This window comes from Trematomus bernacchii, unplaced genomic scaffold (genome assembly GCF_902827165.1).
Source record: "Trematomus bernacchii unplaced genomic scaffold, fTreBer1.1, whole genome shotgun sequence".
Classification (NCBI taxonomy): domain Eukaryota; kingdom Metazoa; phylum Chordata; class Actinopteri; order Perciformes; family Nototheniidae; genus Trematomus; species Trematomus bernacchii.
Window position 1 is genome coordinate 21,724,748 of NW_022987564.1, and position 59,096 is coordinate 21,783,843.

The following is a 59,096-nucleotide window of genomic DNA, read 5'->3' on the forward strand; positions in this document are numbered from 1 at the left end:
AGAGAACTATCTGATCTCATTCATGATCGAAATAAGCAATGGTCCTTAGCTAGAAAGTGATGACTGGCTTCTTTTTCGTGTCCTCAGAAATAAATGTTCTGCCCTTATTAAAAAAGCTAAAGCTGATTACTATCTGAGCTTAACCACTGATTGTTTTAATGACCATTCTAAATTCTGGAAAACAATTAAATCACTTCAGAACAAGAAGGTTTCTAGTTTCCCACAAAAACTGAAGGTCAGTGATTCTTTTATTTCAGATTCAGATGGTATGTCTAATGCCTTTAATGCTCAGTTCAAAAAGGCTGGTCACATTTTTGATGAGCAAAGTCATGACTCTCTAAATGGTCGTACTCACAGCCATAGTCAAGAGATGAACTCCCCTGTTTTTGATTTCGCTTATTTCTCGGTCTCTGAAGTCTTACAGGGTTTGCACTCGATTGATCCTAAAAAGTCTGCCGGGCCTGACGGCCTCGACCCGTTCTTTTTAAAAATTGCAGCTCAGATTATAGCACAACCAGTAACTGATCATTTTAATCTCTCCCTGTCCACTCACACACTGCCAGCTGTGTGGAAGCAAGCTCTGGTATCGCCCCTCTTGAAAGCTGGTGATCCCACGGAGTTGAATAACTATCGTCCTATCTCAAATCTTTCTGTGTTATCAAAGATTCTTGAGTCCCTTGTTTCTACTAAGCTAAAACTTTTTTTAAATTCACACAACATCCTTAACCCTATGCAATCTGGATTCAGATCAAAGCACAGTACTGTGACTGCCAGTCTGAAAGTCTTAGACGATATTAAGGCTGCTTTGGATAAGAAATCGGTTTGTGTTGCATTGTTTATTGACCTAGCCAAAGCATTTGACACTGTAGATCACCACATTATGTCTAATGTTATGTTGGTGTCTCGTTTCGGTCATAATGCCATTTGCTGGTCCATCAGAGTTATCTAACCGACCGTACTCAATGCGTCAGGTTGGGTAGTACTGTCTCTGACCCTGTCACCTTGGAGAAGGGAGTTCCACAGGGCTCTATTTTGGGGCCCTTGCTCTTTTTATTATATGTAAACAATATTTGTAATCAGATGCAATTTTCTACCTATCATATGTATGCTGATGACACTATTGTATACTCGTGTGCTCCTTCTCTGGATATGGCCATTTCCAATTTAAAATCTGATTTTATCACGCTGCAGCATGCACTTATTGATTCCAAACTGCTATTGAACAGTAAGAAAACCAAAGCAATGCTTTTTGCTCCCAAGTCAGCGTCCTCCTCTTGCCTCTCCATTGACACCCTTGATGGCGTTTCTGTTGAGTTTGTTGATACCTACAAATATCTGGGCTTTTGGTTGGACAGTAATCTGAACTTTAAAACACCATATTGAAGTTTTAACAAAGAAATTGAAATTCACTCTTGGCTTCCTTTACAGACTTAAATGTTGTTTTTCAATTTCATCCCGTAAAAGGTTGGTCTCTGGCTTATTCCTGTCCCAGCTGGACTACGGTGATACCATTTATAGATTTGCCTGTCCCACTGTTTTGGCCAAACTTGACCCACTTTACCATGCTGCACTGCGTTATATATCAAATGCACCCTATAGGACTCATCATTGCACACTGTATAGCCTAACTGGATGGTCCTCACTTACTATGCGTAGGATGCAGCACTGGTTTTTATTAATGTATAAAGCCATTTTAGGTAAGCTTCCACTCTACATATGTGTCAGATTTGCCCCAGTGTGTGACTCTTACAACCTCAGATCCAGTGCCTGGATACGGTTCCAGGTACCTACTGTACGGACTGAGGCTGGAAAAAGGAGTCTTTCTTATTATGGTCCTTGGTCTTGGAATGACCTTCAATCACGCCTTAAACTGAGGGCACTTGTCTCTATATCATGTTTTAAATTGAAGTTGTCTGAAGTCCTCACCACCAGCTGCTCTTGCAGTAATAAGTAGTATACTTTTCTTACTGTCCTAATGTGCACAATGTAGTGACTGCTTTTTCGTCTTTTGTTTCCTTAGTTATGTTCTCTTTATTTTATATGTTTGTGTTGTGTTATGTGTAACGTTGCTGCCTTCTTGGCCAGGTCAGCATTGAAAATGAGATTTTATCTCAATGTTTTTATCTGGTTAAATAAAGGTTAAATACATTTAAAAAAAAAAAGAATTACGATCTTGCTTGAAGTGAATATATCTGCACTTTCCTTGTTGTTCGGAGTTTGAATCTTTATGGTTCTTGCACCAATTGTAAGTCGCTTTGGATAAAAGCGTCAGCTAAATTATATGTTATGAGTTGATATATAAAGTCTCTTGCCTGTGAACATCCATCGGTGAGCCTCCAGTCCAAATTTGGAAACATTCTGTTCATTTTTTCCAGAAACAGATGAAAAAAGGCAGACTAGATACTTTTAGGTCTGCTGCTCTAACATCAGCAGTTTGTTGATACCATGAAGGCTGTTATACCTGGAAACATGTTTGTAGGTCACTGTTTTACTTGTTTTATTTTAATATATATTTACTGTAGTACAGCTAAATAAACACTCCAATTCAACAAAGGTGGTTACAGGATTTATTTCAAATTGTACACAATGTGAAGGACACATGTATTTGTAGCTTAAACATTTTAAAAAGCACTCATTAAAACATCTTCAGAGTAAAAATGCACCAGGAGACAGCAGAAAGAACGTTTCATTGTGTTTTATACATCATTTAACTTTTTAGACAGAAGCATCAAATATCTAATAAGTGTCAATCAATGGAGTCTTTAAGGGTACAAACCTTTTAAATACACAAAGGCATAATGGAGATTTCAATATGGAAAGTCATGTATTACAGTTTAGCATAACCCTAAATACGACCCGAAAGAGTAAACAAATGAAAATGTAAAGATAAAATAACATTTGCCTGATTACACTTCATTAATAATTATTGTATGTACAAATCCCACCAAGAATACAAATCTTTTATGAACTGGTTACATGTTAATTACCAAATAATCTGTGTCAAAAGTACGATGAAAAGCATCTTTCAACACTTTCATGACCATTTTTCTAAAATGTGCACACTCAATAAAACCATAATATGTTTTGCTCAGCAGAGTATTAAAAGCATAAAAGCAGTTTTTGGCTCTAAATATTTCCTGCAAATCACCAACAAAAACATTGTGTACTAATTTTCTATCCAGGGTAAAAGCATTATATACTTCTTTAATCCAACTTTGGTTTGCCCAGCTTTTGAGTACACGTAATATATATCTTCCTGGGACCCGAGGGAAAAAAGTGTCTTCCAATTTCTTTTTTTTTGTGATTTCCTACCTATTTAGGGTTAAAAAAAACATCTTGCAATTTAGACTTTTTTAATTTAATTTAATTTTTAAATGTTACAGTATGTCCACTGTAGAGGACGTCGGGACCATTTTAGTTTGAAAAGACAGCCAAAATTAACAGATAGACTATGTAACGTATTATGGTTATAGAGTGATATTAATAAAATAATACATTCACCTTTATTTAAAACATAAATAAGTAATTGATCTGAACATTGCTGTTTATTTGGTCACTGAAAAACTAGTTTGGTTTTTGGTGAATCTTTCCAGACTTTGTAGTCGATGTAGTGGGAAAAGTACCTAATTGACTCCAGTCGGCTGTAGGGTCATCTCGACTAGTTTTATGGATGTGGTCTCCATTTGACCATGCTCATAGAAACAAAGCTTGCATTCCTGAGGCAATTCTCATTTTTCATGGCTCCACTTAAAATAAAAACAACAATAACACATACGTGCTACTCTTGGCCCACAGAGGGCCATGTCTTTCCAGCTCGTCCCTAGCTGTCTCTCTGTCTGTATCTGTGCGCTCATGGAGCCTCCTGCATCTTTCCCCCCCTTCTTCTTGACCCTCTTCTATCCCAGGTGTGAAAGCCTCATCTCTCTCATCATCTGAGAGCTCAAAATCTGAATCTCCCTTAACTATCTGGTACAGAAAATGTCTGCTTCAGTTCCGTCTCCTGCAACAATATTGAGTCATTAAGTCCATGAAGATGGTCCTGACGTCCACTAGGATGGACATTTATAAAAGAGCTGTTATTTGAAAACTTGAATTATTTAATTGCTTTCAGAACTAATTATATAGTTCCTCACATGTTAATAAACAAGAACATATATGATTTTCATGGTAAAAATTACAATTATTCAACAATATTTGACTTCTCCTGCTTCTATACAATTTTGTTTTTGGTATGCCAGCCATTTTGGATGAAAAGAAAGAGGAACTTCCCAGCATGCAATTTTAACCAATAACATATCACTGGAAAGACCAGGATGTCCTCTGTACAGTGCATCAGGGACTGATAGATGTCCTCTGTACAGTACATCAGGGATTGATAGAGTAGCTCAAATGGGCTGGGTCCCAGGAGGATATACTGAATTAAAAACATCTTTATAGTCCTGGAGAATTTAAAACAGCCTTAAGTTATTTATCATCTTATTTGAATTGTTGTCAAAGTGGTTTTCTTCCGAGTGCTAATAAGAGCCGATTGAGTTGAACAACAATATTTGATCATTATTCATCCGAGATACTTCCCACCGACCCTAGTAGGCTGGATTGGGGGCTGGGGGTGTCACCAGCTGCAGGGATGAACAGAAGTCATATTTAAAACAACTAAAGCAACTAAAAACATAGAAGCTCAATGCAGCTTTAAATCATTGGATGAAGATACTTACGGGAGACGCCAGAGTCCCTGTCAGATTGGTCTGAGCCTGTGGAGAAAAGAAAATCTTTATATGCAGAATGGGTGGAGCGTTCGAGGCAGGGTCTGACTCTCGAGAGCAGAATATACCGGGGTCTTCTGCATCCATTGGGGAAATAACGGCTATAAAAGTGTTGTCCAAGGAAATGTATTTACAACAAAGTTTTCTTTGCCCGAAATGACGTCACAGACTCACAGAAACGTTGTAGTACCACCGTTTGGCCACTACAACATTTTCCCCAGCTCATTTCCTGGGGGCTTGGTCCTAACTCATCATATCCTAACTGTGCTGTCTGGACTGTGATCTATTTATTCAATGAACAAAATGTGACAGAATGTGAGGTCAAACTTAAGAGTCCAGTCGAGTTCTGGTTGTCTCGTCTGGGTGGAAGCTTATAATGAACCCGCATTTAGCATTATGACATGTTCTGGCAATCTACAAATCATCAACCTGTGCTGATGGCATCACACTGATTGCAATGTCACAGTTGTTATGACTCACCGAGCTATGTCTAACTTATTGCCTTAATAATAACTACAACTGCCCTTTCATTGGGCCTATTTAAATCATTAGGGTCTAAAAAAAAAAAGAATTCTCTAAAAGCTGTTATTTTCCCTCTCCATTCATTTGACTCAGATGAGAGCTCGGAGGCGGGTTTAAGGAAAACTCAACATTCGATACACCGGTCCAGTATTTAGCTTAATATTAAACCAGGTTGAAAATGTTTACTATGTAACCACCCTTGTTTACAAATCAGGAGCTGTGAGTAAGTGTAGGATCCCCCTTTCCCTGTTAAAAAGAATAGTAGATGTTCAGTTTCACTTGATTCTTTTCTTATGATACTTCAGCACCTTATGTGGTCATCCCCTGCTTGATTTAACACATCTACGGTATATACAATCGCCCTACCTCACACAAAAAATCTAACTATATATTTGAATGTAATGTAGTTTAATGCAAACATCACGTCTTTTCACATCTTTTAAGAAAACGAAAACAAACTTACCCTTCTTAAGAGCTTTAAATGCCTCAATGTCATTGTCGCACACACATTATAGACATTGTCTTATTTTTTTACATTTGTATGACTGTTTTCAGGCCTATCAACACCAAAAACATAAAAATAATTTCTTTAAAACCACTATCTTAACTACATATTATGCTTTTTAATACCATACTACTCTATAATAAACCTTTTAACTGTATTTGCAAAGTGACCAGAGGATTCTCTTCTCATCCAGCCAATAATATCATTTATATAATTATCTTTAATGTTTTAGTACAATCGTATAAAATCCATAAGCACTTACCTTTGGTAGAAACAGTCTTAAGTGTCTCGCCTGTTAACAAAGACAAAGTTAAAACACACACATGAAGACACACACATGAAGACACACACAACCAGATTTGAATGAGTGGACAGAGACACTGACCTGAGCCATCACTCCTGCTGTCGCTGCTGTGGCTTCCCCCTGCAAAAAGAAGACATTTTAAAATCTGCTGCTACCTGAATGTTTTGATTTAAACAGAAAATAAATGAGTTGCCTTTGCTCTTATTTCCACTTGTGCACGCTCCTGTAAATAAAGACAATGTTAACACATAGTAATGATAATGGATAAAGTCAACATCACTGAGACAAATGTAAAATGTGTGATGTTGGGCTATATAAATAAACTTTGATTAACCGAATATAAATAAGGGCTACAACTAAAAGACATTTTTTTTAATCAATAAATCTTTTGATAATTTTTTCAGTTCATCGTTGGGTCAGTAAAATGTCATAAAAAAAGTAACAAAATGACCATCTCAGTGTCTCAAAAAGGCATAAGAAAAGCAGGAAATGTACATATTTGAGGCTGAAAGCAGCATTTACGGAGAATGTCTTTCTTTCTCTTGCATGAAATATTAAGTTTCATTATCATAGGATCGTGCAAATAAAGATTGATATGAAGCAGAACGATGGATATTTTAAACGGAGCCCTACAGAAGCTCCCTGTGAGGGAGAAACTTCAGATCTGATGAGAGCTGAGCGGCTGTGAGCAGGGTCAACTGACTGTGCAGTGGATTAAGGTTTACAGTTATTCCAGATAATGATCGACAGGACTGCTATTCAATGTGACTACTGATCCCCTTTTGAAGAACATCATAAAATAATAACAGACCTTTGCACTTTATAACGATCTCACAAAACACATCCTTGCTCATGGCTGACAAGACTGTAAAACCAATGCTTTGTCTAAGTCCAGATACTGCCCTTGGTACACTGCATGTCGTACTAGCAACGATAGCTAGCAACGATAGCTAACAACGATAGCTACAGACGATTGTTTGCGGTAACACGAGGCCCTGTTTACTAAAGAAACCATAATCCTGGGTTGTTGCGTAACTTCCGTGATGCAGCTAAGATGGCTATCGTTGAGTGAGAATCGTCCAGCATTGGACGACAAGGGGGTGGTTTTATGGTGCTTCTATGTCCGCCCATCAGCATCCATATTCGGCCTTCTTCATTACACCAGCCCCCCCTCTGTGGAGGGTATTCTCGTGCCCCTGGTGGTCTTACAAGGGGGTGGTTTTATGGTGCTTCTATGTCCGCCCATCAGCATCCATATTCGGCCTTCTTCATTACACCAGCCCCCCTTCTGTGGAGGGTATTCTCGTGCCCCTGGTGGACTTACAAGGGGGTGGTTTTATGGTGCTTCTATGTCCGCCCATCAGCATCCATATTCGGCCTTCTTCATTACACCAGCCCCCCTTCTGTGGAGGGTATTCTCGTGCCCCTGGTCGTGTTAATGCTGCCTGGTCCTCAGCATCCAGATTCTGCCTTATTATTGGCACCACCACCACCAGCCCCCCTTCTGGGCTGGAGGTTCAAACACTTTGACTCTAGTTTTTTTTCTCTCATCTCTGATGAGAGCAATCATTGTGCAATGCCCTCAAAACAGCACATGTAATATGCTAGAAAGATTAAACCTAAATATTAGAATTAAGTTTTTGTTCAATAAACACTCACTCGAATTACATGTTGTATTTTCTTCTACAGAAAATAAATATTCCATCCAAAGGTATCTTGTTGTTGAAGGAAGACAGTTGCTAGATATTACACTTACCGAGCTTTCCTTTTTTGAAGAGAATCAGGAGCACCGCCAACAGGACCAGGACCAGGAGCACCACCACCACCCCTACCACTACGCCAATGATGGATCCTGAATCGCTAGGAAGTTTATGATCTAAAAAATAAAAGAATACACTAGTTTTACATTTTCACAATCATTCCTATTCCTTATATAAAATGTAATAATCTTTCTGTTGATATTAGGCAATCGAGTGTGGTTAGTAACGTTCGCTTGTAAGGTGTTTCTAGGTCTCCCTCACTCATTTGACTCAAAGGTTATTCCGGTCGTAGTCGATTAAGAATGAATCATTTTTGTATGCTTTGTCCTGCTGAATGACTTTAATCTAAGAAACTTCTTAGCACATCCCTATTAAAAACAAGATTGGGTGCTTTTGCATTTGATCTTCCTCGAGATAATCAGATCTGTCAAATCAATTAGTCAACCATTATTAGTATTTTTAGTTGAGAATAACCTCACTAATTTCAATCATTTGTTCCTTGCCACCCTCAGCAATTAACATGTAAACAGCAAGAAATGCTAAAAAAGAAAAAGGCAAGAAAAAGTTTCCTACCCCATTCCTTCTCAACATGCACTCCTGACGCAACATGCTCCACTTCACAGGTGTAGGTGGACATGTCAGTCCTCAGAATCTCCACTCGGTCGGTTCTCTGGTAGGTCTCGTCTCCGTTTGGTCGAGTGCCTGTTGAAAACACTCCGTCCTCTTTGGTTAGAATACGGCCGTTCCGTTTGATCTGCAGCAAGATGTCTTTCGGGTAGAAACCGGTGGCCATGCACGACAGGATGATGTTCTTCTCCGACTTGGCATTCTTTGAAAACACGTGCACCTTTGGAGGAGCTGGAAAAAGAAACCATAACATCAGATCATATTTGCAGGCTTTTCATTTTTAACCAGTCCAAATAATTATTTAAGGTATTTTCCCAAACAGTTTTTGTTCTAATAGCAGGCCTATTGTATTTAGTTCTAGGTTGGAAAATGGGATCTGGGAAAAATCTTTGTCTTAAAAAATGCTAGTATTCTTAATTTGTTGATGTGATAGGCGAAAACTTCAGAATAGTTTTTTACCACCAGTCAAATGATGGCGAATGTTTTTACCTAAATAAGGGTTTATAATATAGATGTTTGCTTTCATCTATAATGATGGCAATTTGATGATAGTGTAGTGCCAGCCAAATGTTGCTTAAAGTAGGCATACGTATTATTCTGGGATTAGTCAACCCTCAGCTGAATTTGTAGAAACCCCATTGTTTTTAAGGCTAGTCAGTTTAACAATTTGCATAGAGATCCTTATGTTACAAAAGCTATTTCTAATATCTAGAAAAAAAATAAAAATAATGAGGTCATACATACTGGCGTCAATTTTTTTTCCAAACTCCACAAACTTGCTCAACCAGTCCATGCACTCAGTCTCCAGGTAGCCTTTGGTGTATTCTTTCAGAACCTGGACGTCATCCCACTTCCTCTTAGTCGGCAGTGACGCGTCGGTTGCGGCCACCCAGGTGGAGTGGTCGTCGTCGAAGGACAGGAAGTCGGTCCCGTCGTAGCTGTACATGTCCGTCCCATGGCGGTACTGAAGCTTACCGTCAGGCTGCATTTCGCCCTGACAGCCGTGCATCCACTGCAGAATGTGGACGTCTGTAACGAGAGCGAGGGGCGGGACAGTGAGACAAGAGCCTAATAACAAGAATATGGTTTAATATACTCTATTTCCTTTACTTTTACGCATTTACCAAGATCAAAAAGTCTGCCAGTAAACTATTTTAAATTTGATTCAATTCATGCTCCTGCTATCAATATGAGACAATGTCATATGGCAATCTATGTCAACTAACAATGGAATAATTCAAAACTGAACTGTGCTCTGAAAAAAACATGTTCTTTATAATTAAAATACACCTCCTGTTGTTGGAGGACAAGTTGCTAGTCAAAGCAGCGTGTCACTAAAATAAGAACAACTGGTCCCCCTTACATAGGCAACCCACCTTAAGTTAGCATGTTGTTGTTGCTAACTCTTCACTTAAAGCAGGAAAAGACAAGCAAGACACTGGCAATCACTTTGATAATAAAAAAAATGTGTTTAAATGGCTAGAATTAATTGGTTGTATTCTACAAATGTTCTTTTCAAATGTCTCACTTGCCAATTACCCAAGCAACAATTGCTAAAAAAGCTAGCAATGTTTAGGAAGGAGGTGCACTTTGATGGAAATGGTAAAACATTTGTGCCATGGTACCTTCAATAGAAAGGGGAATCCGAAAGTTGATGTTATTTTTCGAGCTTTCACTTTGCATGGATGATGTTATTATAAATAAGCATCTTGGCTCCTGCATGGATCTTACCGGTGTCATTCTGTCTCATTCGTTTCATCAGGATGTCGATGTTGACTTTGAACCACTGCTGCTTGCTCTGGCGGGACTGCGTGCCTTTCTCCCAGTATTCTACCGGCATCTGCTCCTTCATAAAGTCCTGTTTGGGAACTTTCTTTTGATCATCGCTGTCAAAGTAGTCGATCATCTTGTTGTCCAGCAGCCCCATGGCGGTGAACTCATGGAGGCCCGGGAGTTCCACAGGTTTGGAGAAGGCTGTGTAGATGTAGGTGAGGGAATGTAACGCTGAGGGTCACACAGGGGGAAAGACAGACATATGTTTATTAGACAATGCAGATATAGGTATGTAGATTTGACTCTTAGGTTTCAAATGGGCTTCATCCATCCAATTACACTGTTACAAGTGAGTATTTTGACCATATCATCATTTGTATGCATATTTTTACACTCCAAGTTGTATAAACTTGAATGCGTAATGGATTTCAGCATATAAGAATTCATATTATATGTTCCTTATAATTGTGCACAGTTGTAGTTAGACAAACAGCAACTCCTTGTAAATGAGATTCTGGAACCAAAGGAGGTTGACGTGTTTTGGCTTGAGAAAAATGACCTCCACAATTATTCAATTCTGTTCATAAACGTATCAACTATTTTTTATAAATTGTGAAATGTGTGTTGTATAATGTGAAGGCAAGTGCAGTAAATAGAACTGAGTTGTATGGTTTCCTGTGATACTTCCGGGAAACAAACCACATAAAAAAACTGAGAAAAAGCTTTTGACAGTTGTCAGTGTTGCCATAAATGTCTTTTAAGAATTGCATTACAGAAATGCCAAAGATACATATGTTACGTCGTATCTATGTATGAAGAAGAAGAATATAAGTATCAAATATCTTAACCGACCTCAAGCTCTACTAGAAAGAATGAGGAAATCAAACAAAAAGATGCCAACCTTCATAGACAAACTTCTGTATGACCCAAATCAGGCTGCGCCCATCATGTCAAGAGATATTTTAACAATGCTGTCTGTTCACCTCAGTGACAACAAACATAAGGGTGGTGTTCAGAAATCAAACCAAAGTCCCTAAAGAGCAATAAACAACCCGTCACTGATTATGACTGTAGATTACATCAGTTGTAAAGATCTAGATCCAATCATACGACAGATTTACAATGATTTAAGGAAAGAGAATAATAATTCCTCTTATCTCACTAATACTAATGGTAGACCTGCTGTATCACCAGATGTTTTTCCTGAATATACTTGTCTTACTTTTACCTTATATGTATAATTTAGTTTACAACAATATGCCCATTAGGTTAAATCTTTCAATCCTTATAGATTTTTTAGTACAAACATTCTCATGGATATCATTGGGATATCAAGATGGCACGTGAGGTAAAACATATAGTTTAGGTTTGTTCACTTGCTTAACTAAACCAACTTTTTACATGTTTTACTCGGGACGTCGTAAAAATGTTCACTCTTTTAAAAACAACTTAAAAACATTGGAAAAAAATCGCTATTATATGTTTTAAGGTTTAAAGAATTGTATTCACAGAAACGTAAGGCTTATCTTGATTAACAGGATACCGACGCCATGTTGTACACACAGCTTCAATAAACAACATCTGTCAATCATGAAAAACTCAATCCAATTCTTGTTAGATTTATGTACTAGAGCTACAGAATATTTTTGTATTACCACCAATGAAGACACTTAACTTCTATTTTAACAAATTAAACGAAATTAATGAACAGAAAAAACGAATTTCAAACGACGTCACAACCTCGTTTCTTTTTGCTTTCACTTTCAACCTAACTTACATAAAGGTCTCAAAAAACTCTTAACTCACCGCAGTTTGCCGTCAGTCCTGTCCCCAAAAGGACAAATACTGCGAGGAAATACATGTTCGCGTCGAACTAGGCTCTCTTCGTTTCTAAAAGTCAAGTTGTATCCGAGTGTAAGACGACCCGTAGGCAGACTGCTGCTCACTGCCCGCTCCCTGCTGCTGCTTCCTGCTTCTTCTGTCACACTCTGCTCATGGTGCATTCATGGGCTGTCCGTAAACACTATAGGCTACACGGTTAAATGACGTATCGCTACATTTACAGACATTCATAGTTCTTGTAGTTCCTATTATAGAAACCATAAATCGCCTATTTTTATATAAAATCGGGAGTACAGCATTTTGATAGCTACTAATAAGCAGTGGTGTAAATGAACTAAGTAGATTTACTCAAGTACTTAGGTACAATTTTGAGGGACTTGTATTTGAGTAATTCCATTTGATGCTACTTTGTAATTCTACTCCACTACAATTCAGAGGTAAATGGTGTACTTTTACTCCACTACATTTATTTAATACCTTTAAATACTTTGCAGATTTTGATTAATGATGTGAAATATAACATAGCCTACACAAGACAGACACCTGGAGTAAATTCACAAGCTGCCCTGCAGCATACAAAGTCATTAAAACTAGCTGCACCTGTACCATGTTTTGATGATAACACTTAATGCATCAAAGTAACAAAGTACATTTACTATGTACTTTGTAGCTACTTTAGTCAAATGGAAGTAGCCTACTTGTTCTTGACTTTTTACTGCACTACATTTATTTAAGAGCGTATTCATTATTTAGTTTGTTAGTCTTATAAGATTTTATAAACAAACGTGATTTTCACAGAGTAAACTATAAGCAGTGGTCGTTGGACGCGGGGGATCGCCGTCCCCCCACTTATTTGGAGCCACCACTTTTTTTAAGCATGATTTTCTATAAATAGTCTAATAAATATAAAATCATTGCCAGTGTTATCAGTTGCAAGTGTGTATTTGTTGTAATAATGACGAAAACATAATACATGATTTCACAGTAATTATAATAAAAACGTAGCTCAAGTATTTATGCAACTTGATTTGAACCATAAGTGCATTGTACTGTACTATGAAGTAGTTATAATTACAACAACAAAGTTGCTGTTAATACAATAGACTGTATAGTAAAGTAGCCAGTATTACAAATGAGTACTTTTATATTTTATACTTGAAGTGCTGTTTCAAATACTTATGTATGTCATGTTTCTGGATAGCCTACTACAACAGTAACAACAATGGGACATTATAAACTGAGCCACATAAATGGCAAAAACAAAAATATCCACTTCGTTAGTTGAATCATGGTTTTAAAACGAGTAATTTTCAGGTACAAAAGGCGGAAAATAACTGCCGCGAGGAAGGCTATGTGCGCATGAACTGCTGTGCTGTGGTGTTCTGCGCGAATCATCCAATGAAATCATTCGAAACAAGTTGCTAGGCAGATTATATCAAATAAGGTTGTGAGGTTGTCAGACAGTAACCAAACGTACGCTTCCTATTACTAATATCTCACTGTGAAATATAATTTTTTTGTTAAAAATGATAGACCTAAATGTCATTAAGTCAAATAGTTTTAATTCATTACTTCAAGCAAATGTGGTCTTAGAACATTTACTAAAGTTGGCTACTGGATTCAAGTCTTACATAAAGTGATGAACACATTAATGCATTAATAACTATAATCCACAAATATGTTGATATTGTAGGCTCATTGTGGACTATTAACTGGAAAGGAATGATCTGCTCTTTGTTAATTGATGGAATGTTGGCTTTGTAAAAACAGTGAGAAATACCATCACAATTACCCAGAGTCCAAGGTGACACTTTCCCAAAGTTTGATTAGTCTAACTATTATTCAACATTATAACAAAATTAATTAAATATTTGTATTAAAACGAAGGTCAGCTGAGATAATTAGTCAATAGAAAGGAAATTAAATTAAACTACACAACAGTTAAAAACCAGTACAGCTAATTTATAACACGACAACATATTTTATAACCTTCGAATGTAATGTATGCAAAAATCTTATCTTGTATATTTACTAGGAACACAGTAAAAAGTACAACATTTGCCTCTGAAGTGGAAAGTAACTATAATCTGTACAGCATTTGAATACATTTTTAACTATTATGTTGATGACACTAAACATCAAGCGTCCGACCCCAACATTTGTGATGAGGGTTTTGCAGTATGAATGTTTAATTTAGAAAATAATGACATTCCTATCTCCTGGCCTTTGTCGAGATTTACAGAATCCTCATGACTGTTAGTTTTGCTGTAAGTCATCAGAAAGAAAAGATGTACGTATGAGACTTTCCTTGAAGAAGTGCTCTGTATTATAAAATAGAATATAATCAATGTCATGTTAAGCTCTGTACTGTGACTGCCTCCGCTGATACAGTATGTACAGAGAAAAGGAAGGAAATGTGTGTGTGTGTGTGTGTGTACCACTTCCGGTTCCCTCTTCTTGAAGTCAACAGTTTCTGACACATTCATTAGCTTAGAAGGCTGAAATAAGAGCTGCAGTTAACAGAAGCTCAAGATATTTGCAGATTTAGTCTACGACATAAAATGCATCAGTTAATACCCCACTGTCAAATGAAGCGTACGGTATGTGTTCTATGAGCTATATAGCTTAGCGGTGGTGACGCACAGCCATGTGAACGTGATTTGGTTTGTTTATAGCCTAATGTTAGCTTTTTACTTCTGCCGATAAAAAATCATAAAGTGATATTATTATGTGAAGATTATCCTGCTGAACAAAACGTGTAAGTATCATAAACGTTAGTTTGACAACAATCGTATTCTCTGCATTAAACCAAAATCCAATGGAAAAATCCCATTGCTTTTTTACATTTAACTCTTTATTCATTGCCGTCAAATTAACACACAAGGCATCCTTCTTGTCAGCAATAGATATATCTATGTACAAGTATTGTTATTCTGTTAAGACTTTGGTTTGACAGAAATACAATTACATTCACTTTTGCAGGTAAGTTTTATCACGTTCTGCCGAGTTCTCTTTCTGTCTTTCTGTACATCCGGTCACAATAGAAGAAGTCTCTCACGGCCTCCTTTATGGCAAACAAAGAAGAAGAAAACTCCTGGAGAACATTTTACATTGCCATATTCCAATTTTGTAGAGGCAATTTTGTTGAATCCATATACAACCATATACAGTATATTCATGCATTTATATTTTGTGTTTTAAGGGTGATTATGGAGGCGATAATACAAATCCATGTCTTGAATATTTCTTTAACTTAAATGCAACCTGCAACTCGCTTATTTTTTAAGGCAGTGACCCACTGGGCATCCTTTCCATCAACAATTTGGAGCCATGAAAAATGTAAATACACTTTGGACTCATGTTGCACTATAGGCTACACGGTTAAATGATGTATCGCTACATTTACAGACATTCATAGTTCTTGTAGTTCCTATTATAGAAACCATAAATCGCCTCTTTTTTATATAAAATCGGGAGTACAGCATTTTGATAGCTACTAATAAGCAGTGGTGTAAATGAACTAAGTAGATTTACTCAAGTACTTAGGTACAATTTTGAGGGACTTGTATTTGAGTAATTCCATTTGATGCTACTTTGTAATTCTACTCCACTACAATTCAGAGGTAAATGGTGTACTTTTACTCCACTACATTTATTTAATACCTTTAAATACTTTGCAGATTTTGATTAATGATGTGAAATATAACATAGCCTACACAAGACAGACACCTGGAGTAAATTCACAAGCTGCCCTGCAGCATACAAAGTCATTAAAACTAGCTGCACCTTTACCATGTTTTGATGATAACACTTAATGCATCAAAGTAACAAAGTACATTTACTATGTACTTTGTAGCTACTTTAGTCAAATGGAAGTAGCCTACTTGTTCTTGACTTTTTACTGCACTACATTTATTTAAGAGCGTATTCATTATTTAGCTTGTTAGTCTTATAAGATTTTATAAACAAACGTGATTTTCACAGAGTAAACTATAAGCAGTGGTCGTTGGACGCGGGGGATCGCCGTCCCCCCACTTGTTTGGAGCCACCACTTTTTTTAAGCATGATTTTCTATAAATAGTCTAATAAATATAAAATCATTGCCAGTGTTATCAGTTGCAAGTGTGTATTTGTTGTAATAATGACGAAAACATAATACATGATTTCACAGTAATTATAATAAAAACGTAGCTCAAGTATTTATGCAACTTGATTTGAACCATAAGTGCATTGTACTGTACTATGAAGTAGTTATAATTACAACAACAAAGTTGCTGTTAATACAATAGACTATAGTAAAGTAGCCAGTATTACAAATGAGTACTTTTATATGTTATACTTGAAGTGCTGTTTCAAATACTTATGTATGTCATGTTTCTGGATAGCCTACTACAACCGTAACAACAATGGGACATTAGGGAAGTCGCCTATTGTAAAATAGGTCAGGGAGTTACTTTCTGTCTTCTAATATAAATTGTTAAAGATAAGGCTACTAATGAATGTACTAAGCTAAACCAGAAAAAGCTAACTGCTGTAACCATTGACTATAAACAGGGGTGCACATAACTTTTTTAGTGAGTTACTCAGATGAGTACCAAGAGACAGCGTTTGGTACTCACCCCACACGAAGCGTGGTCCTCCTCAGTGTCTCCTTCACTGTCCTCAATTTACACTTCTTGCATGCTAGATGATGAAGATGATGAAGATGCACCTCCCTGTCTCTTTTTAAGCCTCCGATTTGCTTTCTCCAAAACTTGTTGCCAAAACTGTGAAGTCCTTGCATTTCCTGAGGCCAAGTTGAAGGATCAAATACTAAGAAATGATCACATGACTTGAAGTCATATCTGATTTCAAATGTGGGAAGTAACAAAGCACACTTATTTACTCAAGTACAATTTTGAGATACTTGTAGTTGACTTGAGTATTTCTATTTTATGCTACTTTGTACTTCTACTTTTACTCCACTACATGTATTTAATACCTTTAGTTACTTTACAGATGTGGATGAATGATGTGAAATCTAATCAAGTGTTAAATCAGACTTTAGTTCCACCTGGAGTAAATTCACAAGCTACCCTGCAGTATACAAAGTCATTCAAACTAGCTGCTCCTTTACCAGCTTTGAGAACACTTTCATGATCAATCATTATAAAACATATCATATATATTATTCTGAAATGGACCAATCTGCACAATGACTACTTTTACTGTCGCTACTTTCACTATATTTTGATGATAATACTTTTCTAATTTTACTTGAGTAACATTTTGAATGCAGGACTTTTACTGTAACAGAGTATTCCTACACAAGATCTGAGTACTTCTTCCACCTCTGTCTGATTTCAAACTCTTCCATAACACCCTGAGTAAGTTTGCAGCTGTGTGTTTCACTCCACTTTGGTGTAAATAAAACTGCAGCAGCTTGACCACAGAGCGTGAACGTTGTGATCAGATGATTTTGCGCAGTTCTCCAGTGTGTGCGCGGGGCACAGAATGTGCACAGGGGAGTCTCCCACCGCAGCCAGTTGGCGGACTTTTGGCACAATTCTGTTGTTTATACCGACGTTAACCCTGTCTGTGCACACGGCGACCAACTCTGTCGTCCAGTGATCTAAGCCTCTGCCTCCTGGAAAGCTTCACAGGTCCGTCGGTTATGTCCTGCGCGGCTCACCCAGCTCCAGTTCAATCAGTCATAGAAAGATTTTTTGCAGGGAGCGAAACGGCAACGTAGCTGCTTAATGTCTTTGGGTTTTTTGACATGCCTAGTAGTTTACTCCATTGAGTGTTGACAAGAAACACGTGTAGACGAAATATGTGTTTTGTTTTGATGTTTTGAGGTACGCAAAGGCGCGTAGTGACACAAGTGACGTTACGCAATTCAGATTTGTGCCGCGCATGCGTACCTGCGTACCAGTTATGTGCACCCCTGACTATAAAGTCTGCGTATATGGTAGGCTATATGTATCTGCATTTACAGTTGTAACAAACATTAACTGCAAGGTCTAGTCTTTAACCTTCATTTCACAAATACGACCGTCTACAGTGAACTTACCACCTCCAGCTGGCTGTAAACTGAGCCACATAAATGGCAAAAACAAAAATATCCACTTCGTTAGTTGAATCATGGTTTTAAAACGAGTAATTTTCAGGTACAAAAGGCGGAAAACAACTGCCGCGAGGAAGGCTATGTGCGCATGAACTGCTGTGCTGTGGTGTTCTGCGCGAATCATCCAATGAAATCATTCGAAACAAGTTGCTAGGCAGATTATATCAAATAAGGTTGTGAGGTTGTCAGACAGTAACCAAACGTACGCTTCCTATTACTAATATCTCACTGTGAAATATAATGTTTTTGTTAAAAATGATAGACCTAAATGTCATTAAGTCAAATAGTTTTAATTCATTACTTCAAGCAAATGTGGTCTTAGAACATTTACTAAAGTTGGCTACTGGATTCAAGTCTTACATAAAGTGATGAACACATTAATGCATTAATAACTTTAATCCACAAATATGTTGATATTGTAGGCTCATTGTGGACTATTAACTGGAAAGGAATGATCTGCTCTTTGTTAATTGATGGAATGTTGGCTTTGTAAAAACAGTGAGAAATACCATCACAATTACCCAGAGTCCAAGGTGACACTTTCCCAAAGTTTGATTAGTCTAACTATTATTCAACATTATAACAAAATTAATTAAATATTTGTATTAAAACGAAGGTCAGCTGAGATAATTAGTCAATAGAAAGGAAATTAAATTAAACTACACAACAGTTAAAAACCAGTACAGCTAATTTATAACACGACAACATATTTTATAACCTTCGAATGTAATGTATGCAAAAATCTTATCTTGTATATTTACTAGGAACACAGTAAAAAGTACAACATTTGCCTCTGAAGTGGAAAGTAACTATAATCTGTACAGCATTTGAATACATTTTTAACTATTATGTTGATGACACTAAACATCAAGCGTCCGACCCCAACATTTGTGATGAGGGTTTTGCAGTATGAATGTTTAATTTAGAAAATAATGACATTCCTATCTCCTGGCCTTTGTCGAGATTTACAGAATCCTCATGACTGTTAGTTTTGCTGTAAGTCATCAGAAAGAAAAGATGTACGTATGAGACTTTCCTTGAAGAAGTGCTCTGTATTATAAAATAGAATATAATCAATGTCATGTTAAGCTCTGTACTGTGACTGCCTCCGCTGATACAGTATGTACAGAGAAAAGGAAGGAAATGTGTGTGTGTGTGTGTGTGTGTGTACCACTTCCGGTTCCCTCTTCTTGAAGTCAACAGTTTCTGACACATTCATTAGCTTAGAAGGCTGAAATAAGAGCTGCAGTTAACAGAAGCTCAAGATATTTGCAGATTTAGTCTACGACATAAAATGCATCAGTTAATACCCCACTGTCAAATGAAGCGTACGGTATGTGTTCTATGAGCTATATAGCTTAGCGGTGGTGACGCACAGCCATGTGAACGTGATTTGGTTTGTTTATAGCCTAATGTTAGCTTTTTACTTCTGCCGATAAAAAATCATAAAGTGTAACGTGTAAGTATCATAAACGTTAGTTTGACAACAATCGTATTCTCTGCATTAAACCAAAATCCAATGGAAAAATCCCATTGCTTTTTTACATTTAACTCTTTATTCATTGCCGTCAAATTAACACACAAGGCATCCTTCTTGTCAGCTATAGATATATCTATGTACAAGTATTATTATTCTGTTAAGACTTTGGTTTGACAGAAATACAATTACATTCACTTTTGCAGGTAAGTTTTATCACGTTCTGCCGAGTTCTCTTTCTGTCTTTCTGTACATCCGGTCACAATAGAAGAAGTCTCTCACGGCCTCCTTTATGGCAAACAAAGAAGAAGAAAACTCCTGGAGAACATTTTACATTGCCATATTCCAATTTTGTAGAGGCAATTTTGTTGAATCCATATACAACCATATACAGTATATTCATGCATTTATATTTTGTGTTTTAAGGGTGATTATGGAGGCGATAATACAAATCCATGTCTTGAATATTTCTTTAACTTAAGTGCAACCTGCAACTCGCTTATTTTTTAAGGCAGTGACCCACTGGGCATCCTTTCCATCAACAATTTGGAGCCATGAAAAATGTAAATACACTTTGGACTCATGTTGCTGGAGGCCATCTTTGTTGCTGAGTGTATCACCACCCTCCTATCTATCCACAGAAGTCCCTTTACTGAATTATCTGCCCTTTCCTTCCCTCATCAGTTCCACTATTCTCCCATCCCTTAATCCATCCATCCCCTGTCAGTCCATCTTTTCCTCCCAAAGCGGAATCCAAATCCTCCTTTTTCGCGGCTCACGGCCTGCAGACCTCCAGCGATGGAGGTCAGAGCTTCGTTCCTCTTGCCTCCATCCTCCGCTTCACCTCCCTCCTGATAGTTCATGCTCTCCAGAGAGTGACCCCCGGGGAAGGGTGACAGCAACCGGTCTAACAGGTCTCCTCTCTGGGCCCTCCGCAGTGCTTCTTCCTCCCAGGAGCGGCCCTCCCCCCCCTCCTTCCCCTCCCCCTCCTCCCTGTGCTTCAGCAGAGCTTCCCTGGAGTCTTGAGGCCACTCGGCCCAGGTCTCAGGCCGGAAGAGCCACTCGGCCCTCGGGTCATCCAGAGCAGCCTGGAGTTGCAGCAGGTTGGACTCCAGCTGAGCTCCATCCCCCGTGGGCTGGAGGGCGGGGGGGAGGTGGGGGTAGGATGTGACTGTGGGTGGGACGGGGCAGAGGAGGGCGAGGAAGAGCAGGGTGAGCTGTGACGGCCCGAGATGGAGAGAAAGTTTCATCTGGAAATAAGATAACATTTTTATTTTTAACATTTTTTGGTGAAAAATAACTTGAAGTGAACCATGAGCACATTGTTATAGCAACAAATACATTCAAAGAAATTAAATATTGTCTGACGGACACACACAGCGTTGAGACCGGTCAGGTAGAGACCGGTCTCCAGTCAGCACCGCTGCAGACTCGCTGTTTGAGGGCTTGATAGCCCACTCCCCCTCCACACCGCTCCACACTTGTTGGTTTGGAACAGATGTGGCGGACCCTGGGCGCGAACGCGCAAACGGAGGGGTAGTGTGTAGGGGTAGGGTGTAGGGGGCGGTTTGGGATTGGGCCTTACTGTCCTTTTTTCTTAGAGGAAGTACAGAAACACTGAGCTCTGGATATGTTTTAATGTTTGAGGTGCAATAAACGACACAGCAGCTTTTTGGCATGATAAAACTATTATTTTCCGCCTCGCTCATGAGAGTAACAGCTGGAGAAATTACAGCCTCGCCTACTGATTTTAATTTAACCATATATCGAGACCGATTGTCGATTTCAAATGATTGAATGTAATTGTTTGCCTGACTGGCCATCGTAATCGGGCTCTTTGAAGATCAGAAAATCCACGGTTTTCAAAAAATTCTGATCGGATTGGCAAAAACTTCAGAATTTGTATTGACCGCCATTCAAATGACAGCGTTGTTTTCCCACAAAAGTGGGCGGGGCCGTAATTTCCGCCCGGAAGTGACGTAGGTGTTACTCTCATCTATATAAAGATATAACCATAGACTGTATATATAAATGGATGTAGTGTCCGTGACGTCACCCATAGGATTCTGCAGACTTGCCAAGAAGCCCTTAGTAGGCGGAGTCGGCCACTAACGGCTCGACAGCGACGTCAGATTCTAACTCCCGCCTGCTCCAGCCTGCTCCAAATAAGGAAGTAAACAGAGTTAGCTCAGGCTAAGAAGCTAAGCTAACATGAAATACATGCATACCAAGTTACTGCGTGGCACTTTGGTTTTGATAACAGTGTAGTTCCCCTATATAAACGTTACATTCATAATCAAACGAGACACTCTGCAAGAGAATTCGCTATTTTTTGTTATTCTTAATGCTTATCATCACGTTAATAAAATAAAAGAAGTACCGATACATAGCAGAACAATTGTGGCAATGTTCAGCTTAATAAGCCTTGTTCAACATAATTTATTTAGCTAATACTACAGTGGGCTGCAGGCGAACCAAGTCTGCGTTTCGCTGCATTCCTTGATCTCCAGTTATAACGCCGGACTCCACCGCCCGGAGCTAACAGAGCCGCAAGGGGCTCCGGGACGCCGGCTGGAGCTGGACGCCGGCTGGAGCTAGCCCCCTGCGGCTCCGTTAGCTCCGGCGGCCACCACTGGGATAATTGGGTCCCATTTTAACATTTGCTCCCGTTTAGCATTATGGGCGTCATAGCCATATACTATAAAAGTCTTACCCAAGGCTGAATCATAAACGAAACTGTATATATATATGTATACATCTATAAAGGGTTACATCCTTAGCTGGCTAATAAGCTACATAACAAGCTAAGCTAACAAGCACACAAACACCTGCTAACGGGGTTAACATGTATACTATTATCCTTTTAGACTTCTTGGAAGTTCTGTTACTACATTCAAGCGCACAGCACGACATTTTAATTGTCTGGTATTTGTAACAATATTCCCTAAAAGGCACAATCACCACGAACACGGCTAAAGGGTCAAGTACAGTAACTACAACTAACTAACGTTGTAGCCTAGCAGAGTGGACAAGTTGCTGTGAGCTTACAGTGAGGCACGTACCTGTCCATCAGAGTGACCACGCCCTAATTTATGCAAAAACTTTAAGACCTAATATAAATAAAAGGGTTAGAAAACAATTCACTCACAGATTCATAATCATGAAGGTGGAATCTAACTATATCTATAATAATATGTATGGCATCCAGGGGTAGAAACATGTTTTTTTCTGCTGTAAAATTGGGCATTTTAACATGGGGGTCTATGGAAATTGCACCTTTCTGCAGTCATCGCCTATCGGCCAATATAATAACTGCAGTTTGTGGCACTTCCGTATTGGCGTCCCGGCTCTTTCCCAGAGTTTGCCGCTTGGATATAACATCAGTGTTTGGCAATAGGCACGGGTTTCACATAAGTGAAAGACACCTCAAGAGAACACTCAGAGCGAGGGGACATGCACGTCGCAAAGCATACTCTGAGCTGAGTTATTGACAGATTCGAATTTCGCGGATCAATAACTCTCTCATGAACATAACGTTGTAAAAATACAAACAACATTACTTTACAATCATAGCAAGGTAGACAACGAGCTACAGAGTCGTTTTTATCAGAACAGTTCGATACGCGCCGTCATCCGAGCTAAACTTCAAGAATTGGTCACAATCTACAGCTAGAGGAGGGAGAGGAGTGTTTAGGGACCGTCTACAAACTGCAACGCCGAAAATATATAGGCCCAATCCCAAACCGCCCCCTACACCCTACCCCTACACACTACCCCTCCGTTCGCGCGGAGGGTCCGCCACATTAAGTGCTGTTCCAAACCAACGAGTGTGGAGCGGTGTGGAGGGGGAGTGGGCCATAGATATATATATATATGGAGTGGGCTATCAAGCCCTCAAACAGCGAGTCTGCAGCGGTGCTGCCTGGAGACCGGTCTCTACCATGGATGTATAATAAGAACTGGATACAGCGTGGGAGGCGGGGCCTCATTCATTCCTATGAGAGTTGCTCATTCGCGCATGATGATAAAATGGCCCAACTTTTGAGAGAGCGAAACGTCACAGATTACCCGGCATGCCTGAGAAGTACCCGTATGTGCGCTCATAGCGCATGCGCAACTTTAACCATGCCCCCCAAAATGCTCGTTCACATCAAGCACGTCAATTTGCGTACACGTAACAGCACCGCACGTTCATGACAGCATGGTAATGGTTTGTTATGATAGATTTGATATTAACGAGGCGGCAGTTAGCAGCTAGCGGTTAGCTAGTAATTATGCTAATTTACACATCAATCGTTATGTACTTTTATATTACGCTGTAACAGGATCTAGTGATATCCAAGCAACAGAGCTTCATTTAGCATGAAAGAATTATTGCACTGTATATATGTATATATATACAGTGCAATAAGCTTCTTAGTGCAATAAGAAGCTACAGGGACGTTAATCTACGTCGGTAATATTAACTTTATTTAATACAACATTTACGGTACAAGATTTAATCATACAGCCCATGTAGTATAATATTTTACAAATGATGAATTACAGCAAACATGTGCAATATATCCATTATTACAGCTCCGTGGGCTGGCAGTAAGGCGATATGGGTCCGTTCTTATTGTGCATCCATGGGTAAAGATAAACGCATGTAGTGCTGAACACGTAACATGAATGTGCCGGGCGGCGCGGTCCCGTGGGTTAGATGCGCGTTCATAATGCAGAGGGAAATAACTCTCAGAATAACGTTATTAGCACATTTTTACAACTTGAGGAACGAATGTTTTTAATAAGGGCTATACAAGTGTTCATACTGGGTAGTTTATTTAGTTTAAAAAAAATGATCCAACGATTTACAGACCACTCTTTCCCCATGTAAGTCAATGGGAAAAAGTGTTTCCGGGCCTGGCAACCAAAAGGAAGTGTAGTACCGCCGTTTGGCCAGCACGAATATTTTCATCTGAGTCCGGCGCACTTCCTGGGGGCTTGAGCCTCGTCTCAATACCCCTCCTCGACTCCTCCTTTCCCTCACTCGCGTCCCTTCCTTGCGTCTTAGCTCCGCCTCCGTAAGATGCGAGCGAGAGACACGAGGAGGTGACGCGAGGACAGAGGAGTCCTCAGGTATTAATTGGGATGTCCTCGTTCACTCAAACGTCACTCTTAAACGACGTCTGTTAATGATGACATGTGCACAGCTGTATCCCCTCTCATCGGGCTTAACTGAATAACCCCTTAGAACCGGCCCATTTGTTGTTAAATATGTATTTAAATGATGAATCATTCTCTTGTTAGTCAAGGAATTCAATGTATGATGGTTGGTCCTGCTTTTGTGTTCCGTTTTGGTGTAAAATGTACATTTCAATAAAATTATAATTATAATAATGTGAAAGCCTTTACTCTGAACATGTGTGTCCTGTAGATCCCCACATTCACCACAAACCCACATTCAGGACTGTGCATTTTAAATAATTTAACTACTCAATATTTTAACACAAAACAAAACAAATAATTGTTATTTATCAAGATCTAGCCATTTATGAAATAGCTTTCTTAATAGCTATGTTTTAGTGACGTTCAAGATCATTAAACATGACTTAAATTGTTAGTATAACCTTAAGAAATGAATTGCACATAATAATTCCCACGGAGCTGTGAGCACTTATACATTTATGTGACGCTTTTCCACTCATTCTTCCAGTTCTCAGTTTTCCTCTATTGAAATCGACCAGCTGTGAAGGTGGGGGCGGGGCTTTTATACGCGAGTAGTGAAAACACTTCCGCGTAGTCTGCTCTCGTGTATCCTCCCTTTCGTCTCCTCCCGCACCCCTCCTCCCTCACCCCTCCTCGACTCCTCCGTGTGCATTTCAGCTATTGGGGCTGCGTTTCACTTCGGTTAAATGGATTCCTTGCGTCCCTCACTTGCGTCGTTTCCCTGTGACTAGTCCCTCCCACCAGGGAAGCATGGAGAGACGCAAGGAAACCACGAGAAGCAGGGAAATGAGTTTTAAGGGCAATGGGACGTCCTTTCCTCCGGAGCGTCACGTGAAGCGACGTCCGTTTGTGATGACGCTGCACAGCTGATCGTCTGACAGCAGCCAGCTCTGTCCCCGTTATTTTCACACACACCCTCGCCTCTGTTAGTACACATTTACTGACACAAACATGTGTATCATCTGTTGTAGACCCAAATAAATAAAATAAAATAAGAACTAATTCACAAAAAACATAAACGCCATTCTTAAAATGTATAAACGAACTATTAGTTTGGTTAATATTGATTACAGTGCACAATATAAATAAAATAATTGGGAGAAGAAAAAGAAATATGTTATCTATCAAAACCCAGTTAGATTAACATTAACTGGATTGCACACTTTGTGTGGATATGTAGCAAATTAACATGTTGAATAGCACTTAATGACTGACTGAATGGAAATGACAATAAATGAAAATGTAAAACGAAAAAAGCGATCACGAAAATGTTTCCAATAAATGAATGAAATGATTTTTGTCCACTTTGTTGTTCAGATATATCACATATTTGTAACTAAATGATGCATTAATTGAAACAAAACACAGTATAAACTGAGGAGTGAGTCCCGTGAGTTTCCTGTGTTTTCTTCACTCCGCTGGGAAACTCTGCTCTCCTGTCAAGAAGCATCAGATCAGTGCATGCGCTGCACCGTCCAATCAGTGAGCGATACACAGTAAGGGGGCGGGGCGAGTCTCTGAGGATTTCATCGAAGGATGGTCTGGTGGTTCCTCGATTATAGCTCCTCCATTGTCGCTCCTCGCTCCTCGATCCTCGGTCCTCCGGCAAAAATAAGGCCATTGGGACGTTACTCAAAATGGCGCAGACAAATCAACTTCCGGTGAGACCGAGACCGAGGAGCGAGGAAATGAAAAATAAGAGAAGTGAAACGCAGCCTGGGGTTGCGTTCGAATACTCCAAAAAAACAGCTCCTAAGTTCTAACCCTATCGTCTATTCCTTGACCTCGGAGTGAAACGTCATGGGGTTAAGGGATAGTGGATAGGAGAATTCAAAAGGATTTAGGAGAAGAGACTGCGGCACTTTAGAGAATCCGACTGCACTTTCACTATCCGACGTGTTTATGATGCGCCAGCAGAGGTCATAAATGTGCGCCTGCTGCTGTGGGGAAACTATGGAAACTACAGTTTTCTATACAGCGGACTACAACATGGATGTTTAATAAGAACGAGGGACTACTGTAAACTCATCTAGAGACTCTGCACCGTGCTCTGATGCTGTTGTTTTATGCTTTATGAACGGGGACAACAGAGAAACATATTCTTCATGACCAAAGTTGGAATTGAAATAAAAAAGGAAAGTGAAATTTATGCTCGTCACCCTCTCCCTCCGGTCCACATTAATACAAATGATCCCAATACATATGATTGTATGAAAAGATCTTAAAATCAATACAAATGTATTTATTATAAACGTTAGTCCTTAACATCTATCACTGTGTATATATATATATATATATATATATATTTTTTTTTTTTTTTTTTTTATTGAACATTTTTTTAAACATACAAAAGCTCGGTGAGGATATCATCAACTTATCAACATAAGTTCAAGACATTCATTCACAATAAGACAAAAAAACATAACTAATACATCCAGTAAGAGCCAGGGGGAAAGAAAAAAGCATAAAGGCACAAAAACATTTAAGAGGCATTAAGCTTACTTAAAATAATAACCATTTGGAAATGTCATTGCAAATCTTTATAGTCAGGTTACAAGATTGTATTTTTCTAAGGGACAGAAAAAAGGACTTGAACTCATTTATGAAACAGGGAAAGGAGGGCTTGCCTCCTCTCCATTTACTACAATGTAAATGGTATTTACCCAAAATAATAATTATATTTACCAAATCAGAAATGGGAGAGTCCAAATTATCAATATAATATAAAATGTGATATATTTTGAAGGCCGGAATATTTGTTAATTTAAGTAACAACCAATCTCTCACATTCGACCAAAACAATTCAGAAAAGGGGCAAGAGAAAAATAAATGTTCCAACGATTCATCAGATAAATTACAAAAGGAACATGGTTCCACTTCAAATTTAAATCTTGAATTTAAAAAAGTAGAAACCGGGTAGATTTTATGAACAATTTTAAAATGAGTTTCTTTTGCTTTAGGGGAAATAGGCCATTTTATAAAATCAGATAGAGCTTTTTCCATTACAGATAAAGTGTCTAAATCGGTCACTTGAGGAAATAAGCCTCTGTTAAAATTGTGAAAAATGTGGGATTTCAGGGAAGCATTAATAGATTTGTTATTCTTAAGAGTATCGCCAATAATTTCCAAATTAGGTAAAACTGATACAACATTTGAGTACAGTAAAGTATTATGAATCATTCCAATAAGTGGTACAGGAATTGCTTTACAGATTTTGTTATAATCTTTAGCAGTACACGTTATATTGTATTTCGTTGAAAAGGCCAAAAAATCTAGCAGTTTACCATTGCAATCTAGTAAATCTCTAACAAACAAAATACCCCTCTCATACCAATCACTCCTAAACAAGGATTTTCTGTTTATGATAATCACTCTATTGTTCCATAACGTAGATCCATGAGGAGAAAAATTGTGGGTAAATATCATCTTCCAATAATGAAGTATCTGCTTATGAAAATTTGACAATTTGGTCGGAATCTTATTAACCTCAAAATCACATTTTAAAAGAAAATCAAACCCTCCTAGACGTTTAAATATGGCCTTTGGAATATGGAACCACATGGATTCTGGATGGGACAAAAAGGCTTTCAACCATTTTATTTTAATTGTTCCAGTCATCGATTCAAAGTCTAAAGCTTTAATTCCGCCTTTATCATATTCTTTAACAAGCTGTGACTTTTTAATGTAGTGAGTTTTATTTCTCCACAAGAATTGGAAAATAATTGAGTTGGCTTTTTTTATATTAGCCGAAGAGACAAAACATGAGTGGCATGGATAAATAAGTTTAGATATACCTTCTGCTTTAGTAAGAAGAACTCTGCCAAAAATAGTAAGATCTCTAGTTAACCAACGACTGAGAGATTTCTTCATATCTGTGATACGGTTACAAATATTAAGATCTTCTCTCCTGATATAATTTTTAGATAATGTTATTCCCAAATATTTCACCTCAGGTACCACTCTAATAGAGTCAATAGTGGAATCATCACATGAATGGATAGGGAGTAATTCACATTTTGAAAGATTAAGAGATAACCCTGATGCTTTTGAAAAAATTGAAATTGTGTTAAGAGTTTCCTTTACCATAGATTTATTCTTTAGGAAAATGGATGTGTCATCCGCAAATTGACTAATTTTGAACTCTTTGTCAAAGAGGGTAATGCCTAATATTTTGTGATTCTTTATAATAAGCGTTGTTAATACTTGGGTGGTCAGAATAAATAATTTGGGGGAAATAGGACAACCCTGTCGAATACCACGTAAAACCTTAAACCTAGGGCTCATTCCAGGGTTCAAAGATACAGAACTATAAATGTCCGAGTAGAGCATCCTAATTATGTTGCAGAAATGTTCACCAAAACCCAGAAATGTCAGAGTTTCCATTAAAAAGGAATGTTCAACAGTATCAAAAGCCTTGTAAAAATCCAGAAATAGTACGAGACCTTCAGTATCAATAAACTCCTGGTAATCAAGCATATCCAATATCAGTCTGGTATGGTTATGAATACTTCTGCCCTTTATAAAGGCTGATTGACATTCATCTATTAGTTGATTCAGACCCGAGTTTAACCTGTTAGCATAAACATGTGCTAAAAGTTTGTAATCATTACATAACAGGGTAATAGGTCTCCAATTATCCAACAAAAGATTATTTTTATTTGGTTTTGGAATTAAGGTAATAAGGCCATGTTTCATGGTTGGCGAAAGGTTTCCTGCTGAAATGCAATCTGTGAACGCCTTATAAAGCATTTCTCGCACATCTGACCAAAAACATTTATAAAACTCTATGGTTAAACCATCCAGCCCTGGTGATTTGCCACCAGACATTTGCAGTAATGCACTATCTAATTCTTCAATTTTTAGTCCATCGTCCATATACTGTTTAAAAGAATAATCTATTGTCTTTTTGAATTCTGTAATTTTACTAAAAAAGTTATCACAATTTTCTTTAGAAAACTTTGAGTTATATAAATTGCTATAAAAAAGTCTAATTTCTTCATTTATCTGGTCTTGATTTTCAATAGTGACATCATTAATAATCAGTTTTTGGATTTTCTTTTTCACTTGTCTTTGCTTTTCAAGATTGAAGAAATAAGAAGTGTTTTTCTCTCCTTGCTCAATCCATCGGGCTCTCGAACGAATAAAAGCTCCCTTTGCTTTTTCCAAATACATGTTGTCTAATTGAGTTTGTAAATTGTTCAGTTGAATTTGCTCATCCAATGATAACTCAGCTTTAAGGCATAAATTATTAATTGCACTTGTCATCTCTTGTTGTTTTTGTTTCTTTAATCTAGAAGAGTATTTACAGGATTTTATCGCAATCTGTCTCACACTAAATTTAAACCATTCCCATTTACTGAGAGATGACATATCCAAAGCCAGAGTTTCTTTTATCAGTTGTTTGATCTCTCTACAAAAATCTGCATTCTCCAAAAGACTATTATTGAATTTCCATATAGGGTTAAGATTGGGACTGAAGTTGCATAGTAAAAAGGACAAAGAGATGACACAGTGATCCGTCAGAGGTGATGCTGAAATGTCACACTTTGAGACATTATTAGTTAAACTAGTAGAGATTAACCAATAATCGAGCCTAGAGCACTGACCATTGTTAGAAGAGTTAAACCAGGTATATTGTGATTTTGAGGGATTATTTATTCTCCAAACATCAGTTAAATTAAGTTTAGAGGCCAAGTGAATAATAGAATCATTAAAATTATGACATTGTCCCCTTAAAGGAAGACGATCTAACCACTCATCAGGAACTACATTAAAATCCCCTCCGATTATAATCTTATCAGTCATATAAAGTGCTTTCCATTCCTCTAATTTTTGGCACAAGATTGAAAGAAAATTATTGTTTTGAATCTTTCTGTTATACCCATAAACACACACCAGTATGTAATTAGACCCATTCACATCAGTCACAACCATTAGCCAATGACCGTTTGTATCACTCCTGTGGTCAATTATATTTCCAGGTAACCTGTTAAATAAAATCATCACTCCAGCCGAATGTGTTGTTCCATGGCTGAAAAAAATGTTGTCTCCCCATTGTACTTTCCAGAACTTAGTGTCTGCCTCTGCAGAATGAGTTTCTTGCAGAAAAACACAATTTGCTTTTTGTTCCTTACAAAAAAGAAAAATTGCCTTACGTTTCACATTGTTTTTTAGCCCCCTAGCATTTAAGGATATGAAAGATAACATTGAAAGAGCAAAGATAGAATCTTTAAGAAAATGCGCAAAGGAATGTTATATCGATGCGCAGGAGTGAGTAACGTAGCCCTTAACAAACATATTTAGTGCAATAGCTCACAACATTTTGAATATAACCTGAGACAAGTCCAATCAAACACTCAAACTGAGAACTTCAGCATACCTACTGAGGACAGAAAACCTGCTCCCTGTCCTTCCAGTTAATTACTGCGGTGTTTTTCACTTTATTCCGGGTCCACTCTTTTGTTGTCAATCAGCGCGAAGCCTTCCTTCAAAAAGGCTCTCTTCCCCTTTCTCCTGGCTTCTTGAACCAGTGGCCACAGCTTGGAGCGAGCCTCCCGGTCCTCCTTGGAGAAATCCTCTTTGAAACGAATGTGCATCTCGCTGCAGACTCTCGCATCTTTGGACTTTTTCCAGATCTCGTCACGAACAGTCCTCATCCCGAACTGAATGATGATTGACCGCGGTGTGTTGTTGGAAGTAGCTGCATTACCCTTCATACCCAGCCGATGGACAGTGTCCACTGAGTCACGCAGCTTCTCCACAGACAGCGGAACAACTCTTGTGAGTATCCCGATCACAGCTTCTCTTGTGTTTTCTCCTTCTTTTTCAGGCAGACCATTCATCCTCAGATTCCACCTCCGTTTGTAGCGGGCTTGCTCCTCGCCAGACTTACGTAGTAAAGTGTTATCTTTTAGAAGATCATCAAACTTTTTCTGAAGAGCAGAAATGTCTTTCTTATTTTCTTTAGCTGCTTCAGTGTTTGCTTCAATGCGTTTTTCAAACTTTCTTAACAGCTCTGTCTGTTCATCCATTTTTCCGGATAAGACTTGAATTGCCTGGAGAATGGTGCTGTTGCTATCCTCTGCCATTTGTGTTTCGCCGTGAACCTTCGATTTCTTTGGATTCGGTCCTTTAGTTGGTGTGTGGTCCCGATTTATTTTGTGTCCCTTAGAGTTGTCCGCTTCCATGTCCTCAATATCCGAGTCGTCACACGCCTCACGGAGAACTTTTAAGTTGTAATCGTGGTCGGTCATGCTAGCAGGCACTTTATGTCAAAAGTGTTGGTAACTGGAGAATTAAAGTAAAATGTGACTATTTAAGCTTCTATAATAACTTAAAGTGTATCATGAATAAGCTATTGCCTGTCAGTTTTACAGTCAAGGACTAAAATCTAAACTTTTTCTACGAGCCTGCAACGTTGTTACTTCTCACTCCGCCATCTTCCCGCGGATCTCTATCACTGTGTATATCACCATTCAAACATCTTTTAAAAGTTGAACAAACCCCACACAGCTCAGTAAAGACTGTGAAATGTTGACTTTATTTGATCATTTCAGTAAAAACTAACGTTCATATTTCTCTTTTTGATTATAATACTGATGAACGTTCAAAACAAAGCATTTTGGCAACTTACCACATACGTTTTAAAATGCTTAATAAGCACCGTAACTTTCATGATATCATTTCTCGTTCATAATCGGTTGTTTCCGTGAACGGCCGACTGTTGTGTGACGGCAAATGCTGCGGCCGCAAGGCATTGTGGGGCAGCATTTTCTCCTCTCCTTTCGGTTAGGGAGGTCCAGTGGTTCCTAGGCTAAAGGAGGTTATAAAGGAAGTTTGAAACCTCCTTTCCTTTTAATTTAGAGAATTCGAACGGCACTTATCATGGCTGCCACTGAGGGACTTCCGGGTCATTTCACTCCGTTAGGAAGGTTCCTAAGCTAAATGGACTATTCGAATGCAACCCGGGACGTCCTTCAACATGGCGTGTCTTGATCGATTTCCGGGTCAAGTCCCGGAGGAGGGGAAGAGAGGAGTCACTAGGCTTGTTTGAGACGAGCTGCGGCTCGCCTCGAAAGTAGACGAGAATAGCCGATCGCAGCCGGGGGAGGTCTCAAAAAGCTCGCCTGAAGTCGGACAGCTCGGAGTCGGCTTCTTCTTCTTCTTCTTCTTCTTCTTCTTCTTCTTCTCTCGGTTTTTTGGCGGATTTCAAACAACTTTAAGGTGCATACTGCCACCTCCGGAGTCGGCTTGACTCGGTTTGCATTTATAAATGCACACGGCTGTCACTACCCGATCCGTTCACCTGCCCGATCGGTACTGCGCATGTGCGAGATGGTCCGCCATATTGGACAACTCCGTACGGCAACCCAACTAGGACACTTGACACAGTGGCTTTTGGCAAAGCACACAAAAAAAACCTCAAAAAACCGAGAGAGATGAGTTATTGTTATTACAACGTGACTTCACTATTATTTAACAACTATTTCTATTGGGTTCTTTTATTTGGGGTTAAGTACATTGTCAGAATAAGTGAGAAATGGATTTAACTTCTGTTAGACAGCTATCATACTGAATAAATATTTATGCAAAAACGTATGGCATTAATAATGTATATCTAATTACATTAACTGTGAATGTCTTTCATTTTATTTAAAATGAACAATTACATACAACATTTTCCATAAAAAAGTTGATTCAAGAACAAATCTCTGTTATTAGATCAGTACTTTTCTTATATGACTATTATTGCTAAATTTGAAAGGTCTTTACCAGCTTTGGAATTATATATATATATATAGCACCTTCTGCCATCCCATCTCTACTGACAATCATTAACACTTAGATTTTATGATATCGTAAGCATCGTCAGTGATTGACTTGAACACTGAGAATGTATTTATTAACTTCAGACATTTTCATATACAAATGTGATCATACACCAACACACTTTTTAGAGATATACATTTTTCACACACAACGCACAACCATTTACTAAATTAAACCATATCCCATCATAATACGAGCAAATAAAAAGGCACAACAATAAATATATTATGTGTGTGTGTGTGTGTGTGTGTGGGGGGGGGGTTGTTAAGATCCAGGTCCAATGGGGGCAGAGGGGAGAGGTGGGTTCAGCATCCTACAGGAAATGTAATTTGCATGTAATATTATTTATTAATATGGAATAATTTAACTGGAGTTTGTTATCCTTTAATTTTGCTTGATTAATTATATTGCAGGTTGTGGGTAACAGCCAGTCCATGGTAGCAGCACGGGAACAGCTTATTCCTCTGAACTTGTGTGCTTTCCGTTCAAAAACTGCAGGAACCCTAAACACAGACACAACCCCCTTCCCTTTGTGGTGTATCACAATGCACAATCTCAACTATTGTAAACACGATAATAAGTAGAGCAATCCTTCCTCAAAGTAAATCTTGTCTTCCAGTATTTTTCACGAGTCCAGTATAGTATTTAACTAGACCAAGGTAGCAAGAACTAGTTTATCTTTGTTTTATATATAATTCCAAAGCTGGTAAAGACCTTTCAAATTTAGCAATAATAGTCATATAAGAAAAGTACTGATCTAATAACAGAGATTTGTTCTTGAATCAACTTTTTGATGGAAAATGTTGTATGTAATTGTTCATTTTAAATAAAATGAAAGACATTCACAGTTAATGTAATTAGATATACATTATTAATGCCATACGTTTTTGCATAAATATTTATTCAGTATGATAGCTGTCTAACAGAAGTTAAATCCATTTCTCATTTATTCTGACAATGTACTTAACCCCAAATAAAAGAACCCAATAGAAATAGTTGTTAAATAATAGTGAAGTCACGTTGTAATAACAATAACTCATCTCTCTCGGTTTTTTGAGTTTTTTTTGTGTGCTTTGCCAAAAGCCACTGTGTCAAGTGTCCTAGTTGGGTTGCCGTACGGAGTTGTCCAATATGGCGGACCATCTCGCACATGCGCAGTACCGATCGGGCAGGTGAACGGATCGGGTAGTGACAGTTGTCGAGGGGTATAGAGTGGCGAAGTCCCTCCCACTTACTTCCGGGTAATGGGACCTTATTTCGGAAAAATTATGCATTGAAGTCAATGGGGAGAGAAAACTTATCTTTCGATCCCGTTTGAATTGTGCCATGAATTACACATATGATGTTTGTCAATCTTAAAAAATCATTTCCATGTCAAAAAAGTCACAGTTTGTCGTAAAACTGTTGAAATATAAGACTATGAAAAATACGTAACTAGAAAGACTACAAATCCCAGAGTCGCGTAAGTGATGTCACAATTGTTTACCTCCACCATTCAGATACCTAAGATCAGCGCAATATAGATATAATCTATCTATATGGCGCTGGCTAAGATAAGATAACTTTAACAAGATGCCTGTGTGCTTAGTACCAGGTTGTTATTATACCAGCAATGGGTCTTGCTCGTTCTTTTGCTTCCCGTCTGATGAAACGACCAGGAGTGGCTTGATCAAGTTAGCTACCTAGCTAGTAGCTAGCACGTTAGTTAGCATTACAGCCTTGTCATTTTTATTAGCCTTAACATGAAGTAACATTAAGTAACCCAAAATGTTAAACAGTAAGAGTAGTAATCATATTTCGTGAACCCTTTGAATTGTTAGGATGGCTTGGAAGGGTAGGACCCAAATGCAGACTATCAAAAAGGTAACAGGTCTCGTAACAAAAAGCGAGCTTTATTTTAAAAGCTGATCAAAACAAGGCATGAAACAAATGGGTTGTACAAAAAAACTGACCGTGACCCACATGGAGGGAGACAGGAGAGACAACCGTGACTGACATGGAGGAAGACAGGAAAAACCAACAATGAACCGACAGGGGAACACAGGAAGAGACAAGACTAAATACAGGGAGGGGTAATCACAAGACACAGCTGGGGTAAGAGAGGCAGAAACACAAGGGCAACAGGTGAACACAATCAGACAATCAGACACACCAGGGGAACTAATGACAGGAAGGCAAACACAGGAAGAAGGAACAGAGAAGACACAAGGAGGAAAACATTTCAAAACAAAAGGTGGAAAATGAAAACATAAATACAAAACCGTAACAGAACCCCCCCCTCAAGGGACGGATTCCAGACGTCCCAAGAAAACCCCCAAAAGTCCAAAAAATTCCAGCAGGGTGGGTGGAGGGGGTCTGGAGGACGGGTTTGGGCTGACAGCCCAGGGGCACAGCGGAGGACCCGGAAGGGGTCTCGGGCAGACGGCCCGGGGGCAAGGCAGAGATCAAGGAGGGGGTCTCGGGCGGACGGCCCGGGGGCAAGGCAGAGTTCAAAAAAGGGCGAAGACCACAGCGGGCGAACTCAGGGGGCCGGGCATGAGAGCAAAGGCAGCGGCTGAAAGCGTCAGGAGGCCGGGCTCGAGGGCGAAGGCCACGGCTGGGGAAATCAGGGGGCCGAGCTCGAGGGCGAAGGCCCCGGCACTCAGGGGGCCGGGCTCGAGGGCGAACAAGAAGGCGTCGACGGACAGCTCCGGAGGCCGGGCAGGAAGGTGCTGACGGGACAACTCCGGAGGACGGGCAGGAAGGCGCTGACGGGACAACTCCGGAGGCCGGGCAGGACCCGTTGTCGGCCAGACAGGAACCGGAGCCGACGGAACAGGCGTAGACGGGATCCTGGACATGACATGGACTGGTGTCAATGGGACCCCGGATGGAGCAAGGGCTGGTGTCGACTGGACCTCCAACGGAACAGGACACAGAGTTGGCAGGACCCCCGGTGGAACAGGTGTCGGCGGGACCTCCAACAGGACAGGACACAGAGTTGGCAGGACCCCCGGCGGGACAGGTGTCGGCGGGACCCCCAACAGAACAGAACATGGAGCTGGCAGGACCCCCGGCGGGACAGGTGTCGGCGGGACCCCCAACAGGACAGGACATGGTGTAGGCAGGAAATCTGGTGGAGCAGGTGTCGGCGGGACCCCCAACAGGACAGGATCTGGTGTTGGCAGGAAACCTGGCGGAGCAGTAGTCGGCGGGACCCCCAACGGGACAGGACATGGGGTTGGCAGGACCCACAGCTGAACCCCCAACGGCACATGACACAGGGTTGGCAAGACCCCCGGCAGAAGAGTAGTCGGCGGGACCCCCAATGGGACAGGACATGGAGTTGGCAAGACTCCCGGCAGGAGAGTAGTCGGTGGGACCTCCAACAGCACAGGACATAGGGTTGGCAGGACCCCCGGCAGAAGAATAGTCGGCGGGACCCCCAACGGGACAGGACATAGGATTGGCAAGACCCCCGGCAGAAGAGTAGTCGGAGGGACCTCCAACGGCACAGGACATAGGGTTGGCAGGACCCCCGGCAGAAGAGTAGTCGGCGGGACCCCCAACGGGACAGGACATAGGATTGGCAAGACCCCCGGCAGAAGAGTAGTCGGCGGGACCTCCAACGGCACAGGACATAGGGTTGGCAGGACCCCCGGCAGAAGAGTAGTCGGCGGGACCCCCAACGGGACAGGACATAGGATTGGCAAGACCCCCGGCAGAAGAGTAGTCGGCGGGACCTCCAACGGCACAGGACATAGGGTTGGCAGGACCCCCGGCAGAAGAGTAGTCGGCGGGACCTCCAACGGCACAGGACATAGGGTTGGCAGGACCCCCGGCAGAAGAGTAGTCGGCGGGACCCCCAACGGGACAGGACATAGGATTGGCAAGACCCCCGGCAGAAGAGTAGTCGGCGGGACCTCCAACATCACAGGACATGGGGTAGGCGTCGGCCATAGAGCCAACAGGACACGGGGTGCTGGAGTCGGCCGGACCACCGACAGAACACGAGGGGCTGGAGTGGGCCGAACCACTGACAAAACACGGGGGGCCGGAGTCGGCCGGACCACCGACAGGACACGAGGTGCTGGAGTCGGCCGGACCACCGACAGGACACGAGGTGCTGGAGTCGGCCGGACCACCGACAGGACACGAGGTGCTGGAGTCGGCCGGACCACCGACAGGACACGAGGTGCTGGAGTCGGCCGGACCACCGACAGGACACGAGGTGCTGGAGTCGGCCGGACCACCGACAGGAGACGGGGTGCTGGAGTCGGCCGGACCACCGACAGGAGACGGGGTGCTGGAGTCGGCCGGACCACCGACAGGAGACGAGGTGCTGGAGTCGGCCGGACCACCGACAGGACACGGGGGGCTGGCGTCGGCCGGGGAGCCAGTACTGGAGCCGAAACTGAAGTCGGGACCATGGCTGCTGGGACCGGAACAGGGGCCGGAACCATGGCTGCTGGGGCCGGAACCATGGCCGCTGGGGCCAGAACTGGGGCCGGAACCATGGCTGTATGGGCCGGTTCTGGAGCCGGAACCATGGCTGTGTGGGCCGGTACTAGAGCAGGCACCATGGCTGCTGGGCACGGAACCGGAACACGGAACCATGGCTGTGTGGGATGGTACTGGAGCACGGTACCATGACTGTGTGGACCGGCACTGGAACACGGAAACATGACTGTAAGGTCCGGTTCTGGAGCAGTGACCATGGCTGCTGGGCACGGAACAGAAGCCTGGACCCTGGCTGTGTGAGCCAGGTAATGGAGCACGGAAGCATGGCTGTGTGGGCCGGTACTGGTGCACGGATCCATGGCTGTGTGGGCCGGTACTGGACCACGAGCCGGCCTCCCGATCTTGCGTTTCTCCGAGGCCCCCTGGAGGCTCCGTGGACCTCCAAACGCCAGGCGGGATCCCAAAAAAGGGCCAGAGAATGGAGCTGGAACCACTGGAGCACGGGCTGGAATCTTGGTCTTGCGTCTCCTAGAGATTCTTTGGAGGATCTGTGGGCCTCCCCAGGCCTGGTCATACCCCAGGAAAGGGTTAGAGGCTTCGGACAAGTCCTCAGGACTACTTGTGAAAAGTTGTAGCCACTCAGGCAACATGCTCCTAAGCCAGGGCTGGCGAGCAACCTCCTGACGTGCCTCCTTCAACGCAGCCTCTCTACCACGTCTAGAAGAGGCGCCATTCCAGGTATAAAAAATGTACTCCAGAGAGTACCCAAGACATTCTGCCTGTAGAGCAAAACGATCCGAGTCTGCTGAGTCCAAAGCTGGTCGGTTCATTCTGTTAGGATGGCGTGGAAGGGTAGGACCCAAATGCAGACTATCAAAAAGGTAACAGGTCTCGTAACAAAAAGCGAGCTTTATTTTAAAAGCTGATCAAAACAAGGCATGAAACAAATGGGTTGTACAAAAAAACTGACCGTGACCCACATGGAGGGAGACAGGAGAGACAACCGTGACTGACATGGAGGAAGACAGGAAAAACCAACAATGAACCGACAGGGGAACACAGGAAGAGACAAGACTAAATACAGGGAGGGGTAATCACAAGACACAGCTGGGGTAAGAGAGGCAGAAACACAAGGGCAACAGGTGAACACAATCAGACAATCAGACACACCAGGGGAACTAATGACAGGAAGGCAAACACAGGAAGAAGGAACAGAGAAGACACAAGGAGGAAAACATTTCAAAACAAAAGGTGGAAAATGAAAACATAAATACAAAACCGTAACATGAATAGTACTGTCACCGGTGTGATCATTCTATAATACACCATTTAATTCCGGGGGAGAAATGCTAACGCTAACGTTAGCATCGGCGATCTTTTCTACTTCATGCTATCTGCACAAATGGTTGACATTAAACATTAAAACGACCAGGCAGTTCAGAGAGAATCAAAGGAAGGCAGGCAGGCAGCTTTGCATGACATTCTTCAGGACGTGTTTCATTGTGGTGATAGTCAATCGTTTGTTGACAAGACAGTAGTGACGGCCATCTTGGTGACGTGTGTGGTTGACCAGAGATGTAGTTCATTGAGCGTTTCACACAAACAAATGTGTTACTTCACAGTTTTACGACACATTTTTTTTTTTTTGACTTGCAAAATTATCTTTTAAATTGACAAACATCATATGTGTAATTCGTGGCACAATTCAAACGGGATCGAAAGATAATCTTTCTCTCTCCATTGACTTCAATACATAACTTTTCCGAAATAAGGTCCCATGGAGGTCCACCGGAAGGGGAGGGACTTCGCCACTCTATAGAGTGGCGAAGTCACTTTTCCTTATTTCGGAAAAGTTATGCATTGAAGTCAATGGAGAGAGAAAGATTATCTTTCGATCCCGTTTCAATTGTGCCACGAATTACACATATGATGTTTGTCAATTTAAAAGATAATTTTGCAAGTCAAAAAAAAAAAAATGTGTCGTAAAACTGTGAAGTAACACATTTGTTTGTGTGAAACGCTCAATGAACTACATCTCTGGTCAACCACACACGTCACCAAGATGGCCGTCACTACTGTCTTGTCAACAAACGATTGACTATCACCACAATGAAACACGTCCTGAAGAATGTCATGCAAAGCTGCCTGCCTGCCTTCCTTTGATTCTCTCTGAACTGCCTGGTCGTTTTAATGTTTAATGTCAACCATTTGTGCAGATAGCATGAAGTAGAAAAGATCGCCGATGCTAACGTTAGCGTTAGCATTTCTCCCCCGGAATTAAATGGTGTATTATAGAATGATCACACCGGTGACAGTACTATTCAAAGGGTTCACGAAATATGATTACTACTCTTACTGTTTAACATTTTGGGTTACTTAATGTTACTTCATGTTAAGGCTAATAAAAATGACAAGGCTGTAATGCTAACTAACGTGCTAGCTACTAGCTAGGTAGCTAACTTGATCAAGCCACTCCTGGTCGTTTCATCAGACGGGAAGCAAAAGAACGAGCAAGACCCATTGCTGGTATAATAACAACCTGGTACTAAGCACACAGGCATCTTGTTAAAGTTATCTTATCTTAGCCAGCGCCATATAGATAGATTATATCTATATTGCGCTGATCTTAGGTATCTGAATGGTGGAGGTAAACAATTGTGACATCACTTACGCGACTCTGGGATTTGTAGTCTTTCTAGTTACGTATTTTTCATAGTCTTATATTTCAACAGTTTTACGACAAACTGTGACTTTTTTGACATGGAAATGATTTTTTAAGATTGACAAACATCATATGTGTAATTCATGGCACAATTCAAACGGGATCGAAAGATAAGTTTTCTCTCCCCATTGACTTCAATGCATAATTTTTCCGAAATAAGGTCCCATATCCCGGAAGTAAGTGGGAGGGACTTCGCCACTCTATTGAGACGAGCCTCTGGTCTCTACCTGACCGGTCTCAACGCTGTGTGTGTCCGTCAGGAAACACGCTGTTTACAAACAGTTCCAGCAAACATCCACTGATAAATTGCGATGTTAACAACCATCATCAATCATGATAACCTCATATTTTTTTAACTTAGGATCATAGGCTACCTGTGTTTAGTCTAGAAAAAGGTAAATGTGTGCATTTTATTATAAAGTTGTGTATATTTACAGACTGTTGCAAAAACTAAGAAGCTTATAAACATCAGGTTTAAAACTAAAAGAGCTTTACAAAAAAGTAACACAATGAAAGATGTTTGGAGTTTTATTTGAGTTATTAATTTACATTTTTTGTCTAAGAGATGCTGATTTGAAACCGTTGTTACATACAGTTACGGCATTTCCTGTTTCTGCCGGAGAGAGGGGAGTTTGTCCCAAAGCTTGCCGCTGTATTTACTCCCTCCATCTGACAGGAGGGAGCCTCATTCAGCTGCGAGTGTGGCTACAGACGGAGTTCACTCCGTCACGGAGGGGTAGGGTCGAGGGAGTGGTTTGGGATTGGGCCATACTCATAGAAAGTATTGCGAGATCTCGCAAAGGGGTTTTGAGAGATCTCGCAACAAAATATTTTTGTTCTTCTCCATGTCCCCTAGGGGGCTCCGTAGTGTGCTGCTCTTGCTCTTTTTGCATATCATGTATTTATTTTTTGCTATGTTTATAAATGTCATGTTCTTATGTTGTATGTCAGGGCAGGGACGTGCACAGACATTTTGGGGGCGGGTGCTCAAGTGAGAAAAAGGCTTGCTTCCATGTTTTCTTTCACTCTAATGGAAATAAAACTTCCAAGAAATACATATAAATGGTGTTCGTTTTACTACCATGTCTGAATTAATCTATAGATTTAAAGCTAATCTGCATTTAAACACAACATTTCAGGGGAAAATACTGACTTGACATAAGTAACTATCTGGGGAAGTTGTGAGGTGATATGTTTTTTGTTTGATCCTTTTCACCTGCAATGCCTTGGTAACTGCATGCAAATTAGCACATTTTAATTAGGCCTAGTTAATGCCTAATTTGCATATCAATGTGGCGATTGTGATGACCTTATTAGATACACATTTGACTGTATTCACTTTAAGTGTCTCCCCTTAAGTACAGTACATTAGCCTGTATGCCCATGATAAATTGCCTTAGCTAAACCTTGAGCTAACTTATCCATTAGCTAGTAGCCTACCTTATTAACTATATTTGTTATTGTCTTTTAGCTAATTAGCTGTAAACTCGAGGCACTGGCAGTTTAGTAATTTGTTCATCACCAGTCACCTTCAAAATAAACCAAGAAAGTCGGCATAACATGGGACAGTAAAGTGGGAGGTGCTGCTACCTGTCTGTCTGAAGGGACTGCCGATGACTGTCCGCACCGCTGTGCAGGAGACGGGGAGGGACGGGAGGGAGGGAGGGAGGGAGGGAGAGCTACGGAACTTCACAGTCTAATCTCCCGACCTGATATTTTGTATTCAATCAATATATTTTTGGAAAGGGAAACTGTGCGCAAACAGCAGCAGATATATATTCATTTATAAAAAATAAAAAAAGGGGGGAAAAAATTGCACTTTCTCTGGAGGAAGAAAAAGGGCAGGGGCTCAAGCCCACTTTGATGTCTATGTGTGCACGTGCCTGTGTCAGGGACTACGGATGGAAATTAGCTCAAAGCTAAAATCCGGCATATTTACACTTAAAGCATTATTTGTCTTAAGTGTTCATTAATGTGCATTGTCCCTATTCAAATAAACGATTAAATGAAAAAATGAAACACTACTACTCTGCCTTCACATTTCGACAGGTTTCTGTCTTTTCCAACATTCAGGAAAAATATACTGTAGTAGGCTATGTGTTCTCAAACACACAGAACAAAATTGAAGGGGGTTTGAATGATTATTTTGTCACCAGACTTTTTGCAAAAATGAAAGATAATTGTGAGCCAGCCCATTAAAATGTTCAGATGAATGGATAAACCAATGCTGGAATGCAAGTAAAGCCAAACAAAGTCCAATGCAACTAAATCCTTCTTTCACTCCAGCTTTATCAAAGGCCTGTACTACGAAGCCGGATTTTCGCTTAGCGAGGTAACTTCAGGCTTAACTCTGGGTTTCCGGTCCTACGACGCTGGTTCACTTCTTAGCGGGGTAGATCTCCATGGTAACTTATGCTGAACGGCTAACCTGCTCCGGAGCAGGTTAGGTTCCAGGATAAGAGATCAACTCAGTGAAAGCACCGCCTGCTGACCAATCAAAGCTCAGTGTGCGGAGTTTAAAGCAATCAAGTCATATTACAGGAGAAAGGAAATACAGAAAAACTGCCGTTGCAGGAAAGACGGCCGGCAAAAATCAACTGACTGTGTGAACGTGAAAATTAATAGAATATCACCTCCCATCTTCACAGCAATCTGACTATTATAACATTAACGTTAAGAAAGCTTACTTAAATATCTGCCACAACATAAGTAACCTTTGACTCTCATTTGTTTGAGGAAGACCTACACCGTCTGGAGCTTAAGTGTCCCACATTAGGGCAACTCGCCCTAATTAAAGTCAGATCCACTCGTGTCTTAGACGGGGCAGTGATATCATAATCCTGTAAACCATAAACCATAAAACTTTTTTGTTTACCAGCTGTTCTGTATTCACCTTGCAGGTGCAGCTATGTGGCTTTTATCCTGGATAAAGTGTTTAAGTCATGGATGTTTAAAGTATAACTTCTTCATATTTGTCTAATATTATAGTTTTCTTTTCATTCAGGAACTAAGAAACCTGTCCCATTACCATGAAGAAACCTGCATAAAAAGTAACGAATATATGTTAGCATCAAGAAGAAACAGAAGGAGAAAACAAAATTCAGGTTAGTAGCATTTCTTACCTTGTGTTGCGGTCTAACGTGTTCTATCTCCTGGTCGCCTCTGACCTTTTTAAAAACTGCCAGCCCTGCTCCCTCCCCCGGGTCACAGGCTGCTGACCCCCCATTGGTCCCCCCTGTGACGCACACAAAGTAGGTGCCAACAGTCATAACCTTCATTCTTTCGCCTGAGAAACGTTGGTTCACTTCAGCGACGAGGCCCAGAGTGTTGCTGTAATTATAGCCGCTTGATTGGGGACCAATTCACAAAGAAGGAAGTAGCCAATTCATTAAGATGCTTGTGAGGAGACGAAGTCTCCGGGAGAGGGAGAGAGGGAGATTAGGGCAGTGTGTGACTTCTTTTGTCAGCGTGGCCGTCGTGAAGGTCGTCTCGCTGGGCAGACACTAACACACCTGAAAGAATGTCATTCAATCATTTATCACCAAAATCAGTCAGTCGCATCCTCAAATCAAACGACGATGTTCTGTGATGTCGTTTGTCTCCAATTGCTCGACAAAGGATCTGAAGAGTGGCGATTTCTTAAACAATTTCTATTTCATTTAGACTATTTCAGGATAGGTGCTTTTTGCTCAGGACACAAAGTTCAGTGGTGGAAGAAGGCCCTATTGTGCTGTATTGGTTTCCCTTTCCTGTCATGTGTTCTATACGTTTGTGTGCATGTGAATGGTCTGCTAAGGCTAAAATCCCAAAGTTGCCTACCTTTTTTACTTCTTTAAAGGACACCTATCATGCTATATTTAAATGATATATTGTAGGGCCATACCTATATAAGGTATATTTATACGTTTCTGTTGTCAAAATACCAAACAGATCATGCATTTTAGCCATGCCTCATTTCGCTCTATTTGCTGTTCTCCAGCACTGTTTTTGCAGGGGGCTGATTCTGTGAGCTGCAGCTGACCACGCCCCCCTGCAGGAGAGGGGAGCCGTGCTCTGATCAAGTCAGAAGAGGGGGAGAAAAATAGATCTCCGTCCTCCGTGTTTTATTATATTATTATAGGCCTATAGAGTCGTTATTCATTTGTTTTAAAGCTCAATAAATAACAAAGAAGACCTTTGACCGGCAATTTTCTAATTTTGTCCGGAAGATTTAAACTTTAACGGACATCTTGACCGGCGAAAGAAAACCTAACTGAAACTCTGCCGCACGGTCCCCTCGTTCCTTGGAAGAGGCGGAGAGGTGGGTGTTTGTCATCTGCTGGTGCAACACACTCTCACTCCCTAAGCGTCCAGGAGCGACGCTTGGTCAGGGTCCCGTGGCGTCCAGTTGTGACGCGCCGAGGCTCCTTCAGCTTCATAAACGGACGCAAAGAGCTTTCAACTGATTGCAATGTATTCCCATCGGCGGCGGTATTTGACGCTTAGGGAAGCACGGCATTCGTTTGTGTCGGAGGCTGTTAAAGGCAATGTGAGCGTCCATTCCCATTGGATAACGGAGAATTGTACACCCGGAAGTAAGTATTCCCCTTACTGTCGATTGATTTGAAAGTGATATCTCCACTACTCATCAACTCAAAAACACCAGATTATCCTTGTTAATTAAACGACATTGATAGGTTTTAGTGTGTGTACAATGCTTTTGTCACGTTTTCCCCTTCAATTCTGAGAAACAAGTCGTTTTCTATGAGTTTTGGATGGCCGAAGACATTACATTACCCACAATCTTCTGTAGCAACCATAGACTGTATACAAAAATTAAATAATACATTATTCCGAGTGTGCTTGCTTTTCTCTTTGAAAGTCATCACATAACGGCATTGTAATACACGTTTCGGCTGCATTAAATATGACATATCTGCCGTAGTTAACTCTATTATTGTCTATCTGATGACAAGACTTCTAGACAAACAGGAACTGCCGCCAAAACTGAAAACTTGACGTGGATCTTAAATATATAAGCAATTAAACAACATCTTACATTTCTTTTCACACAATACGTCTCCTTGCAGTATCAACACTAATTCGGCTGACTTTTATATTTGATCCAATTGGTAGATAGGCTGTATTTACGCCATAACGGTGCACAGCTGATAGAAAGGGACACCTACTGGTTAAAGCACGTTATTGCATTTTATAATTTTATTATTAGATATTAATAGGATCCCTATAAAGTATATTCTTTACTCGTCGCTTTAGGAAGAACGCAGCCCCGCCCGCCCCCATCACTCTGTGTGGCTCACCATCACTCTGTGTGACTCCCCAGTCACTGCTGTGGAGTCTTTCCGCTTCCTGGGCACCATCATCGCCCAGGACCTCAAATGGGAGCAGAACAGCAGCTCCCTCATCAAAAAAGCCCAGCAGAGGATGTTCTTCCTGAGGCAGCTGAAGAAATTCAACCTGCCAAAGACGATGATGGTGAACTTCTACACCTCCATCATGGAGTCCATCCTCCCCATCTCCATCACCATCTGGTACGCTGCAGCCACAGCCAAGGATAAGGGCAGGCTGCAGCGTGTCATCCGCTCTGCAGAGAAGGTGATAGGCTGCAATCTGCCATCCCTCCACGACCTGCATGCCTCCAGGACCCTGAGGCGGGCAGGAAAGATAGTGGCCGACCCCTCCCACCCTGGACACAAACTGTTCACCCCCCTCCCCTCTGGCAGGAGGCTGCGCTCCATCAGGACCAAAACCTCTCTCCATCAGGACCAAAACCTCTCTCCATCAGGACCAGAACCTCTCTCCATCAGGACCAAAACCTCTCTCCATCAGGACCAGAACCTCTTTCCATCAGGACCAGAACCTCTCTCCATCAGGACCAAAACCTCTCTCCATCAGGACCAAAACCTCTCTCCATCAGGACCAAAACCTCTCTCCATCAGGACCAAAACCTCTCTCCATCAGGACCAGAACCTCTCTCCATCAGGACCAAAACCTCTCTCCATCAGGACCAAAACCTCTCTCCATCAGGACCAAAACCTCTCTCCATCAGGACCAAAACCTCTCTCCATCAGGACCAAAACCTCTCTCCATCAGGACCAAAACCTCTCTCCATCAGGACCAAAACCTCTCTCCATCAGGACCAAAACCTCTCTCCATCAGGACCAAAACCTCTCTCCATCAGGACCAGAACCTCTCTCCATCAGGACCAGAACCTCTCTCCATCAGGACCAGAACCTCTCTCCATCAGGACCAAAACCTCTCTTCATCAGGACCAAAACCTCTCGCCACCTCAACAAGGCCCCCCCACTGACACTTAACTTCATCCACAACGCAGACTCTATGCATTACATAATGGAGATCACAGGATGGTAAATAATGCAATGTTTAAATATTGCTTACTGCACATATTTTATATTCTATAATTTATTGCATTCTATTTCGATGTATATTACTGCTTTATTTTATTGTAATCTTATTCTATCTTACTATATTTTTATTACAGTGTTCTTAATATAGTTCGCTATCTGTGTACTTTTTTTTATTTAATTTTTTTATTTATATGTATAAACACCTAGTCAAATTCCTCATACGTGTGAACCTACCTGGCAATAAACCTGTTTCTGATTCTGATCTTTTTGTCCTCTAGGTTGCACTGCCACGTCTATAGTAGTGCAGAATGGACAGAGGAAACATGATTGGGCCTCAAGTTTTTTGCAGCCAATATACATTCTACAAACTTGGGATAGGAGGGTGAGTGAACAAGTTATCCATTGGTTGGAACCTACATCCCCATTGTTAGACGTACTAAATCCTGCACACTGCTCCTTCAAATTGACAATGTGAACATAATGTTGCCATTTTGTAATTTCTGTTATTTTCAGTTGAGAATGTTTCAAAGTACTCTTAAAAAATTCAACTTACTTTTTGTTTCTACTGTTTATAAGTATGATGTTTAAATATGAAATGCTGTATTCATTAGTTGTACTATAATTCTACAAATATTTTTATATTTTAAGTTTTCAGAGTAATTGTTTCCTACAGAACATTTTGTGATTTTATTGAACCTGTTTGATTGGAAAATGTTAGAAAAAAGCTGTAAAATAACAGTATTCTACCTGTAGAACTTTAGGTTCTGTATTTATTTTAGTGTTTGATCATACAAATCTAATAAAAAAAAATGTAAAAAACTGTTTTTCTCATCAGAACTTTATTTAAGGTATTTGAATGTAACATTTTAAGACAATGGATTTTGAAAAGAGAGGAAAGTTTCCTCTAAAATCTTTAAGGACAATTTCTGTATACTAATTGCTTTTGCACTGTATTTCAGTTAAAGTATTTTTACTTTAATTTTATGGTTTTTGTTTGGCAGCCGCTGCTGCCAGTCATTTGACCGTTTTTTTACAGGTTTTTTGCCCGAAGTTTTTTTTTTTTTCTTTTTTCTAGAAGTTTTAGTGCTGTACTTTTATTAAAGGTTATTGACTGTAAAAAGAGCAGATAAATCTGTAAAATTACAGTGTTTTCCTGTAAAATCTTTAAGGACAATTCCCGTAAATTAATGGCTTATTCACTTTATTTCAGTTAAAGTATTTTACTTTAATTTAAGGGTTTTTGTTTGGCAGCCGCTGCTGCCAGTACTTTGACCGTTTTTTTACGAGTTTTTTTTTTACAGTGCAGTAACATACTGTAATATCACAGTAATTCCTTAGTCATTGAAGCTGTGAAGTTACAGTATACAGTTTTAACTTTACAACAATGCATTGTAATATCATGGATGTGAAATTACAATACATTGCTGTGAAGACATTCACAGCAATGTATTGTAATATCATGGATGTGAAATTACAATACATTGCTGTGAAGACATTCACAGTAAATTGCTGTGAATCTTACTGTGAAAGTCATGCAAAATTTGGCCAAGTATTTATTGTGAATTCACAGTGAATATTTTTACAGTGTACGTAAAAGTAGCATAACCATGTTATAAAAGATACTCCTTAAAAGTACAAGTCCCGTATTCAAAATGACATTTGTTAAGTAAGCTTACAGTACAAAGAATGAAATGTAAAATTGGAGGTCAGTGTTCAACTATTATATAGTTAATCAACTCAATATGTAATGGATTAGCCCAAGCATGTGGCGCACAAAAAGAAGACTTAGGAAATGTGGGAAAAATCTTCTTGATTTATTCACCGAGTACAGAGACTTTTTTCATACAGGAAGCAGAGAAGAATCCTAAAACAGACACATCTGATTTAAATACATGTACTAAGTGTTTGTTGTTGGGGAAAAAACACATACACCTTCAAAACAAGAGTACAAAAATTAAGAAATACTTAGTCCATATTGATGTTTAGAACAGTTTGACAAAAAGAGCTTTCAAGGTCTACATGCAAGTTTACATTTGTTTCATCAGGGTCATGTGAACCTTGCAGAAGTGCAGTATTATTCAGATCCTTTACTTAAGTACTAATAGTACACTAAAACCATAAAAAATATGCATTGAGGTAAAAGTATGGAAGTATTTTCCGTGAAATATACTGCAAAACGAAGTGCAGTTTTTTTACTTTAATACATGAAGTTTCTGGATGTCTATGTTGCATTTGAACTCTAACATCAGCATATGTTGGTGGCTTTATCAACTTTTTACGAGTTTTGAGAAAAACTGCCTTCTTTTTAGTTTTTACTATAGCTTTATTGAGCTTAGAAGAAGAAGAAGTAGAGAATTTATTATTTAAAGTTGTAATCCTTAAAACATTTAAAATATTATTTATGGTCTGCTTTTTTTGCAATTACCAGTGGTGGAATAAGCACTTTTAACTTTTCACAATTACTACTTAATTTATATTTATATGAATTAATATAAGTTTATCAATTGCGCCAATCTTAGATACTGTTATTACTGGGTATATAAGTAGTATCTGCCTCACGTAAGTAAACCATTTTTTATTTAAAAGGAAACTAAAGTCTTAATTGTCAAATAAGCTTGCAGAGAAAAGTTCACTAATATGTTCCTCGGTAATTTAATCGAGAAGTACTAAGTAGTTATGAAAGGAAGTATTCAAGTAGAGTACAAATGAAGTCAGGTACCGCTGAGTAAATGTACTTAAATGTTAGATTACATTGCAGGAAATACACTGAAAACATTTCAACGTTGACTTTAATTTAAGGTATTATGTGAACAGATTTTACATAATTGTATTAGGTTAGATGAAAGCATAATACTAAGTTAAAATAAAAAGGTAATAGGTTCAACTACATATTATTGCTTTCAACTATTACAATTATGTTTAATCTGATGACCTGATACATTGAATTAAAGTCATCATTTCAATTTTTTTAGTGTAGCTTTTCAAATCTGTTATGTAATTATCTCCCACACTAGTTGTATTGTTAGCGATGGAGACTACAATGTCTTCTCACACATGTGTGTCATTTACTGTGAACAATATCTGCCCCACTGTTTCCTCTCCTACAGACTTAGTTACTGCTGATATAAACCCAACATGTTCTGCTGATGACCTGTTGCTTCACATCAGAAGAAAGAAAAGATGAAATCTTGAGGATTAAAAAAAAAAAAAAAGAGTTCCTTGACGTTACTCACAGTGTGGAGGTCTTGTAACGTCTAGCAGAAATGTGGTCTAAAAGAACTATCTGAGTCCACCTCTGCCTCTGCTCTTTCTGCCTCTCCAAAGTCCTCGTAAGCCTCCAGTGACGAGACACACCCTGGTGCACTCTGGGAATCGTAGTCCAGGAAGAAGGCGGGGTTTTGCAGCTGGCTGGCGGCAGGGCTGAGCGGCGGCTCGTTGAGCGGGGCGGTGAGCAGAGACAGCTGCAGCTGGTCAATGGTGCTGGTGGAGGAGAAGGGCTGTGATTGGTCAGGAGGGGAGCAGGCCCCGGGCGAGGAGCCGCTCGACATGCTGAGGCCCCTCGGGGGGGCCGAGGGCGAGCTCACCTGAGAGTCGTCTGCAGTGAGGGTGCGCCTCAGTTTGGCTCGAGCATTCTGAAACCACACCTAAGAGACAGTGTTTGTGTTTACAGGTAAACAATGTGTGAAAGAAGAACACATATTTGTTAAGTAAGCTTAAATGAAGTATAACAAATCAGTTTTTAAACTGTTTATTTGAACTAACATGTCGTCATTTTACAACACATTTTGATTATAAAAACATGTTACTGTTTGCAAATAACATTTAATTTTATATATATTCTTTTATTTTATTGCCATTTTTTTGTTTTATTCGATTTTTTGTGTTATTTGATTACATTACTTTTTACCATGTTTATTTTTAGAATTTGTATTTGTCGTTAAACAGTTTATATTCATGATACTTGCCTGTTTACATTTCGTGCACTAGGTATTTGGTTTTTGCATTCTTCTTGTTAATATTGTGTTCTGTTTGCACTTTTTTCCAGTTTTGCATTTCTCTGCTAGAACCAAGAAGTTGCTCTATAAATGTATACAAGTATTTGTATTTAGTAATAGGTTGTCATGAACCAGACTTTCCACTGCAATCGATGCACAACAAGGGAAATTATTTTTTATAATGCTCTTATCTATTCTATTTTTGTTCTCATATTTTTTTAGTTCCAATAAAGGATCTCAGGGGGAAATTGTTAGCGTACTGGAAATGTACAATAAAAACAGTCTTAGAAGCAGCTTCGCATTAAAGCTGAAACTCTGAAATATTTAAAGCAGCGACGTGCAGTCAGTGGAGGCAGGGGAGGCAGAGCCTCACCTGTCATACTCCAATGTAACGGAAAAACAACTAAAGAAAAACTAAATAGTAATAATAATAAAATGTCTCCACTGATCTTGTGTAAATGTGATTTCTGTATGATTCCAATCGCTTTTTATAGTCAAAATCAGCAAATTTGCCGAGCTCCGCTACGGGAGCGATGACAAGTGAGGCAGGGACGAGCTCTGCCTCTCGTAAGCCCACAGTAACTTGCTGGAGCGCGGGCACTAATTTAGCGCGGGCACTTATTTTGTGAGTGCGCTCAAGCCAGTTACTGTGGGGTGAGGTGAGGCACAGATGAGCTCTGCCTCACCTCAGAATGCGTCACCCCACATAAACTGTCTGGAAAGCAGGCCCTAAGCGCATGCCTGTTACCATCTCACTGTAGGTCACCAATGTAATGTTTGTAGATCCCTTTATTACATTTATCCTCACCATCCATAGTCTCTAAATAACTTATTTCACGTATATATGATATTTAGGCTCGCTGGTCTCATCGTACAACGGCAATGAAAAAAGCACCAGGAGAGGCAGCCATAACCTCTGCCGCACTGAAGGGGGCGCACGTGAGCCCACAGGTTCTTGTTGCTACTGTTATTCTACGCAGAGACGGTAGACGCAAACAACAAACTAGACTTTTGAAACTACAGGAAGATAAGGAGGAAATAGAGATTGTCCAGAAGGATAGCATGGACTTCATCTTCAAGTCAAGGTAAGACCACAATTGTAATGAACATGGGATCTAACTAAGAAAGAACAATCCAATATTTAGATTTGGGGTATCCTTTTGTTGAACGATCTGTTTAAAATGAATCGAAGCATCAGACTAAAAAAGCTTTTGAAAATAACCGAATATTTCGATTAAGGTCAAAATATAATATTTGTAAATCTGACTCTGAAAGTGCCTCACCAGCCATGAACCTCACCGCACGTCACTGATTTAAAGTACATATTTCCTACCTGCAGGACCCTCTTGGGCAGGCCGGTCTTCTGAGCAAGGAAGTTCCAGTCTTTTCCGTCAGGGTTGTGTTTGTGTGCGAAGTACGACTCCAGTGCTCTGAGCTGCTCGCTGCGGAAACACGTCCTGATTCGCTTGTTCCGCCTGCGGGTCCGCCCACATGCCACCTGATCATCCAATGGTGGCTCAGGACTGCTGACAGACTCCTCCCCTTCACCTGAGACCTGATTTTGAGCTTTTTCACACACACAAAACACACACACACATCCATTATGTTGTGCTTCAATTCTGTGCAAATCTATTATCTAAGGGGCGCAAGACATGATCGTTAAAAACACGATTAATTAACGATGAACTTTTATTTATGCTTTTTGATTGCCATATTCATTTAGTTATTTGTTTTTAATGCATTTAATTCGTTGTGTAGTGTTGAGAAGGGTGAAAAATGGAACAATGTCATTTTTATATCACTCATAAAATATACTCGAAAGCTTTACAAAGTGTGTAAAACATAAAGATGTCATAGTCAAATATATGTATGCAATAGCTATATAACAGGATGTATAACATACAAATCCTTATATGGATCTGGCCCTTCCTACATCCAGGACATGGTTAAACTGTACACCCCAGCACGTGCACTCCGCTCTGCATCAGCCAAACGGCTCGCTGCACCAGCACTGCGAGGGGGACCCAAGTTCCCATCAGCAAAAACACGTGGGTTTGCTATCCTGGCTCCAAAATGGTGGAATGAGCTCCCCATTGACATCAGGACAGCAGAAAGCCTACACATCTTCCGCCGCAGACTGAAAACTCATCTCTTTCGACTCCACTTCGAGCAATAAAATTACTAACAAAGAATTGCTAACAAAGCACTTATATACTAATGAAGGACTGGCGTATCTAAAGCCAGTTGAGTAGCACTTGATGTACTTATATGATTCTGTTTTCTTCAAGTTTGTATCTTCTTGGTCGAATGCACTTATTGTAAGTCGCTTTGGATGACAGCGTCAGCTAAATGCAATGTAATGTAATATGGGTGCTTTTAAAGGCCTATGTAGCAAAGTATGCACTTCCTCTTTCGAGGAGATGAACATTCTATTTACGCACTTCCTCTTTCGAGGAGATGAACATTCTATCTACGCAGGGCCGTCCCTCCCTACAGGCCGATCATGCAGGCTGCATGGGGCCTCACATTGCGCAGGGGGCCTCGTGCATGGGGCCTTGGCTTATGAGCTCGGCTTGTGCGCAGCTCTCAGCGCAGTTCTCCGGCGCAAGCAAGAGGGAAACAAAACATAAAGAAACTAGAGCATCACTCGAAGGTGGGTTATTGTATGAGTCAAATGTACAACTTGCGAATGTTGTATAAGTCAAATGTCAAACTTTTGCCAATTGCCATATAAAAAAATCAGCTGCATTTCACGACATGAAGAAGGCAGTCTCTGCATAGCATATAGGCTAATTGAGATGCAGTTATTTCCAGCATTATTTATTTACCATTCATTCAAGTATTTTATGCCTGTTATCTGCTAATGTACATAACAGTTACAGCCCAGTTTACAGCCTAAAAAACATGGAGCATTTGTTTCCCTTTTATTCATTTTTATGTCAATTTGCACATTTCATGGTGATGCTCAGCCTCTCCCCTTAACTCCTAACAGTCATCATCATGTCAACAACAACACAGAGAAATACTGATAGAAATGTGTGTGTAGTTGTTGATACATTGCTGACAGAGGGAACTACATTTGAATACAGATTTAAGAAATATCAGTTGTTGAGCATGTCATAAGCATGTTTTGTCTTGACTATATTACAACTATATTATAATAAAATAATATAGTATTTATATTATTGAATTGATTATGATTATGATTATTAGTAGAAGTAGTTTATTTGCATTAATTATATTTTAATCTTTTTGAGGCTAGTATTTGGCAGGAAATGCAGACGTACAGTATTCACCTGTAAACGCATACTGAACGACATACATGCACATTTACCATTTACTTTACAAAAAAGTAACTGTGTTGATAATAATAATAAACAGGACTTATATTTGCAAAGTACTTTGTTTCCAACACATTTTTTTTCACTCCTGTCGGTGGGGAAGGGGGGGGGGCCTCATCTCACAATGTCGCTTGGGGCCCCAAGTTGGCCAGGGACGGCCCTGTATCTACGCATTCCCTTTTAAGGAGTGAACATTTAACCACAAAGCAACGAAGAAGAACGCCTCTGACGCACGAGCTTGCACGCACAGGATGTGACAAACCACGTGACAAAAGGGGATATAAGAAGACTGAAGAACATTGGAACGAGAGTTCCTCTTGCAAAAGACTGAACTAACTAGGTTCTTCTTGAAAAAGACTGAACAATCTGGCTTACGCCAATTAGGTTCGATATAGAAAATATATCCGAGCAAAACGTATCTATTATTTTGTGTGGTGTGATATAACTTGTAAAGCGTATAAATAAAACAGCCTGTTCACACTTGTGAAAGGAAACTAAAGATCCGCATAGGCCTCTGATTATTACTGAACAAGTAACAAATCAGCGGAAATGTAGCCCGTCCCCACATAGTTTGAGTCCTGAGTCCAGTTTGATTCCAGTGTCCTGTCTCCTTGCTTGAGGGTCAATCCCTGACTGAACACTGCAGTCTCCCAGAGATAACAGCTGGTAAGTGGCACCTGGTCAACTCTGTTGCAGAATTATAGTAAGTCATATTGGAGGTCGCCAGGATCGTTTGATCTGAAATATGGCAGCAGTGCTTTACGGGTATTAAATCCCAAAGGTTTCAGAGGTGTGTTCATTAACAGGTGACAATCTAAAGGGATAAACTAACAGGGAAGTATAAATAAGTCATGTAAATTGATGAATGGAGGTAGTATAGAAAGAAGGGAGTTTATCGGTACCTCGTGGTGTGTGTGAGGACACACCTTTTATGCCCAGACTGAGTAAAAACCGTATCAATCAACAGTAGTAATTTCAGCTTGTTTGATCATTATTTAATTTATTTTAACTTTATTCGATAAACTTCTGTATTTATTTATAATTTGTGTTTTTATTCAAGTTTTATGGATTTATTTTTAATAGTATATATTTCAGCATTTGTTTCTGTCTTTATTTTTTGGTACCCGCCATTCTGCAGTGATTTAGAGATAAATGTAGCAAAAGACACACTCACACACAGCTGAGGGTCACGGTGTCTGTGAACGCAGCGGAGCAGCAGCTCAGCGGCCTGCAGGGCTCCACCACCTACACCGTCACCATCAGCAGCCAGCTGGGCAGCAAGGAGAGCTCAGAGGCCTCCACCAGCTTCACCACCACCTCAGGTCACACACACACACAAACACACACACACACACACACACACACACACACACACACACACACACACACACACACGCCTCTCACCTTCTTTCAGATTTGGTTTGGGCTGCAGATCGTTTAATGGCGGCACACTCCTGCCGTCGTCATGGTAATGGGACTGACAGTAGAGGTTGTGGCCCTGAATGCAGTACAGGTTCCCGGGTATTAATGTCACATCACACTCCTGAAAAACATGTTCATCATTAATATATCTTAAAGAACTAAAGAGAAATAAATATATATAACACTGAATCTTATTCATCTTTAGGGTAAACTGTTGCACATTATGTTTCTTATTGCAGAAAGTTGTTAGGATTACAATCCACAAACACGTTTTACATTTGAATAAAAACATTAAATTCATCCAAATGTGTCATAATGTTTCTGTAAATGTCTCTTATTAAAGTACCTGGCAGGAGAAGCAGTGAGGATGGAAGGTCAGATCACCTGACCTCATGACCAGATCGGAGGCCGGGATTGGCTGGAAGCAGCGAGCGCACTGCCCGCCTCCAAACATCCTGAGGAGGAATCAAAGGTCAAAGGTCAGGAGATACCAACAGACCCCATCACAGGCTCCTTCTGTAGTCTGACTCTCAGTTGAATGAAGCTCCTTCCTATGAGGTGGAATGTGTGAATACAGCAGCAAGCTCTGAGACAAACGCCGTTTCCACAGCAGAAACAGGAAGTGTTAATATTGTTCTTAACCATAGATTCAAATCACTGTCTCTAATAACATAACAACAAATAAGTATAACATATAATAACTCTTTAGTGTTGTTTCTTTTTTTTGAACCACTCTTTTCATAATTTGTCTTTTATCATAAATGTTCTATTGCAACAACAGCTTACAATTCACAACATAATACAATACAAGTTGCAACACTTTTTTGGATTTATCCTATCCCAAAATAGTAATATCCCTATAGATATAAACAATGTAGAAGATCACTCTTTTCATTATTAAATGTAATGTTTATGAGCGGCTTGGCTTTTTACCCAGTCCCTGTAAACCTACAAAACTTTACAATCATGCTGAACACTGGTACCGTTTCTAGACTTGATTGTAAGTTAAAAATCAAATGTGACTTCTAAATTGTTAACATCTGTTTTTTTGCATCTTATTTTGTGTTTAGTTTATTAGTAAAAGTTTGCACAGAGCTATTTGTACATGTACTATTTTGCACTTAGTCAGGAGGTACATTAGTCGGGACCGACATAGACTAGCTATTGAAGGGTTTAAACTACTTTAACTGCCCACTATGGGTTTGGTACAGCCCCTAATGTGGCGGACCCTCGTTGCAAACATCAATTTGATAAGCTAGGCTTTTTTGATAAAGCTTATAGGCTCAGGATTGATTTGATGGAGGGAGCGGTTTCTGTTCACCTGCAGTAGTCCTGGTGGCAGTAGATGTTCCCGTCTCTGCAGTACAGTGAGGGGTGTGTCTGCAGCTCGCAGTGACACCGGCTGCAGCGCAGGCACACGTCGTGCCACACACTTCCTGCAGCCAACAGGAAGAAGCGGTCACACACCTGCTCGCTGCAGCCGGCACACGTCAGCGGCTCCTGGAGGGACACAGTTGTCTGAGAAGGATGTTTGGTTAGTTACATTGCTGGAGTTGAGGCTTCTTACCTAAAACTAAGATGGTGGACAATTGGTATTGAAATGATGGCTGCAACGCTATTTCTATATTTTTTCTTATTTTTTAGGTTCATTGTTTCTTCTATAAACTGTCAGACAATAGGGTCAATCTTCAACAATATTATATCATATGTAATATATTATATATTATATAAAATAGAGCAGGACATCTTATATTTTAAAGGTTAAAAACAGCAGGTTACAGCTCTACCTTTAATTATTTAAAAACAATATTTATCTAAAGAATGTTGACTTGACCTTGCTTATAGCCTGTCTTTATGATAGTAGATTTTTCTCTGGGCTTCTCTGGGTGTTTTGTTCTGTGTTTATTCTTTACTTTATTAATGTATTTCCTTATATTGTGTTATGTTAATGAATGCACTTAAAAATGAAGTATACTACCCACAATTAAATAAACACCAGCAGGTTGAGATACGTGGTTCTCACAGGCAGCAAACAAGCTACACACATAGGATGATCTAATATACTGTAATAATTCATTTACATAGATTAAACTACCTAACACAGTTAACCTATGTAGTTAAAATGAGCATGGCTGCACCTAACGATTCGTTTTATTATCGGTTAATCAAAATCTCAGTTTTCTTATATCAAACCCCCTGAAATGTTGGCTTCAACTGATTAGTTTAATTATTTAATTAATTTAATTATTTTAATTATTATTTGACTCATCTGCTGATAATTGACCATTTATGGCTTGGCCTATAAAATGACAGAAAACTGTTAACATTTCTACAGTTTTAAAGGCCAATTCAATTCAATGTTTTGTCAGTCAAAACCCAAATATACTCACTTTAAAATAATATGAAACAGAGCAAAGCAGGAAACGTCAACATATTCGGGATTATTGAGATGGCTCTAAGCACAACCTTAACATTTACAGCTGTAAAATGCAGATAGCACATTAATGTAGTAGGTTTACTTATCCATTAAACATATAATAGTAAAACACTGACAGGCTTTTACTTGTAGTGGGAGTATTTTTACATTGTGTTAATTGTACTTTTACTGCAGTAGAGGACCTGAACATACTCACGTTGTCTGCAGCAGCGCTCTCCTTCGTCCCCGTCTGGCCCCCGCTCAGCTCCGCTATATCCGCACGGTCACCAAGGTCACCAAGGTCACTGCCGTACAGCAGCTCCTCCAGGGCCCGGTCGTCTGCAGACATCATGATTGTCCTGAGGAGGAGGAGGGGTAATAATCAGTCCACTTGGTAATCACAGCCGTCATTAGAGAACTAATAACACACACACTTAATGTCCCTATTAATAAACAACAACAACAACGACATCCAGACCCAACTGAAACTAGTGTGACAAGGCTGTTCTCTTTCTGTGAAATGTGTTTACTTATGTTTCGTAAATCTTTGGTGGTTATATACAGTATGTAAGAAAGCTTTACAGTTGCATACTATACGAACTGTAGATGTTCACAACCACCAGACTGACTTCCACAATTAAAGACTGTCAACCATTTTGAAATGTAAAGACTCACC

At 40.2% G+C, this 59,096-nt stretch overlaps 4 protein-coding genes across 5 annotated transcripts; all 4 read right to left on the reverse strand.

Annotated features, from left to right (window-relative positions):
• Positions 1-3,506: 3,506 nt before the first annotated feature.
• LOC117478040 (H-2 class I histocompatibility antigen, Q10 alpha chain-like) lies at positions 3,507-18,309 on the reverse strand. Of its 2 annotated transcripts, none has more exons than XM_034124907.1 (9): positions 18,149-18,309; positions 10,213-10,485; positions 9,226-9,510; positions 8,428-8,712; positions 7,851-7,970; positions 6,176-6,214; positions 6,053-6,082; positions 4,716-4,751; positions 3,507-4,619 (listed from the first exon to the last, which is right to left on the reverse strand). In XM_034124907.1, exons 1-9 carry the CDS (start codon positions 18,219-18,221, stop codon positions 4,555-4,557), a joined length of 1,206 nt encoding a protein of 401 aa, XP_033980798.1. In that variant the 5' UTR covers positions 18,222-18,309; the 3' UTR covers positions 3,507-4,554. The 2 variants fall into 2 exon arrangements, with proteins under 2 accessions (XP_033980798.1, XP_033980799.1); XM_034124908.1 differs by lacking the exon at positions 18,149-18,309 and adding an exon at positions 12,061-12,266.
• Positions 18,310-19,699: 1,390 nt separating this feature from the next.
• qrfp (pyroglutamylated RFamide peptide) lies at positions 19,700-41,503 on the reverse strand. The gene is made up of 2 exons (XM_034124911.1): positions 41,472-41,503; positions 19,700-20,929 (listed from the first exon to the last, which is right to left on the reverse strand). Exon 2 carries the CDS (start codon positions 20,927-20,929, stop codon positions 20,384-20,386), a length of 546 nt encoding a protein of 181 aa, XP_033980802.1. The 5' UTR covers positions 41,472-41,503; the 3' UTR covers positions 19,700-20,383.
• On the reverse strand, positions 28,509-34,886 carry si:ch211-196c10.15. Its single transcript, XM_034124909.1, has 2 exons — positions 34,857-34,886; positions 28,509-32,340 (listed from the first exon to the last, which is right to left on the reverse strand). The coding sequence occupies exon 2, from the start codon at positions 32,138-32,140 to the stop codon at positions 31,328-31,330; it is 813 nt and encodes a 270-aa protein (XP_033980800.1). The 5' UTR covers positions 32,141-32,340; positions 34,857-34,886; the 3' UTR covers positions 28,509-31,327.
• Positions 41,504-50,500: 8,997 nt separating the features above from the next.
• On the reverse strand, positions 50,501-58,795 carry LOC117477805 (LIM/homeobox protein Lhx9-like). Its single transcript, XM_034124554.1, has 6 exons — positions 58,638-58,795; positions 57,326-57,522; positions 56,351-56,459; positions 55,987-56,125; positions 52,575-52,807; positions 50,501-50,890 (listed from the first exon to the last, which is right to left on the reverse strand). Exons 1-6 carry the CDS (start codon positions 58,770-58,772, stop codon positions 50,501-50,503), a joined length of 1,203 nt encoding a protein of 400 aa, XP_033980445.1. The 5' UTR covers positions 58,773-58,795.
• Positions 58,796-59,096: the final 301 nt, after the last annotated feature.

What these genes read in the sequence shown, in the direction of transcription:
- LOC117478040 (XM_034124907.1), bottom strand. Translation starts at nt 18,221, where the DNA reads ATGATTCAACTAACGAAGTGGATATTTTTGTTTTTGCCATTTATGTGG. An exon ending in GCATGTTGAGAAGGAATGGG is followed by an intron (nt 7,971 to 8,427) that starts GTAGGAAACTTT and finishes TTTATTTTTTAG; the next exon opens with ATCATAAACTTCCTAGCGAT. An exon ending in TAAGACTGTTTCTACCAAAG is followed by an intron (nt 4,752 to 6,052) that starts GTAAGTGCTTAT and finishes TTTTCTCCACAG; the next exon opens with GCTCAGACCAATCTGACAGG.
- qrfp (XM_034124911.1), bottom strand. Translation starts at nt 20,929, where the DNA reads ATGAAACTTTCTCTCCATCTCGGGCCGTCACAGCTCACCCTGCTCTTC.
- si:ch211-196c10.15 (XM_034124909.1), bottom strand. Translation starts at nt 32,140, where the DNA reads ATGACCGACCACGATTACAACTTAAAAGTTCTCCGTGAGGCGTGTGAC.
- LOC117477805 (XM_034124554.1), bottom strand. Translation starts at nt 58,772, where the DNA reads ATGATGTCTGCAGACGACCGGGCCCTGGAGGAGCTGCTGTACGGCAGT. An exon ending in TGCCACCAGGACTACTGCAG is followed by an intron (nt 56,460 to 57,325) that starts GTGAACAGAAAC and finishes ATTCCTCCTCAG; the next exon opens with GATGTTTGGAGGCGGGCAGT. An exon ending in CAAACCAAATCTGAAAGAAG is followed by an intron (nt 52,808 to 55,986) that starts GTGAGAGGCGTG and finishes TGTGTGAAAAAG; the next exon opens with CTCAAAATCAGGTCTCAGGT.